The sequence below is a fragment of the Lepidothrix coronata genome, unplaced genomic scaffold, assembly GCF_001604755.1.
Source record: "Lepidothrix coronata isolate B3197 unplaced genomic scaffold, Lepidothrix_coronata-1.0 Scaffold58, whole genome shotgun sequence".
Classification (NCBI taxonomy): Eukaryota; Metazoa; Chordata; class Aves; order Passeriformes; family Pipridae; genus Lepidothrix; species Lepidothrix coronata.
The window spans coordinates 1530675-1599613 of record NW_016690238.1 but is presented as its reverse complement, the minus strand read 5'-3'; the positions used below and the strand labels follow the sequence as shown (position 1 = coordinate 1599613).

At 54.5% G+C, this 68939-nt stretch overlaps 3 protein-coding genes and 1 long non-coding RNA gene across 7 annotated transcripts in view; 1 reads left to right on the top strand and 3 right to left on the bottom strand.

The window, feature by feature from the left end:
• LOC108498246 overlaps nt 1-275 on the bottom strand; it is an 11236-nt gene extending 10961 nt beyond the window's left edge. The window contains exon 1 of the long non-coding RNA XR_001875123.1: nt 235-275. This is a non-coding gene — a long non-coding RNA (uncharacterized LOC108498246). The remainder of the gene's footprint in view (nt 1-234) is intronic.
• Nucleotides 276-13033: 12758 nt separating this feature from the next.
• On the top strand, nt 13034-25618 carry CUNH15orf59 (chromosome unknown C15orf59 homolog). 4 transcript variants are annotated; one of them, XM_017817032.1, is made up of 4 exons: nt 13034-13074; nt 14239-14394; nt 14705-15438; nt 24902-25582. In XM_017817032.1, exons 3-4 carry the CDS (start codon nt 15256-15258, stop codon nt 25580-25582), a joined length of 864 nt encoding a protein of 287 aa, XP_017672521.1. In that variant the 5' UTR covers nt 13034-13074; nt 14239-14394; nt 14705-15255. The 4 variants fall into 4 exon arrangements, with proteins under 4 accessions (XP_017672521.1, XP_017672519.1, XP_017672522.1 ...); XM_017817030.1 differs by lacking the exon at nt 13034-13074 and adding an exon at nt 13486-13528; XM_017817033.1 differs by lacking the exon at nt 13034-13074 and adding an exon at nt 13671-14038 and having other exon boundaries at nt 24902-25618.
• Nucleotides 25619-36143: 10525 nt separating this feature from the next.
• Nucleotides 36144-39408, bottom strand: LOC108498273 (zona pellucida sperm-binding protein 3-like). Its single transcript, XM_017816753.1, has 9 exons — nt 39007-39408; nt 38299-38417; nt 38113-38216; nt 37752-37929; nt 37559-37679; nt 37350-37441; nt 37135-37280; nt 36505-36624; nt 36144-36274 (listed from the first exon to the last, which is right to left on the bottom strand). Exons 1-9 carry the CDS (start codon nt 39406-39408, stop codon nt 36144-36146), a joined length of 1413 nt encoding a protein of 470 aa, XP_017672242.1.
• Nucleotides 39409-44313: 4905 nt separating this feature from the next.
• On the bottom strand, nt 44314-56559 carry CD276 (CD276 molecule). The gene is made up of 8 exons (XM_017816726.1): nt 56518-56559; nt 53518-53650; nt 51843-52193; nt 51163-51459; nt 49516-49656; nt 47941-47982; nt 47503-47538; nt 44314-46337 (listed from the first exon to the last, which is right to left on the bottom strand). The coding sequence occupies exons 2-8, from the start codon at nt 53552-53554 to the stop codon at nt 46315-46317; spliced, it is 927 nt and encodes a 308-aa protein (XP_017672215.1). The 5' UTR covers nt 53555-53650; nt 56518-56559; the 3' UTR covers nt 44314-46314.
• Between the last annotated feature and the right edge of the window lie 12380 nt (nt 56560-68939).

Genomic DNA, 68939 nt, shown 5'->3' with positions numbered 1-68939 from the left:
TAACAACTCTTGTTTCAGTGCATGTTCCCATTAAAGGAGAGCTCGGGCAGAGGGGAGGGATGAGACCTCGTTTGGAGCCTCAAAAATGCAGCAGTTTCTCATCCCTTTGCCCAGTCCCCAGGATCTCACCATCAGCAGTCAGAGCACACCATGCTCTGCTTTTTCCCAGCCCTCACATTATCAGGGGACTCAGGACCTACATGGTGGTTGTTTGGGGTCTGGCCAAATACCCACCTGAGCCATCAACAGCAGCCAGAGGACCAGGGAAACCATAGGGAGATTTTCCCCAGCACCCAGGTGCTGTCCCCTCACTCCCAAGCTGGCAGAGAATCGTGTCCTAAATAATCTTCCCTGATTTCTACATCCAGCCCCAGCCTGTCCCAGTTCTCATCACTCAGGATCAAACTCCAGCCCAAGCTTGGAGCAACCCCGAGCCCCTCCAAAAACCCTTATAACTCAATGAGAGGCTTTGGTGTTGGGCCACTTGGCAATCAGATAATCCAAGAACTACATGATCAAAACCCCCTGGTTTAACCTCCTTAACTGCCTCAATCCACAGAAGAGATCCCACAAGGTCTTAGCTGGCTCGTGAGGCCGTGGAATGCAGCCACAATTGCTGAGATGGGTGAGATAGGGGGAAAGGCCAGGACAGAAGGTGGTTCCTGAGATGATTTGGGCACCAAAACCCAGCTTGGTCTCCCCATGAACCATCAGATGCTGCTTCAAAGGGCCACAAAGCAGCACTTGAAGCCTCTGCTGCTGCCCACACACCCTCACTGACCAAACCCCCCATCCTGGCTGAGCCTGAGCTGAGCTGCAGCCCAAGTCTCCAGGAGGAAGGTGTTGATCCAACCCCCAGCCTTTAATGCACAGGAGGGTCTCCAGAGCCTCAGCTCCTCCCAGCACGGGATGAAACACCATTTCCCCAGGGGAAAGAAGGTGCTGATCTTACGTTTTCACCTGTCAGCAAGCAGGTTTCAGCTTTGCTGAGGGGAAAAGAGCACAGAACCACCCTCCAAAGCGTGTTCAGCCGTCCCCGATACACCCGAGACATCCTGATTTGATCAAAGGACACTGCCCACACACATCAGCATCCTTCCTCCTCCTCCTGCTCAAACCCAGAAGGAAACCAAAGGTATTTTTCCATCCAAACTTGCTTTTTTTAGCCTGCTGGTGTCCCAGTCTTTGCCTCAGCCAGGCCAGCAGCGTGTCCCACAGAGGGACCTGCCAGCACCAGAGCCAAGGTCACTCCACCCAGGTGACATTACCCAGCAGGCACATCCAAGGGCTTGGCTTTGCTCCCTGGCACCGCCAGCCTGGCCAGACCTTGCAAAGTCACATAAGGTGACATTTTCCAGAGAATTTAACTCACCCTGATAAAAAGCCAGCTAAAAAATCCTCCTGTCTGTACATATTCCTGCTGGGAAACACTGTTCCGGGGGGGGAACAGGCTGTTTTCACTGGCATTTACTTGGGAAAGAAAGGGAACAAGCTCCTTCCTGAGGTGGGAACCACACGAGGTGATTGTTTCCTTTGAAAAGGCATTTGGTTGGGCTCTATTTTTTATTTAATGCTGCAGCAGCACGATGAGACAGATCTGTTCAAAGGGAAAAGGAGAACACGACGCTCTGATCCGCTCGGACAACTCCAAACACACCCCCCCCCCAACCACGGCTCAGCTTTCCCCTTCCTGAAAATGTTGATTTATATTCCACCTGCAAACGAGGAGGAAACAGAGCAGCCAAATACCCCATGATGCTGAGCCCTCGGGCATTTAGGGAACAAGCCTCTGCCCCCCAAAAGATGGGGTTTTTTTCTCCTTTTATCCTTGTAATAAGCAGGTGGAGGATACACACTTCAAGGTAAAGAGCAGGGGAAAGCCTGGAGCTTTTTGGGTCAGGAAAGCTACTAAAAAAAAAATAAAAATAAATAATTTCAAGACCTGTTCACAACCTCTCCTTCGCCTAAAGCTGCTGCCACAGACACAAGTCACAGCCCAGCAACTGGAAAACACGGCTTAGGAGCAAAGGTTTTATTTGCTCTGCCTTAGCCTTGTGCTGATAACTTAAGAAGGTGGCAATGGGGTGATGTTGCACCTTGTGGTGTCTCCTGGGGACCCAGTTCCAGCTCTGGAAGCCTTCATGGCTCAGCAGGGCTGGCCCTTGGATGTAGCACAGGGAAGGAGCAAATGAAGTTAAATAAAGGAGGTGCAGAGCTCCTTCTGAGGACTGAAGAGCTCACAAACGCAACAAAAAGCCCAAATCATGTTAAAAATAGAGCAGCAGAGCAGAGGGGACACTCATTGCTTGCCACAGCCCAGGGCAGCCTGGTCCTGCTCCCACTGCTGCTCCTCCAACTCCATCCTGCAGCAACACAAAATCCATGCCCAGGGACCACGAACACAACAGAGCTGCCAGGACCTGCACTCGGCACCTGTGCAAGCTCAGAACTGGGACAAGAAGATGGATTGTTGGTCTGGTTGTCCTTGCATCCCTTAAGATGCCACATCATAGCTCATATCCCAGTTCATGCCATGCTCCAGCCGCTCCCCTCCTGCCTAAGCTCCAGCTGACAGCAGGAAGTGTCTTCTACCACTTAAAATCCATTTTAATACCACTTAAAAATCACTTAAAGTTACTCTAAACTTCTTTAGCAGTGAGGAAATGTGCCCTCTGAAATCCCAGGAGAGCAGGACAGCCGGTTCAGCATCTGTCCCAGGCTGGAAAAATCCATCCAGCTCTGAACACCCATCAGAAAGCACTAAATAAAGAAAAGAGACAGATTGAGTGTCTCTGGATAGGAAAAAAAACCTGTGAAAATTTATACTTTTATGCACCCAGCAGCAGAAACTGGGAAACATTAGGAAATATTGGGGATATTAGTAGGTATTTTATAGGCCCATTTTATGTCAATTCCTCCCCTTCTCACCCAGCACACTCATTTCTTGCTGTCCTGCTCCATGTTTCCAGAACAGGGAAAGCATTAGCTCAGGATAAATAAAAGGGATGGGCAGAGAGACAGGGATACAGGCTCAGGGAATCTCCACTGGAGGAGTCGGGGCTGGAGGCACGAAGTTACGGAGGTCATGGAGTTTGGGACTTTTCCCCCCCCCTCCTTCTCCGTTGTTTCCTAGTGGGATGACATAACCCTCTCAAAGCTATTTTAAGCCCTCGTGACTCGTTTCATCTCAGGACAGATGCTGATCCCAGAAGCCAGGGGTAATTCCCACACGGCAGCATTATTCCAGGAGCGACAGCACAGCCTGGGCTGGTCACCTTTTAGAGATGCTGAATAAGTTTCTAAAAATACCTGGTTTTTTTTTTTTTTTTTTTTTTTTTTTTTTTTTTTTTTGTAACAGAAACAAGGGAGCTGGAGAGGGGAAAAATATCCCAGTTTGCCTTTCCTGATGCATTTCCTCACCCCCGGGCTCACCAGAGGACACTGCTGGAGACAAACAGCCCAAATTCTCCTTCCAGAGCCCATCCCAGACACTCATTTTGGGATACATCACCAGGGCTGAAGGTTTTGACCACTTTTGGGTATCAGGGAAGATCCTTTCTTGGGGCATCTCTTCCCAGGACACTTTGAGCAGGGAGGAGCATCCAGAGCTACCACAGGGGCAAGAGATGGGCAAGGAGACATTTCAAGCTTTGACCTCTGGGTTGGCACATGTCCCCAGGGCTCCTACTCCACCTCTGAGCTCCCATCTCTTCTAATCTTTTTCCCACTTCCTTGCATAAAACGAGTTTGAGGAGTCTCAGCCTCAAATCCCACTCAGTGAGGGGTGGGGTGGCTTTTTGGGACATCTCTGAGCTGTTGGATTTGCAAAGTAACTGTACACTCATCTTTTGGATGCCCCAGGGAGCACACAAAAGTTGCTGGATCAACCCTAGTCCTGGAACTGGGGTCCAACAAGAGGCTGTGGTGTTCCTGCTCCTGCAGCCACAGCATCCCTGGGGTTTCCCACTGGGCAAACATGCCTCCAAAATAAATCCAACCCTCCCTCCTGGTCCCAGCACCCTCCTCTCCCTTTCCACAGCTGGGCAGGAAGGGCTCAAGGTGGGAGTCTCAGGGGGAAAAGCAAGGGAAGAATACCCTGGTGAGGTGGGAATCTGCAGTCAGTGCTCAGCCCTCACCTCCAAACAGCACCCAAATCCCATGGGAGGGCGGGATCCCACGTCCAGTTGTGCCCCTCCAGGAGATGCAATGGGAGTTTGTGGGGTGCTCTTGTAAACAATCCATCCTATTTTTCCCATGAATTTTAAGGGAATAAATACATATATTGCAGTTGCTTCTAGGCTTAAGCATTTGGCTCAGTAAGAAGAGAGGGAGCAAGGCAGGGAGGGATGGTTAATCCAAGCCTTGCAGCAAAGATCCTGGAGTCAGGAAGGTTGAACTGTGTGACTAAAGTGGTGCTGTCTGAAGTTCCGGGCATGGCACACACAGAAAAGGAGGTTTGAGGAAAATTTGTCTAATCCTTTCCAAGTTCTGAAGATTTAAATCCTTGGCATTTTCATCGAGGGCGTTCCGGCTCACGAGGAGGAACAGATCCCCTCCGAGCCCACCGAGAGCCAAGTCACAAGGTTCAGAGCCCTTTTCCACAGCAGCCTTCCCACCTCCCATCCCTTCCAGGACCTTTCAGCAAAAATAAATCAGTCACAGAATTATTTATGTCTACTTTCCCCCCAAAGCCCAGAAGCAGCCAACTGGATTTTGTTCAGCCTGTCATCTCAAAAGGCTCCTGAACAAGGAGAGGAGCCCAAAGCTGGAACATGCAGCAGATGACTTTGAAAACTCTGAATAACTACAGTGAGGAAGCAGCTGGGAAGTTCCCAGATGGACAGACACAGCCCTTTGGGATGTCCCAGGCCCTTCAAGGTCTCCATTTCTCCCTGGAGAGGTGCAAGAAGGGGGAATGAGAGGGAGAAGAGGCCACAGGTTCTGGATCTGCTCATCCAGCTCAGCCTGCCCTCCACTGGAGTAAGAAAGGCTTTGAGACAACTCCTGCACCCCCAAGCAGCTCACTTGGTCCCAGGAATGCCAACTTTTGCTTTCAAATCAATAAAGAGGAGGTAAAAATTCAGTATAAACACGTCCACATGAGGAATAAGGCTTGAGAGCAGATGGGAGAAAGGATCTGCTGCTGGAGGAGCTGAAAACCCAAGGCGAGAATCAGAGCAGGAGACAAGGGGATGGACATCTAAAGCTCACTTCTTCCCCAATAATCCTGGGGAATGGGGACAGGACCCCACTCACCTCCATTTTCTAAGCTCTTGAAATCTGAGCTCTAAGAAATCTGGAAATCCCAAACTTCTGTATGCTACAAATGTCTTTCCACCAGGCTGGTGGATGGTTCCACTCCAACCCAGCTCCTGCATCTCCCTATATTCCTTCTAAAGGAATGCTTTTTTCCCCCACAGACCTTGCCTAGGAACATCCCACAAGGGCAGGGGACACAAAAAACAACACTTTTTAACAGAAAAAAAAAAAAGGGAAAGAAACCATCAACCAGAGGAGGAATTGTGGAAAAATCAGCAAGACAAAAAAAAAAGCGGAAGCGCTTCAAAGTCAGCTCCTCAAGGTTTGAAGGAACACGGCCTTAATTTCATCAACTGTGAAAACCCATTAGCATCTCACTAAAGTCCATTTAAAATTATTCAGCTGGGGGATATTTTATGGAAAACTGCTGCAAAGCATTAATAAAAAAACATTGAAATCCCTGTCCTGTGGCAGTCACCTCCCGGTGGCATCAGGAAAGGTGGCAGCAGGGACAAGAGCATGGGGTGACCCAAGGGAAGGGACATCAGGGTAAGGAGCACCTGGCCAGCTTTGAAGGAATAAATTCCAAAGTTTGGCCTGGTTTTCCAAGCTGGATGCATCCATGGGCCACCACACGGTGAAGGCCAACATGCAAACCCTGCAGCATCAAAAAGGGGCTTCTCCAGAGTCACAGCCCGAATCCCACAGGGATGCACAAGCCCTTTCCTCCTCCCCATCAGCTCACAGGAGACTTTGGGGCAATGCTTAGCTTTTTTTTCTGCCTTGGGTTTATTTATCCAGTCCCACAGCCGGGGAATTAGGAGGCAAGAAACTCTGCTGTGGCCTCTGATTAACAAAATATATCATTAGCATCCCAAAGAGAGCTCTGCCAGAGCCTATAAATACGAGGAAGGAGTGACTCAGCAAAGCTGGAGCTACTCCCCCCCCCCCAGTTTCCCAGGTAGTTCCATCTTGGGGTGTGCACGTGTGTGGTCCTGGCTCCTGGGATGTTGTGCAGGTCGTCATGGAAACCCCACGCTGCTGAAATCCTCCCTCCTCCAGGAGATCCCGCTCTAAATTCCCCCCAGCCTGGCCTGAGGTGCCCCAAGCGGGCACAGACCAGGCCGTTGGCAGCACAAGGAGGAGAAAAAGAGGATTTTGAGTTGTTTTTAAGCCACTCCTGGCCTTTAAAAAGTCACCCATGCGGCAGGGAAGGTTCTCTGTTGTCTTGTCTGAGGCTGTGCTGGGCTTCCTGCCCTTGTCCAGCCCCCAGCCTGGGCAGAACATGCTTTATTTTAACTACAAGGTTACCTGGGCAAGAGTAATCAAGGGAAATTACACGAAAAACCACGTTATGACATGGATTTCCCACTGTTTTGGGCAGTTCTGTCTACCACTGATTAAATCCTGCTGTGAAACCAAGCAGATTTGATACATCTGCCCCCCAAAAACATCAGCACCAGCAACATTTGGGGGTTTTAACAGCCTTTCACACATCACATTAATGGGCTCATCCAGCCCCAAGGCACAAAACCCTGTGTTGTTATTGAGCTCAAAGGATTTTCATTTGCAAATTCACCGTGCTAAGCAGGGCCCTGGAGCAGAGACAGCCCAAGTTTTCCAGGAAAAGAAAAAAAAAACAGCCCAAAAAAACCCCCCAGAATGCTTGGCAACCCCCGAATTTCCATGCTTTTGTCCAAGTTTCAGGGAGTTGTTTGTGCCTGGAGGATGCCAGTGCTGTTTCACTGAAGCATTTAAACACGTTGCTGCCACAGAAAAGGAGATTTGCATTTGGAAATTCCCTGTGATTTTGCTTTAAAAAAAAAAAAAAGTTTACTTTGAAAGGAATTTTGATAGAAATTCATGTTTTGGCTGACTGGGGAATCACAACTGGAGCACCACAGGCTGGACCAGACACCACAGGGCTGGGAGGAGTAGCCAACTCCATTAATACTAATAATTTAAGTAGGTAGAAACAGCTTCTGAGCAGTGAGATGAGAAGGAGGTGGTGGCCCAAATGGGCAGAGTTTGTCCCCAACCCTAAATCCTGCCCCAGAAGTGGCCACCTTCCTGTGTCCACAGTCAGCTCTGCCCCCCACAAACTCTGGGGCCAGAGGTCTCCCTGATTAATTATCTATCCTTATACACCATAAATCAGGAAGAATTTGAAATGGAAACCTTCCCATGCAACACAAGCAAGGTCACCTGTCCCCTGCCAGGGCTCAGCTCTCCCATTCCTGGGTTTAACACCGATATCCCAGCCCAGATGGAAACGTTGTTGTAATTACATCCAGCCCTTGTGATGGTCACAGACAGCACCTGGAAATTCAGATTCCACATCCCAGCACTTCAAGGATCCAAACAAGCAAGGAGCCAAATGGGATCTAGGGTGAAGTTACCAGGGAACATCAAGAAATCCCTAAATCCAAGGATCTCAGTGAGGATCACTTGCATTTGCTCCAGAAGAATCTTCATCCTAAACCCTCATAATCTTAACTCCTAAAATCCTAAACTCCAAAATCAGTCCTAAACCCCTAATTTTGTCCTTCTGACAAAACTGATTTTATCCTTCCTATTTATATCCACCTCCCCAGCCTGTCCATGCTGGCGCATTCTGCGGGCCCTCGACAGCACAGCTTGGTGTCCACAGAACCACAGAAGACGGATGAGAGCCAGAAACTTGGATAAGGTCACGGACAAGGCTTTTAAAAATGTAAATGAAGCCCGAGGAATTGGCCTAATCCTGCAGGCAGGAGCTCTGCAACAAGCGGGAATGAGATTAGCACAAGGTCCCCTTGGCGCAGGTCGGGCCCATCTGCTTGGCATTCTCCTTGCAGAGGGTCTCCCGAGGACAGGCTGGAGCCAAGAGCTCCCAAGGACATCTCCTGCCCCAGCACCGTCCTACTCGGGCATAATCGTCCTGGCAGGTGTCAAATAGGGGGGGAAAAAAGATGCAGTTTTGGGCCAAATCAGCATTTCGCTCCCAGAACATCACTGCTGACACTGCATCCCTCGAAGGGAAGGGAAAGTGCAAGGGAAGCTGGAAAACCCTCTTCCAGAGCTTTGGGGGAAAAGCTTATTTTTCCCTTCAGCATTTATAAGGGTAGAGGTTTTTTGGAAAAGCAGCTGGAAAAATCCGCTGCCGAGCCCCAGCGCTGGCCCAGAGCTCTTGGAGGCTGCTGGGGCTCCTCCAAATCCAGCCTGGCTGCATCCCTGGTACCTCCCAGTGCTCCCAGCCAGCAGCCCCAGCCCGGCACAAACCACGCCGAGCCACACTTCCAACCAGCATCTCTAGGAAAGGCTTCCACTTAAAAATGTCACACCAGACTCCCAGTCTGACAGTCACAGACAAGCTGAGGGTGGCAGAGAAGGAGCTGTGATGCTCGATCCCAGCAGACGCTTTTCAGGGGCTCAACTCTGATCCCAGAGTAAGGACCGGGACAGTTTTTCCTCAGCTCAATCCCTGGTGCCACCCTCCTGCTGCCCACCAGGCTCCAAATCCCTTCCCTGCCCTCCTTTGAGCCCAAGCACAGAGAGCAAAGGGAAACTGAGGCACGGAGCACTGGTGCCACCTGCCAGCTCCATGGGAAGCATCATCCAAGAGTTTTTAGTCTCCACTGGAGCATCTTCCCCTCCAGCAGGCACCTCGACTTCTCCAGCCAAGCCAAAAGTGTGCATTTTTTAAGGCTGCCCTTTTAGGGCACCCCCAGACCTCACAGTCACTCCCTGCTCCAGCACCAGCACAGATGCTCTGAGGTCTCCCCTCCTGATTCCCAGTGCCATTTGCAGGGATAAACCATCCCCTCGCTGGGGTGATTAATAGTGGGTTTGCTGGTAAAACAAAAGGCCATTAAGAACGTTAATATTTGCTCTCCCTCCTCCCTGCCCACTTCATTTCATACTTCAATGCAAACCCAGCACTGGCCCCGATGAGGAATTAATGAGGGCACGAAGCCACATCGATTTTTCCTGCCACAGGGGATTGGATCTGTCTGCCTGAACCCGGAGACACCCAGACCCACTGACTGTGACAGGATGCTCCCAGCTCCAGCCATCCAACTGAGGGATTAATCCCACAATGGGTGTCTCCATCTGAGACTGAGTTTTTCTAATATTAAGGAGAAGAGCAGCATTTCCACCTGGTTTTTAGCTGGCCTGGCCATGGAGAGGACCCCAAATCCATCCCCATCCCAGCCTTGCAGCAGCAGAGACTCCACTAACATCAAAAATCTTCATTAAAGCAGCTCCAAACAGCCCAAACCTCAGAGCTCTGAAGAATTAGGAAATGAGGAGAGAATCCCAAAGGACAAAATCCTGGGGAGAAGAGCCCCATTTTGGGGTTCTTCCCTACTCACCCGTACCAGCCCCTCCACAGCTTCCACAGAGACAACCTCCCCTTGCCAAAATCCCCAGCTCCAGAAAGAACCCCCTGACTCTGAGCCCTTTAAATAGACACTGAGCCCCCTTGAAATCTTCGATGCTGATGCTCCCGCCCTTCCCAGGGCTTTTAGCCCAAACGCATCCCACCTGGGGAGGGAGGTTGGGTGTCTTCGGAGTTATTTGGGATGGGGTCGTGATTTCCTCCAGTGTTTTATACAAGCCAGCCTACCACAGGCCAAGAGCCCCACGTGATGGGACGCAACATTTTCCACCCAGACACACAAACTAATTAAAATATAACCATTTCCTCAAGGTAGGAGCAGTCTGTAATTTTCCAAGCCTCTTTGGAAAGCAGTTGTGAATTTCCCCGGGTCCCGTTCCCCCCCGGAGTCGATGGTTTTACAGGTCACGCCCGTGCTGTCACTCCACTTTAATAGGCTTTTTTTTCCTTCCTACCCGCTTAAAAGCAACAAGTCGACCTGAAATCACCCGGCTGCAACACGTGGCCTGAGCACGTCGGCTCAGCAAAGCTGTCACTGCTCAGCACCAGAGGCAGTTTTTATTCCCCACCCTCACCACGGCCAGGCTGGGATTTGAAATCCAGGGGTGCTGCGCTGGCTGGGATGAGCCAACACAGGGAATTTGGGATTTGGGCCCTCTGTGGTGTGGCTTTGAGCTGGAGTGTGGTGTTGAGGGTGATGCCCACATACTAAAAAATCCCTAATCCTCACTGGATGGGAGGATTTTGATTTCCCCCCAGCCCTGGGGGGAGCTGAGACCCCCAGCAGGGAGGGGAGGCCCCTTCCCCCCCAGACCGTGTGCTGAGCATGAAGGTTTGGGAACATCTCAGAGGTTAATTCTCACATCCCATGTTTCCTTTAACCTAAGGATAAAGTCCATCCAGGAGAAGGCTGTTTCACCGTGAGCATCCCATGGGATTTCTCCCAGAAGGCACCGTCTGCTGCCATGGGAAGGCAGCAGGATAGGACTTTAGGGTCTGCCAGGGAAGGGTGATAGAGGTGGGGGAAAAAAAAATAGATTTTGAAACATTGCTCTCAACAGGCTTTTTCTGGGATTATTTTCTGTCTCCCCCTTGATTTCTCCCCGTTATTCTCCTGAGGTTCTTCCTGGGGCCCAAGGCGCTCCCGGGCTCGGCGTTGCTAACACATATTTCTGTATTCTCACATCTCTCCTCGCTAATCTTCAGGGAAAGAGGAATTGACAAACTGGTGAAAAACTGACTGACACTCCAATCAAAATACAAAAGAAACAGAAATAAATGGCTCTGAAAAGAATCGCTATTTAATTAGAAATTAGATCTGTGCCAGTGAGTCACGGCAGGGAAGTGATACATCAGCGGCTCGGCAGCAAAGGGCACCTGCCAGCAGCATGACAATGGGGACCAGCTCCAGCCCAGGGCCACCACGGGGGCCTGGGGGGCCAGAGGGGACCCCCCCACCTTGGGGGTCCCACGTTAAGCCTTGCTGAGCCAAGAGCCACCCTGCAGGAACCAGCCTGGCACGACCCTGCAAAATAAAATGCCTGTGAGCCCGAAAGCCTTGCAGAGAAATCCCCTCCCAGCAGTTTTCCTGTTGGAACGGGAAAATCCCCAGTAAATCAGATCTGACAAAAAGCATAAATAAAGATTGGGGAATGAGGGAGGGAGGGAGATTAGGGCGGTGGGAATAAAGCCACTCCTCTCTCTCCGTCGCGCTCCAGCCGTGTCCTTCCCATGGGGAAACCTCCACCAGTGGGGTACCAAGGCTGGGCAGCATTTGGGGATCCCCCCCAAATCCTCTGGGAGACCCTGAGGAAGGTGGCATGGGACAGGATTGGATCTGGCAGGGAGATGGAGAACATGGATCAGTCACAAGGGTGATGAGAGCTGAGAGCAGGGTGGGCCATGACTCCCAAATCCAGGCTGTGATGCACAGGTGGGAAGAAGCATCCTGTGGCATTCTCCAGGTTCTTCAGAGGGGGAATCCAGGCTTTGCAAAGCAGCACATAGAAGCAGAAAATAAATTTTAAAAGGAAAACTCCATCTCCTTCCTATTCTTCCTCCACCAATGATGAATCCACCAGCAGCTGGAGGCACGGTGGCATTCACAGCAAGATCAAGCCAGGATGGGGGACATGGGAATGTCCATCCAGGGCTTTGGAGCAAAGGAAAGCAGGAGTGAAGGGTGAGGTGTGCTGTGGGCTTGGCTTCTCAGGTGTCTCGTAGAGGCTGAGCCTTTCCATTCCCTTGGCAGGGGGGACATCCCTCACTACATCCCTTTGTTTCACATCCTCAAGACACCATCCAGAGGATTTCAGGTTGTAGGAGATGCAGCTTGGGGCTCTGACCCCACACTGGAAGCTCTGGACATCCCTGCAGGGCCATTTTGGCTGCTTTATCTCCACCACCACGGACAGGAGGTTTTCGGGCAGTACTCACACTCTCCAGTGCTGACCATGGATATTTCTGAGCATCTTTTACCAACCTGGCTGGGACCAAAACTCCCTGGGCTGCTGGTGCCCACCACGGCTGGGAGAGGGGAAGAGCAGGTCATGGATGGAGCCGTGTTTCCTCCTCAGTCCACACCTCAGCCGCTCATTTTATCCCCCATGGGAGCGTATTCAGCTGCTTCTCTGCCCCACATCATTCAGTGTATTTTCCCACCTGATCCCGCATCACCACTGGATTTCCCAGAAGCAGCACCTCTCTCTGAGTTTTACAACCTCCACTCTTTCCCCAAATCGCTGTCCCAGTATCCCTGCTGATTTCTGGGATGAGGCAGAGCTCGAGCTGGCATTGACCTGCTATTGGAGGAAGCAGGGGGAGCGTGGTGGTCATGGGGGACCCAGGCGGCCGTGTTGTCCCTGGCTGAGCTTCAGGTGCAAAATATTGGAGGAGATTCCTGCTGAAAACTTCCCATATGATTACCCTGGAAAAAATTATTCCAGTAATGAGGGATTGCTCACCACCATCCACCACACACCTTGGCGCTCCTGCCATCCCCGGATTCCCACCGGGATGTTCTGCGGGAATCAGAAGAGCCCCCAAAGCATCAGCTCTTCACAGGCTGAAGGATGAGTCAGTTCGGGTCCACGCCAAAAAGTGTGTTCAGCACTTTTGAACATTCCCAGTAGGAGGCAATAAATAACATAAATGCGCACCCGCCGCCTCGCCGCTGGCAGACCTGGGATTGCCACCTATCGTCACCGCTCAGCTCCAGGACAGGAATCTCTCCTTGCTCCCACTGCTGCTGAACTGGATGGATTTCCCCAGGCTGGATTTCTGCTTTGGAGCAAATTCCTCCCCTCCTTGGGGTTCCTCCCTAGACCAGACCAGCCCCCCCCTCTCCCCCCACGCACACACTCACGTACAAACCCATAGTTGTTGTTTTCCTCCCATCCAGGGATCTTTGCTGGGATGATGCTCCCGCATCCCCGGTGGGTTTTTACAGATCCTGCAGAAATTGGCCCCAAATACGACCCACGGGGCAGGGGAGGGGCATTTTGCATTCAGAAGGAACCAGCCTTAACGAGCCTGTTATTTGAAGCGGGGGGGACAGAGCGGGGAAACTGAGGCACGACTCCCTTCCTCCCCAGCAAGGGACCCCCGGCGCTGCCTCAGTTTCCCCCGGCGCCGCCCCCCGTGCAACGGGGCTCCCGGTCCCTTTAAGCCCCCCCCGCCCGGCGGAGGCTCAGCCCCTTTCTCTGACACAGCAGCCGCCGGGGCGAGCGAACCGGGAGCCGCGGGGAGGCTGCGGCCGGGGCCGGGGGCCGGGCGCCCACCGCCGCTCCGCCCGCCCCATGGCTCTGCCCGGGGCGCCGGGCGCCGCCCGCCCCGCTCCGCCCGCCCGGCGCCCGGGGACCGGCCGGCCCTGAGCCCGCACCGCCGCCGGTCGGTCCCGGGGGCACTGCGCGGGGGTGCGGGGGTGCGGGGGCACCGGGAGGGAGGGCAGAGGGGGAGAGGGAGGGAGGGAGGGAGGGAGGGAGCGGAGGGGGATGCGGGCAGTTGGGATGCGGGGAGCGGGGATGGAGGACGCGGGCTCCGGGGATGGAGGATGCGGGGAGAGGGGAAGGAGGATGCGGGCTCCGGGGATGGAGGATGAGAGCGGCAGGGATGGAGGATGCAGGTAGCGGGGATGGAAGCTGCGGATACCGACATCCTCCATCCCCGGCGCCCCGGAGGATGCGGGTACCAGGGCTGAAGGATGCGGGTACCAGGGCTGAAGGATGGGAGCAGGGGGGATGGAGGATGCGGGTACCGGGGATGGAGATGGGAGCATGCCGGGACTCCCCCTCCCTGTGCGTACCCCCGAGCTGAGGGGACGCGCCCCCCCACCTCACTCCGCCTCCGCCCGTGCTGCTTTCCCCCTCCCCGGGGAAAGGGGGGACATTTGGGGCCAAGGTGGGTTTTCCCCCCTGCTCGGCCGAGGCGGGGTTGGGGTTTGAACCAAGCCGGGAGGAGGATGATGGTGGGATGGGCCCCAGGTGGGAGGAGGCTGCCCGACACCCCCCCGCAAGCAGATGAGTCTCCCGGGACGCGTGTCCCCGTCCCCCCGCCCCGGCGGGCTGTCACCTCCGGTAACGTCTCACCCCTTCCAACAGCAACCGAAGGAAAGTGGCCCCCGGACTCCTCTTGTGCCACGGAAAAGCCCTGAGGGAGGAGAAAGAGGAGGAGGAGGGGGAGGAAGTAAGGAAAGGAGAAGGGGGAAAGACAAGGACGAGCTTGGACTGGAGCCAAGGAGGTTCTGGATCGCGACGGTGAGTTCCTGAGCCGCACGGCTGCCTGTCTGTCTGTCCCTCTATCCATCCATCTGGCTCTGCGAGACCCCACTGTGCCCCCATTCTCCAGATCTCAAACTGTGGGGAAGTGGGGAGGGCAAAAGGAGGGGGACAGCGTCAGGCTCCGTCCTGTCCCCACTCAACTAGGGGGGGCTGCTGTGGGGGTACCTGGGGGCTTGTCCTCGTGCCGGGGCTGAGATCAAGGCAAGGTGGGAGTGGGCAGAGCCCCCCCACCACCTTCCTGGCTCCAGAAGGGATGGCTCCCTCACGTTATCTGTCTGTCTTGCAGGAGGGGACCCTGGTCTCCCCAGGACACCTGTGCCCAGCTGGGAGACCCCCCCACCACAACCCCCCAGCGCTGGAACCGCAGACCCCGGAGCGAGGGCCCGACGTGGGGAGAAGCATCGCTCCCCGGGGACACTCAGCCCTGCATTCCCCTCCCCGGCGTCGGGGAGCAGGCAAGGCGTGAGCCGCTGGATTTTAGCTTCCTGGGACATCCAAGGGACTCTTCCTCCTCTTCCTCCTCCTCCTCCTCCTCCTCCTCGCCCTCTGCTCACCCCATGGCCACCTCACACCTCCCCGCGGCCACCGGCTGAGCCCCCTCCGCAGCATTCCCGACTCTGCATGCTGCATCCCGACCCCGCTCCCCGCTCCGAACCAGAGCCCCCCGACCTCGCAGGGAGGCGAGCGTGCGGCTGGGACTTCCTTGGAGGCAGGGGAACGTTAAGATGTTGAAAGCTCCCCGGCCGAGAGGGGCTGCGCGGACGCCAGGCCACCCGGCTAGGGGGGAGCAGGATGGACAGAGCCGTTGGGGCCGGGAACCGAGGCTGGTAGGGAAGGATGGACTCCCGGACCTGCCAGGACAGGCAGCCCAGTGACCACCCCAGCAGCAGCAGCAGCAATTGTAGCAGCAGCAAGAGTAATTGTGAACGGGAAAGGATCCGGAGCCGGATGAAAATGGTGATCGGGCAACTGGAAGGCATCTTACAGGAGCTCAAGGAGGTGGCCAAGGAGCTCCGGGAGGTAGGAGAGCGGGTCGTGGTAGCTGCTGATCCCAAATGGGGGTGCCCTGTCCCTGTCCCCCTGCCCCAGGGTCAGGATGGGGGGAGCAGAGCCAGCTCAGCACCCGCAACCCACCGGCCCCAGGAGGCACCTGGATGATGTGCAATAGGATTTTCCAGAAAGGGAGAAAACTGGGCATGGTTTGTAAAATCGCTCCTGACCTTGACCCCGGGGTTTGCTCGGGGTGAGGGGCCCTGGCCGAGGCACCAGCCCTGTGGGTGCTGCTGGTGGGAGAAGCACCGCCAGCACTGGGAGAACTGAGGTCACAGTCCACCCTGCTCTGCCTTGGAGGCTGTTTTCCAGGCCCCTTCCAAACCAAGGAGGTGGACAGAGAGGGGATGGTGGGTCCCTCTGGCATTGCGGAGGGCACTGAAAATATGGCATCAGTCCTGGATGCAATGAGGAGCACCCACAGCACAGAGAGGGGGTCAGAGTGACTGGGTGTCCTGTAGCCTGGCTGGAGAGGGCCCAGTGCTCCTGCAGAAATATCTGTGTGCTCACACAAAGTGCGGTTGGAGTTTTCTCCCGGTGCAGAGGCACCACAGAGACACTTTGGTGGGGGATTTAATATTTCCCTGGCTCGAGGGTTTGGGCCACACATCTCCAAGCTGGAGGGGAAGGGGATCGGGATGGGGTTGGTAATTTAGGACGCCTCTGCAGGGGATGGGGAGTGGTGGATGGGAAGTGTGCAGTAGCCTTGAGCATGGAGCAGCTGATTGCTTTGGCAACAGGGCAGGCGGGCGCTGGCATCCTCTCCATGGCCTGGGACTGCATCCAGAACCTCGCCACCCCTCAGGAAGGGCAGGAACTTGCCATGGGCACCACGAAGCAGCCCCGTGTGGGTCAGTGGCATCTGGGTGCCACCAAGAGAATGCTGATGCAGGTGCACCAACATCATCCTGGTGGCTGTGGTCAGGGAGGGGACATCCTCCAGCCTGCGGTGCAGTGTCCTCCTTTGGGATGGCTCCACTCCATCCAGGAGATTTTAGGGGAAGTTGTCCCTATGAGGTCTCGACCGGGCCGTGGCACCCCAAGAGATTTTCCTTTCTCTCCTGGCTTTGTCAGTCCTTCCAGCAGCAGAAAGCAAACCCAGCCACCCAAAGCAAAAAGGCCCCTGCTCCCCCACCAAATCCCGCAGTGCCATCGGCAGAGCCCAAAACCCCTCCAACACATCTCTGATGGATTAGGAAAAGCCATAATAGTAATAATCGGGACGCAGAGCTGCTTTCTATTTAGCCTGAGCTCACTTCATGCTCCTCCAGGAGATTAACAGGCTTTCAAAGGGAGGATGATGATGGCAATTGGCCCGTTCTATCGCCCCCATGAATTTAAGGCCGGGTAGGACCACCATGATCAGGTGAGCATCCCTCTTGCTGAGGATATGGAGGGATAAGGACCAGGATGGGGCCAACCTCCAACCATTTCACAGCTGAGACCAGGTTGTGCTTGCCACCAAACTTTGGGTGGCTCCACAAGGTCCCTGTCCAGCTCTTGGGGCCAGAAGGGTCTTGGTGGGCTGCCCAAGTCAGGTTGTACCAGCATGTGTCAGAGGAGAGAAGAGGAGGAGGTGGCCAGAGGACACCCATCCTCTGTCCCCAGTCCAGGGACACCCTGCTCTGTGCCAGGGAGGGGATCCACACCCCATGAGGTGGCTTCTCCAGAGGGTGCCAGGAAGTGTTAAAGCATGGAAATGTTTTTTCCATGGAGCTGGCACATGCCTAGACACTGGTAACCTCCCAGGCAGTGTCCCGTGGGTGCTCTGGGAGAGCCCCCCACATCAAGGGACAGCGAGGCCAGGTCAGCGTGGAGCCAGGCATGAGATGGGTCCCAAACTTCAGCCCTTCTCCCAGCTCCTAGAACAGACCCACAAAACTCTGCAGAAATTAGCTGAATTCATACAAAGCAGCCTAACTCTCAGTACACTCAGTGCAGGCTTCGGAGCTAAAACACACCAGTCCAACCAGGTTGAACCAGGAGTCAGTGACTTCAGAGAAACAGAGTTCTGGTTTTCCCCAAACCAAGCAGAATTTGGGTGTTAGAGGCTTTGGAAATTCATAGAATGGTTTGAGTTGGATGGGTTTAAAGCCCATCTTGTTCCACTTCCCTGTCATGGGCAGGGACACCTTCCACTAGACCAGGTTGCTCCAAGCCCAGTCCAGCCTGGCCTTGGACACTTCCAGGGGTGGAAATTCATTTTCCTGCCCTCTGGATCACTCAGAGCAAGCTCAATGGGAGCAGGTTACATGGAATTCTCTTTCAAGCCCACACAGAAAAGTACGTGGCAGACACCAGGCTGGCAAATCGTAATCTCTAAGATTTTGGTGAAAAATAAGTGAAAAAATAAGCCCTTTTTGTTGTCTTCCTTGCACATAGTGATGCTCTTCCTTGGCTGGAAGTGAGGACCAGGACACAGGGACAAGCCTGGGGACAAGCAGGGCTGATGGCCCCGAGCTCAGGTGGTCTCAGGGGTGGGGTCCCAGGTGGGGCTGCTCAGGGCCATCAAAGGCCACCAGTGTCCTGGCACTTGTGATATTGGTGTGTTCTCCAACGGAGCCACCATGGGGGCTTTGGAAATATCCATCCCTATGGCCACTTCCTCTGGTAGGGGCATCACTGGTGGGTCGGGATGCAGGGCTGGATGTGCCCAGTGAGGGCACCAGACACACCCACGGCACTGGAAAACCTGCACTGGGTGATACTGGAGGGCACTGGGTGATGCTGGACCTGCTCCTTCCGGGTTCTCCTTGCACAGGGAGCTGGGTGCCAGGACTTTACCCACCCGGAGGCAGCAGCCAGGTCATAACCACCTCGCCAAAAATAACCCCCGAAGCCATAAACACCCTGTGTGGGCACAAGGGCTTCCACCCAGGGATGGTTCCTGCTCCAAAACCGTTCACCAGCTCCAGTCACAGCTGGCTCTGGCTCACATGAGCCTTTTCTCTCAGGTTGTCCCTGCTTCAGCAGAGATGCTGAGTCCCAGAGCCAGCCAGGATTGTGGGATGCTCCGGGGGGAGGCTCCAGCGGGAGACCCCAGGGCAGCCCCACTCTGCTGGCCCATCCCTGAGGATGTGATGTGTGACCAGGCACTGGTTCAGGCTCCATCCCCGCCTCCCGGGAGCGGTTCCCACCTGAAGGCTGTCATTCCAGATGTCCGTTTTATTCGGGATGCTGTTTCACCAGCCTCCCCGCTCCCGCTCTCCCTCCCTCCCTCCTTCCCTTTTGTGTATATAATTATTCCCCAGCACTCCAAGACAGGGCTGTATTATGTGCGGGGAAAATGATTATTAAAATCTTTGATTGAAAACGCACACTGGAAGTAGAAATCAGGCAGGAGGCAGCAGGGAAGGCGCTTCCGCCGCGCGCTTGCCATGCTGCCTCCCTCCCACGCACCTCCTGCCAGCCCCGGCCTCTTCCCGCGGGGATCACCGCGATGTCACAGGGAATAAGATACTCCAGGAGGTCCCAGGAAGCTCCACGGCAAGGCTGAGCTCCTTCCCACCCTTGGGGGATTAGTGCTGGGGGTGGGAGACCATCCACGGCGGGAAATAAACCCAGATATCTGTTTAAACCCCCAAAAATTCCCATGGGGAGAGTCCTGTCCCCTCTGCAGCTGCTGATGGAAGCAACGGGGTCCCACCACCCAGAACAGCACGGAGGGGTTCCCTCCAACACTTTGGCACGAGGAAAACCCTCCCTGCAATCCCTTATGATAATAAATACCTTAATAATGTTGTAATCAATAGGTGATTAGCTGGGAATGCTTGGGGAAGTTCATGGTGAGAAGGAGGCTTATTATTCTAATAACAACATGTTTGGGAGATGTGCAGGATGATTTTGAACTATTTAGCAGCTGACGATGGAGCAAATGAACCCTGGATCCTCGGCACGCTCATTTGTAAGGATCAGCTCGGGGAAGAGAGGCCCCTGCAACTCTGCTTCAGTTTGCCAGCTCCAATTAATCATTCATTCCTTATTAAATATTTACTCACCTTGCCTGCACCGGGAAGTGGGAAGGTCCCTGCTCCAGGAGCATTTGGCTGTGGGGGTGGTGGGGCTTTGGGGTGGCTCTTTTCCCCTGTGGGGGGAGGAATTGCTGGTGTCAAACGCCTCCAGGATGATTTGATGCTTTGGGAATAGGGTTGGGGAATTTTAGCATGGGCTGCACGGTCCTGTTGCTCATCCCCTCTGTGCACCAGCCGGCAGCAAAGCACAGTGCAGGGACACACGGGCCGGATCCAGCCTGGAAAAGCAACTGCGTGCCATCGGAAAATCCATCCCTGGAAGTGTTCCAGGCCAGGTTGGATGGAGCTTGGAGCAACCTGGTCTAGTGGAAGGTGTCCCTGCCCGTGACAGGGGTTGGAATGAGATGGGCTTTAAGGTTCCTTTCAGCCCAAACATTCCGTGGTTCTGTGGAAATGCTTTGGACCCCAAAATGTGCTTCTGGAGGTGCTGGGAATGGGGAGCACAGGGGGACACACAAAAATCCCTGCTCCCACCGTGGCTGGGGATGGGATGTTTGGCTCTGGATTGGGAAAACTGTTGCATCTTGCTGGAGGGCGGCTGAGGGGACACACACAGGGCCCCCCATCACTGGAGCAAAGACAACCCAAGCAGTGCCGTGTTTGATCTCCCCACCCTGGCCCCGCCTTCGCCCACCAGAACCTGCCCTGAGCACGGATCCACCTCCCCTCCTCTTCAAAGGCCGTGTGGGGATGAAGGGGCTCTTAGACCACTTTGATCCCAGCGTCTTCCAGCTCCTTCCCCGGCCCCGGGAATTCGCGTTACCAACTACTGACCAGGAAGCCTTTGAAGTCCCCTCTCATCCTCCCGCCTCTCCAGCCTCTTCCCGGGCCTCCGGGAGGTTTAGTTCCTCGATAGGAAACGGCGGGGCCAAAACGTGGGAGCTGGAGCCACCAGACCCAACTCCCAGCCAGGGAGCTCAGTGCTTGATGTGCAGCCAACAACCCAAAATCCCATTAAAAACAACGACAATGCTCCAGATGTTCAACATCTGCCTTAGCTGGGGAGGTGAACACCCAATTTAGGGCTTTTATCCGGAAAGCTTCTGGCTGCCGGCAACGTCCATGGGTGTGGGGACCAGTGGGAGGGGAGGGGAGCACCCAGCACTCCCAGCTGGGTGGGATGGTGGGAGCTGGTTTTTGGGATGGGGATGAACATGGTTTGGCTCATCCTTGCTCCGTGTCCATCTCTCTGGGGTTCCACAGGGATGTGGCTCATCCCTCTGCCTCACTCCGTCCTCCAACTGCTCAAAGCTCATCCCTTTGGGCGAGAGCTGAGCACCCTTGGCCCCCCAGCAGCTGCTTTCAGGACACTGGGGTGCAGCAGGATGAGGCCTATCGGTGACACCACGCACGAGGTCAAGGGGGAATTATTTTGGTCCCTGTTTTCCTGCTGCCAGATACCCCAGCTGGACCAGGGATGCTCTGCTGTCACCAAAAAGGTGGCTCTTTGCAGCAACCTAAAGGTGATGGAGGATGGGGACATGTCCTGTCTGTCACCCGCATGGCACTTCCACCACATGCTGAGGACACCCCACACCTCCCAGCCTGCTTGTAGGGGAACAAACCCACCCCAGGTCTCTGAGGGATGAGAACATCACCAGGGCCTTGTCCCAAACCACCCCAGATCTGGTCATCCCTCCCCCCCCATCTCTCTCATCCTGGCTCCCTCTGCCAGCAGCGATGGCCTCAGCTGGAAAAGCTTTGACAACCTGCTTCAGGAAGGAGAAAAGGGGGGAGAAAAGCCCAAATCCTACTTTACATTTAAATGCTCAGCGAGTACCAAGTGTCACATAGGTATTTAACACCCCCCCACCCCACCCCACCGTCCCCCCGTTTAAAATAGCAAGTGCTCCTAAAAATAGCCCCGAATGAGCCACTGCTGATGTGACACTAATCCCTGTGTGCCACCACAAGAAGCGGGATGGGCACAAGGATTGGGATGGGCATGTGCCTCCTCCTGTCACCGCCCGATCCGGAATGGCAGCGGGTCCCTTTAATGAGGATGAGGAGGGCCCTGGGTGTCAGGGACCCGAGTCAAAGCCCAGGGAGATGCTCCCCCTGAACCCAGTGCTGTAATCACCGAGCCTTTGTGGAAACAGAGGTGATCTCATTCCAGCTGAGGGTTTCAGCAGAAATCATTTTGCTGCCTTATTAAAAAATAATAATAGCCGGGTGTTTCCCAAAGACTGCTCTGTTCCTGCCCTTTTTCCTAATTCTTTCTTGTCACCAAGAAAGAAGAGGTCACGTCATCTTTTTTTTAACGCCCTTCCTTGAGTTCCACCCTTTCTCCCCTGAAGATAAGAGTAAAAAAAAAAAGGAAAAAAGAAAAAAGATATCTGATGGTGCATCGGGAACAGGAAAAATCACCTTTTCTAATGTCAAGACTTCGTTGTGGATGCTCCCAGCATCTCAGCACCCTTCAAAGCCAAAGCTTGAAGGATGGGTGGGTCCCTGCCTGCCCTCTCTAGAGGTCTTCCATGGCTGGAAAAATAAGTTGGAGATCACAGGTGAGGAGCTTAGGTAATGCCTGTTGCCTTCTGCTCCTTGGGATGAGCACTCAGCTCAGTGTCCCCAGCTCTGCCATCCTTTGGGGACACAAAGTCCCTCTAGGATACAGGAACATGATGCAGATTCAAGGTCTATTCCACAAGCAGGACCTGGGATGGGCTTCAGGAGGTCCATCCAGGAGAGAACCCAGCTATGGGGCCGCCACGAGGAGCTGGGGACAGGTTCTACTCCAGCACAGCTCAGAAAAGAGGTTTTATCCCCAAACTGGTCTTATATGGGTCCCAGGAGGGGCTGATCAGGGTTGTTAAGGTGTATCAGTGCCCATCTGGAGCATATTAGACCACGTGCTCAGGTCTGATGGTGAGTGCACTACTCTCTCCCACCCCCTCCTCCCATTTCCTAACCACCCCCTTTTCCATGGAAAGATGTTTTTTGGCATCTTTTATCGCCAGCGTGGCCAACCCACTCCCAGGCAGCAACCCCAGCCATTCAGTCTCCCTTCTCCTGCTCACACCAGCTCGTCCCACTCCAGAAAGGGTCTCCCCATTCCCAGGTCTCCTCATTTTCCCAGCCCCATGTTCACAGCAGGCAGCAAACACACACACAACACACACATCCAGCCCCACCACCCTCACCCAAACCCACCCTGTGCCCCTTGGGGTTGTGCCCCCGTGGAGGTGGCACCACTTTGTCCTCCAGAGATGCTCCTCTCCGGGTTGTCACACAGCCTCAGGTGTCCCCAGAAATGGTCCTACCTGCAGCCAGAGCCTGAAGCTGTCCCGTGGGGGCCGGTGGCTGATTCACAAGAGGGGATGCTGCGTGTCCACGCCCGGACGCACCTGGGGAAGCTCGACTTCTCCATCCTTGGTGCCAAATCCTCGGGAACTGGGCAGAGCAGAAGAGCTGCATGGGCAGGGCTGTGGAACGAGTGAAATTTGGAGCTCAAATATGGGAATTTGATTAAAATTAGGTCAGCAGAATGTAACGGAGCCACTCCGGCTGCTGGCAGAGTAATCGTCCCCCCGGGCTCCCCGTTTCAGTTGCCCAGACATATTAAATTACCCTTAACTCTGCCCACGCATCCTCACCCACCACGGGGGCTCTGTGAGGAGCCTGCCCTGCTGAGCCATGCTTTATGGTGCATTTCCAGGGATTTATGGAGCTGTCCCAAACCTCTGCACGTCGGCATCTGGCAGAGGGATGCAGAGACCGAGGGCAACCCGGCCCCGTGACAGCAGGTTTGGGGTGCCCGCCCTCAGATGGGATGGGGTGTCTGAGCCCAAGGACTCAGTTCCTCACAGCAAAAATGCTCAAAGAACATGGAGTTACAGGATACAGCAGCATAAAAATGATGGAGAGATGTGCCATGATTAATCAATCTTGGTGGATGGGAGGCTCCAACCCCCAGTGATGAACCGTGGGACTGGTGGAGATAAGTCAGGGCTTTTTGGTGGCGTGAGGAGAAGGAAAGGAAAGGTGTCTGGCAAGACACTGCCCATCGATTTACCTTCCTTCCCTTATTTTGGGAGATTTGTGGCTGGTTTCCACCAGGAAAGGACAGGTGGAAGGGCAGTGGAAGGAAAAAGATGGGGAGGGAACAGCAGTAATGAAAAACAACATTACTGCGTGAGGAAACCACCTGGAAGAAGCCGAGCAAATTTGTGCTTCCAGATGCTCTGTGAGTGGGATGGGCATCCAGAAGGGACACAGCCCTGGGGTGCAGGGGGCACCGATGCCCACGGATGCCCGAGATGGGGATGGGAGTAGCACAGATTGCATCACATGGGTCACAAACAGGTACCAGGAGTATGGAGGGGTTCCCCCTGGCCCCCCTTGTCTGCCGCTGCCCACCTCCTGCTTGGCAGCACAGGGACCAGCCAGGCCCTCTGCCAGCTCCCCCAGAGAGGGGGGAGGCGAGCCAGCAAAACTGCCAAAAATACATGCTTCCCAGTGCCACGGAGTTGGATTTCCACGTCGTGCTCTGCCTCCCCCACGAAACAGAGCCCCACACGCCCACACACACATGCAGAGACACCAGCCAAGAAATACCGTGGATAGACAGGGTTCCATCTGGATGCCGGGTGGGATTGGGGTCTCCTGGGCAGGATAAGTGCTGTGGTCAGTGCTGGGCAGCCCCTGAGTTGGGCAGGATTAAAGACTTGAAGGTGGGTGATGAGTCTGCTGCATCCAAAACCTCAGCAAGGTCGTTGGGTGGAGATCATGATCCATGGGAGCTGTAGGAGGAAGGAGGTCATTCCTCCCTTTCTTCCCCTTCCAGCCCTGCCCATGGTTTGAACCTCCCTTAGGACATTGCATCTATTATTTTAATATTTTAAGTCTTGATTTAGTCACACCTCACACGGAATCTGTCCCCAGTGGCATGGTGGGGCCGTGACCCCATCCCCAAGCCACCACAGGGCTTGATATACTCAACACTGTGAAAGAAATGAAGGATTGGGATGGATCCAGGACATTGGACCATCATCCACCTCCTGCCTTGGCTTCCCCACTCACAGAGCTGCCTTCTCCAGAGGGAGGAAGTGATGGTCACTGGTGGCTCCTTGTGGTCTAATGAGAGGGACCAAAGGCCACCACGTGCCCGAGGATTTGGGGTGGGAGTCATCCCAGGGGACAGGGCAGACCCTGGGGAAGGCCCATCCTGTCACAGAGCGCTCAGGGGCACCCAAGGCTTGGGGGTTTGGGTGCTTTGCCACCGAGTGGGCTTCAGTCCCTGCCAGGAGGCTCCAGTCGAGCTGAGACCTCCCAGCTCATCACACCGGTGGTGCCAGGGCAAACAGCAGAGATTTAGGGGTGTGGTGTAATTACGGAGCAGAAACGGGAGGGTCCCTCCCAGCGGCTCCTCTCTGTCCGTGCGTCCGTCCGTCTGTCCGCAGGTGGTGAGCCAGATCGACCGCCTGACGTCCGACTTCGAGTTCGACCTGGAGCCGGACGACTGGACGACGGCGACGGCCAGCAGCACCTCCAGCAGCGACAAGGGCGGAGGCACCTTCGAGCTGGGACCCCTCGATTTCGCCGCCTCCGACATCCTCTCCGACAGCTGGGAATTCTGCTCCTTCCTGGATGCTTCCACCCCCTCCGACCCGGGCGACGGTCCCGAGCCCCCCCGGCCGCAGCCGCAGCCCCCGCCCGCTCGCCAGCCCGACTACCGGCTGATGAACGGGGGGCTGCCCATCCCCAACGGCCCCCGGGGCGGGGGCACCCCGGATTCGTCCAGCGAGGAAGCCTTCGGCACGACGTCCAGCCTGAAGCTGTCGCAGCCCCGCCCGGCCGGCACGAGGGAGCGGGTCCGCTTCAGCGACAAGGTGCTGTACCACGCGCTGTGCTGCGACGACGACCGGGACGGCGACAGCACGGCGTCCCCGGGGGACGAGGGGCCCGAGGAGCCCGGCAGGAAGGTGCCGGCGGGGCCCTCGAAGCACCCGAACGCCGGCGGCGGCGCGGCCCCGGGCCGGCGGCTGATGAGGAACAGCAGCACCCAGACCGTGGCCGACAAAAGCACCCAGACGGTGCTGCCTTATATCCCGGCCAAGCAGAGGATTAAAAACAAAAACTGACGCGCCGGGTCCGCCGCACGGATTTGGGGAGGGTGGGTGGATGGGGGGGGGGGGGGGGGGGGGGGGGGGGGGGGGGGGGACTCCTGGGAAGGGACAGAAAAATATATATATATATATATATATAAATATATATTTAAATAAATCAATACTAATAATAAAATCGACATGAAAAGGTGGCAAAGAAGATGAATGTCCCAATGTCCCAACTACCTACCCGTCATTTTTCCAGGCTCAGGGAATTTTAAATTGGGAGGTTTTTTCCGGTTTTTTTTTTTTATGAACAGAAGTTTCAGATCAATAAACCGTCCATCATGGAGAAATAACAACCATAACATATATATAATATATGTATATATGTGCCAAGAGAGGGAAGGTTCTACGAAGGGGAGAGCCAGTGTATCCGAGGTTGTGGATGGGGGTGGATGGGGACATGGGGGTGCTGGAGGGGGGTGGCTTGACCAGGGATGGAACATTTGCCCTCCCTGGGACATTCTATCCCTGTTTGGCTTAAGAAGAGCTGGTGTGACCTGATTTGTCACATCCAATGTCTGAGTGGAGTGGGGGCTGTCACCAGGAAGTCACTCCCACCTCCAAGGGGGACGAGGGGATTGCAGAGGGCAAGAACACACCAGTGATAAGGAGCTGGGGTAGGGAACTGCTCCCCTGCTGATTTCCAAACCTTTACACCAGGTCCAGGAGAAATATTAGCAACCTCCAAGCCTTGCAACCATCTTAATATGATGTGGAAAGTGTCTCCAGCTTTTCTTTACGTACCTAATTACGGTTTTCCATTTCAAAAGCCCTGGTTTGTGGGGGGAGAAATAGCTGGGATTTTCCCTGACAGATGAAGGAATCTGGTGCTCCAGATCTACCCCTGGCATCTTTCCTTCAGCTTCCAGATTCTGCCAAAGCCTTCAGCACCCAAAGCACCTGATCCTGGGGACAAAGCCCCGTGCCCTCCCTGTTGGCTCTTGCTCCTGCAGGGATGCATTTGCACTGCCAGCCCTGGAGCATCCCTGGCACAACATGGTTTTTCCAAGCCTGGCAGCAAAAAACCACCACCTCAATTCCTTATTTTTAATCCAGGTCAGAGATGCTCCGGTTCAAGCCTTTCCCAAGTGTCATCCCAGAGCCAGGACCCTCGCTGGCACCCAGCACCGCTGCCAGGGCGAGGGATGTGTGGAACACCCATCACAGGGGAAGCAGTGGTGACCACAACACTCTGAATTCGACCCAGATTGTAGCAGAAGAGGCTTTCACCCAAATTATGTTGAATTGCATTTATGTTTTAGTTTTTGGGGACATGGCATTGCCTGGGGGATCAGTGTGTGTTCCCACCACATGGGAGCATCCATCCAGCTCCCCCATGGGGGCATCCCAACCCTGGCAAAACTGGGAAAGGGAAGAAGAGCCCTGTAGATGGGACTATAGACATCTCTCCCTAATCCATGGGCTGGGATACCATGGGGAGCATCAGCCTCTGTTTTTTCATAACAAAGGACAGGATGTCTCCATCCCCCATCCAAAGAGTGGCAACACCATCCCAGGGACACATGGGATGGGACAACTCCCTCCATCCCTCTGCATGTCAACAGCTGGTTACTCATTTATTTTTAAGAGCTTTTTATGGCCTGACCCTCTGTAAAACTGCAATTAGCACACATAGCTTTGTTGTTCAATAACTCCTCCCAAAGGATGTCAGGAAGAGCAAAAGGAAAAAGTTTGGAGCAGCTGGAGCTGCACAAGGAGATGCTTTTCAGCTGCTCCGGATTTGGGAGCACCTGCATCACCTGCAGCTCTGGAAGGAGCTGCCAAAGGGGGAACAGAGGCACGGCCTGGGGACCACTCACCTTGGAGCCAAGGATGTAAAACCAATGGATGCAGCTGGGGCCATGTGGACAAGGGGAACAGCTCCATCCTCCATGCTTTTATTAGGAACGAATTTATAGCTGTGCCAGCTTTATTTCTTGCTCTCTGATAAATCCAAGTGACACCAGCTGTAAGTGCTGTATTAACCTTCAGGTGCATGCATGGAAAACTTCCATAAAACTGGGGTAAACGGAGAGGGGAGAAGTCCATCTGCTCCCATTCGCTTGGAGTGCGGGTAATAAAACCCTCACTGGCATAGAGGTGACCACAGGCGATGTCTTTGCTGCTTCTCTGCACACCCAGAGGGGTTTGGCTGTCATTATTTAGCAGGAAAAACTGCTGGTTTGGGGTTCTTTAGGGAAAACACGGTGGGAATGGTTATTAACACAGATAAGGAGAAAACAGGCAAAGTAGTAAAAATGGCTTTGTTAGACCAGTAACGAAGTTATTAATGATGTTATTCACTGCACCACCAACTTCATTATTAATGATGTTGAATTAACAGACTTGGTTCTTGCAGGGACAAGATCCAGCTGGTCGGGCTTGGTCTGTGGCTGCAGGTGACGGGGATGGAGTGGAATTGGACTGGGAAAACACCTACTCTTTCCCTTAACACTATATATTAATGCATCAATAAGCCTGTTCCCCACAGCATCCCAGCAATGTCCCTGCCCTCCACCCCCAACCCCAAAACCTGTTTGGGAACACCCAGAACAGCAACCAGAGAGCCACCAGAGCTCAAAGGAAGGGGCAAAGGGCTCCTCCAGGATGCAATAAGGAACCATCAGCAAATGAGGACACGGTCTGGCCAGTGATCCAGGCTGGCAGATCCCTCTGCCATGCATCCTGCTGGGTTTTGGCCGGGAAGGATGCTCGGTGTCTGCTCTGGCCAGAGCCAGGCTTTGATGGGCTTTAAGCAGAATTCCAGCTTGGCAGCCAGCTCTGACCCTCCCCACAGCTCCTGTTCAAGTTGACCTGAATTACGAGGGGCTCCACTGGGGGTTGTGTTTTGAAGGAACTCCTCTGAGCTCACCCAATCCCTCCAGCTCCCAAGATACAGCTGGAAAGTTGCTCCCACAGAAGAAGCCGTCTCACAAATCTCGCTCGGGCAAGGGCTCAAAATAGACCTTGAGTGCCTGGAGACTTCACTTCTGAGCTCGCTGACATAAAAGGCAGATATCAGAGTGGATAACGGGATGTTTTCCAGCCTAAGGAAGAGCTCTGGCTCAGGGTCAGGCTTTGGGAGGGGATGGAATGCACCCAGGAGCCCAACTGCACCCATGGGTTGCCACCCTCAGCCCTGGGAAGCCAAAACCCAAGCTGTCCCCATACACAGACGTGTCTTTTTTCCTCAATTCCCTGATGATCTGCTCTTAGGGGACTGAGATAACCTCTTCCCCTGCAGGGATGGGCTTTATTTCACACTGACCAGGCTACAGCCAGCCCTTGGAGCTCAGCAGCAGCTAAAAGCATCCCTGGATTTTAGCTGCCCCTTCCCTGCACGGCTTGGAGCTGAGCTCTGGTTGCAGCTGGAAGAGGAATGTTTTATTTCCAAGGGGAGAGGTGATACTCCTACCTCTGCTGCTGTACAGCATCTTGTCTTGTTTGTTCCTGGCTGTTCCACAGCTGAATTACCACATCTTAGGATGCTGCTTTAACAGGAGCGCTCCTTCATCCTCGCTTTTCCATCTAAATCCATCTTGTGCCTTGGGAGTGGACGGTGAAGGCTCTTCCCTCCTCATCTCCACCCTTCAGGCCAGGTTCATCAGCTCCCTGGGGAGAAAAGGAGCATCCTCCCACAAAGCTGCCCTCCCCATAGACCAGGGCAGTTCAGTTGCATCTTCCCAGTTGGATTTTACTCAGAACTGGGAGGCACACCCTCTCTCCTTCTGCTTGTCTCCAGCCCCAGAGCCAGATAACACACTGGCAGCTGTTATCTCCTCTCAAGGAAAGGCTGGCTGTGGAGGAGGCAGGAGCAGAGTGTACCCACACTGCTCACAGCACCCCAAAACATGCCAAGCACTGCTCCCTGGGGTGTCACCCCAGCATCCTGCATCCCTTCATCCTGCCTCACCCCCAGCCCAGGGCAGCCTTGGAGGAGTAAGGGGGGCTCAGGAGCACCCTCCAAGCCATGGTCAAGGATGCTTATGGATTTTGAGTTCACCCCAGTGCCATTTGGCACCAAAATCCCAGGCGGAGCAGCTCCCCTGCTCTCGCTCCTCTCCAGGCTCTGCCAGCCAGGCAGGATGGAGATGGATAAGCTGAGCCTGGCCAGACAAGGGCCTGAAGCGGGTGCTCGTGGCCATGGCACACTAATTAATCCTCGTTTGTGCTGGCACTTGCCAGCCTGTAATTTCACAGCTTGCTGGAGGCCTCTGCGCCGCAGGAGGCTGCCGGTCTCTCCGTGGATTCCCATGGATGGAGCGGTGGATTCCAACCTTCTCCAGGGCTGATAAGCCAAGGGTGGAATGGTGTTGGCCAGACACCTGAAGGAAAATTCCTGCTCTAGCAGGGGGTGGGCAGCTGGGCTGGATATCCATAATGGGGCAGGAGACCTCATCCCACCCCAGCAAGGGAGAAAGAGGAGACTGATGTCAACAGGGAGCCCAGAGCATCAGGAAATAAGGTGGGAATAAGGCTGTGGTCAGTGGGGATGGCTGGAGAGCAGCATCCTGCTCAATAGCCCCAGGCTGAGCTTATATGGGCTCCTCAGGTCACAGGTAAGGTGTGGATCCTTGGGGATGTTGCCAGGGCCATTTAAGGTCCCCAGGGTGGTGGGAGGCCAAAGTCGGGGGTGAGGGGCTCCAAGTGACCTCCTGAGCAGAGCTGGCAGCTCCACCACCACCTCCAGCCCTGCAGAACCTGCTTCTCCAGTGGCCACTGCTCCTGAAGCTCAACCCTCCAGTACCCGCATACAGCCCTTGCTACACTCATAAATGGATATTTATCCATCCTGTTATCTCACCCTATAAAATGCACTGCTCCGGGCGGTGGCTGGGTGCTCTCCCACCACTGGGTGGCAGTGGGAACACATGGACACACATGTTCATGAGTGGCCCACGCAGGGACTGCCTCCTCCTCACCATCCCTTCAGAGCCCTGCCTTGGTGGCCCCGTGTCACATCACCCCACTGTTCATCCCTGATAGGGACAGGGCAGCTCCAGCCTGGTGCTCTCAGGAGGAGCATTCCCTCAAAATACAGCCAGAAAGGGCAAATTTGAGACCAAAAATGCTTTTTTACCTCCATACCCTGGAGGCAGCAGCAATCTGGGTCTTGCCGTGATGCCAGGAGAATGCTTGGCTGGAGCACCCCCAGTTTTTGGGGTAAAGCCCCCCCTGGAAGAGCTGCAGGCCCCCTGGAGCCATCGGGTCCAGCTGAGCCTGCCAGAACACGGAGGAGCCCTGGAGGTACTTGTAAGACAAGGGATGACATGCTTGATGGGACTTCTTAATTAGATCTCGCTAAACCAAAATGTACCGGGGCTCCCCTGGCAGAACAGCGTCAGACAAAACATTAATCACGCTCCAAATAAATAATTAAAACGTTGGGGCTCTTAGAAAGGAAAAAAAAACCGAAACCAACACCAAACTGAGAAAAATCAAAGGCATCAGTGCCAGCCCATAATAAGGAGCAACACGGCTGGGTTTGGGGGGGCCCTGGCCTTGGAGGGAGCAGAGCTGTGTCCTCAGGGCCACCTGAGCCACGTGGGACCCAGCATGGTCATGGAAAGCTGAGCCCAGAGTCCCAGGAGGTGTCAGGATTGGGTTTAGGACCTCATAACCTCATACCTGGAGTTGTGGGAACAACCCCCCAGCTCAGCTTTGTGCTAAAACAGGTCTTTTCACAGCCAGCACCTACAGACTCAAATGATGGATTACAAAATTATCCCCCCACTGGCTGGTCCATGCAGTGCTTGGAATGTGGTTCAGCTCCGGGATATCATCTGTGGTCACCTCTGGGACAACATCCACAGTCACTACTGGGATATCAGCTACAGGTCACCTCTGGGGCACCGTCCAACATTCATGGTTACCTCTGGGACATCATCCAATATCCAACATCCATAGTCACTTCTGGGACATCCTCCAATATCCGACACCCATGGTCACCTCTGGGACATCCTCCAATATCCGACACCCATGGTCACCTCTGGGACATCCTCCAATATCCGACACCCATGGTCACCTCTGGGACATCCTCCAATATCCAACATCCATAGTCACTTCTGGGACATCCTTCAGTATCTGACACCCGTGGTCACCTCTGGGACATCCATGTTCACTACTGGGATAACATCCATGGTGCCCTCTGGGATGCTGGACAATGCCCAGCTCTCGGTGCTCCAGCGGGTGCCTGATGCAGCGTAGGAAAATCTGTTTACCCAGCACTTAGGAAACACTTTGGGGAGAAAACAACAACAATAAAGGCTCGAAAATAGAAGTCTCTCCCTCCCCATCCCTCTTAGCCAGAGCAGAGATTACTCAGGATGAGCAACACGGAGCTTGAATTATGCATGGAACCATTTGCATCCAAGAACACGACTGAGCAGAGTGGCCCTGTCCCTCCTGGGCCTCAGCCTGCAGAAACTCATGTCACCCGTGCTCTGCTTTCCTCTTCTTTACTTTTCCTACAACAGGGTTATTAAAAAGCCAGTCCAGGGCTGTGGTGGGATGGAGTTGCTCCCCTCAGTCCGTCCATGAGGCAGATTAGGGATTTAGTGGGTTTCTTCCCTGCAAGGCTGCAGGAAAATGGACTTTATTCTGCCAAGGATTGGGCAACCCCCTGGCCCCTGGATGTGGCACCCATAAAGCAGCATCCCTGCCCTTCCTCTTCCTCCTCCCAGCCCTTCTCCAGCACAGCCCCCGAGTACCAAGCTGGCTGGGAATGATGGACTCCACCAAAACCTGCTTTATTACATTAATATTTGCTGGTAATGAAGCTCACACTTCGAGCTCCAATTAAATTAGGAAAACCATAATGAACAAGAAGTGGTGCATTAATTCGTTAGCGGGGAATTGCTCTAAATTACCTCGGCAAATACGGCAAACCTTCAATTTACCGGCGGTGTTTTCAAATGGATTTTGCTCCTTCGTCTCCATTTACACTGCAGCACATTTTTTTTTTTTTTTCTGGCAGCAAAAGCAGAAGAGAATTAAGTTCAGCTCCTTGGGGAAACACATTTGTCTCTCAGATGGGAATAAATACTCATGAGAGATACCAGAAATTTTCCTTTTTGGCTTCTTCGCCGGGTATTCACGGGGAAAACAGAAATTATTTACAATAAACAGCTTACAAAATGACATCAACAATGGAAAAAGCCTCTCTCACAGGTTCCTTCTCCCAAACTCCAGAGCTTTAAAGAGAAAACACTGAAGTTTTAATAACACCAGAAGTTATTTTTCCTGCCTTTTTTTTTTTTCCAGTAAAGGGAATATTTCTTTATTTTTAATGAGCTTCCCACGTGTTCACAGGACTCTGGGAGCTGCTGGTCGGGGACACCTGTGGCAGGAAAGCCTGGCTGAAGGCCCTGAGCTGGGATCAAAGTGCAGCTGAAGAAGCAGGGTGAGCTCCAGAAGATATTTGGGGCAGGAATTGGATCCCCAAGACATCAGGGAGCTTCTTCTCAGGGGTAAAATGAGGGTGGAAAGGAGCCCCTTGAACCAGGGGTGCAGAAGGATGGGTATGGCATTGATGTTCACATCATTCCCATGGCACTGTAGCCCTAAATTCCTGTGAGGACCACTGGGTTGTTCTCCTGCAGAGTAAATTCCTTCTCTTTGAACTAATTGCCTTGAAGGCCACTTAGAGCCTACAACCAACACCTCCATACAACAGAGACACACCTGAATAACAACAGTGCCACCTTAGTAATTCCACCAAAGGATTGTTCTGCCAGCATCCCACAGCTTTCCCACGAAGTCTTCACTCTGACTTCACGTGTGCCAGGGAAGTTAAATGCTCATAAAGCCCAGGAGCAGCAGCTCTGGGATTGGGGTGGATGGGGCTCACTGGTGGGAAAGAGGAGGTGAGGGGGACACCACGACATGCCATGCACATTCCCTCTTCATCCATCAAGGAATTGCACGAGGCTGTGTAAAACCAGGCAGGAAAAATGGACCAGCAATGTCACCCACCCAAAGTCTCAGTGCCTTTGGGGACAGTGGAGCAGCACCTGGCACTACCCGACTCTCAGGGGCCTCCAGTGGCACATTCCAGCCTGGTCCTTTAACTGGATAAACATTCCATCAACCTCCAAGAGAGGACTTTGCCTCCCTGGCTCCTCGATCCACCTACTGCAGTCCCAGCTTTGGGAGTCTTAGCTCAGGCTTAGATTTCTAGGAGCTGTTTTTCCGCTAAGCCCCCCTCCTCCTCCTCCTCCTCAGCCCTCCTATTGTTTTTTTTTTCCTGGTAAACTAGGTGAAAAGATTGGTTTGGGACAGATAATTTATTACAGAATTAATAGCTATGTTAATTATACTAAAATCCAGTGTGGTGGGTACCACAGGGGAAACCAAGCTCGCATGTGGCCCTTCCTGAGCTGGGAAGGGGGTTGGCAGAAGGAAAGGACAAGTTAAGTTCTTCCTGCTTGAGATGGGCCTCAAAAGAGGATTTCCATGCCATAACTCCCCCTACCCTGCCAGATTTCTCCCCCATTTCCCACTCCAAGGACACAGCTGTGCCTCCATGCCCTTGGGAAGAACACCACCACCCTTTTGGCAGGGCAACATCACAGCCTGGCCACACACTCAGCACATGTCATCCTGTCAAGGTAAAAATTAAGAAAAAAAAAAAAAAAAAGGAGGTTTTAATCTTTTGTAGCTCCTCCAGGAAGGAGCTTGTTCATAAAACATGAAGGCTGAGAGCCTGATCAGGGAAGATTCCAGCCAAAGAAAAAAACCTTACATAGCTGCCTCACTTTTCCAGTTGATTATTTCAGCTCAGCTGCTTAATTCAATGAAAACAGAACCAGGAAACATTTGCCTGAGGCACATCATCCCTGGGCTTTCAATCCCAGCTTGTCTGGGGAGGCAGTCCCTGCTCCCCACCCTCCCAAGCCTATGGAGCACAGGCACCAAGCTGCTTCCCCAGCACTGGAGAGACTCTTTTGCAGAGCTGTGGCTGCCCTCAGGGTTCCTTGGAATACGCTGTAGGGAGACTGAGCATCACCAGAGTTCAGCCTAATGGCTGGGGAATTCCAGCCCAAGGGCAGGAGAGCTGCTTCCAGCCTTCAGCCACCAAATTTAGGGAATGCCTTTGACAGCAGCAGCCTTCAGAAGGCAAAAGCAAAGGAGCAAACATCTGAATCAATCTTGCTCTTTTTATTCCTTATCCAGGGCCAGGAGCTGTTTCCTCAGCTCAGAACTGGCTGTTACAAGCATCAGGTGCTTGGATTCTCCCAGGATATGGAAAGTGAGAACAAGGCAGGTGGTCAATCAGACCAGAAGGATGGAGGGGACTCAACAGGTCTAGGGATCCTCCCTGGAAGGGCCACCAGCTCCCATCAAGGCAAATTTGTACCTCAAGGAGCCCAATACCCTCACTGTGCTCCCTGCAGAGCACAGGGTCCCACACCACATAAACCAGGGCATTAATTGCCCCAGTGCAGATTCCTGATCTTTAAACCAGGCAGCACCCCAAAGCACACAGCCGTGGGATAACAAACTCCTGCAGCCTTCAGCTGGAACTGGATACAGGGACACAAACAGTTAAGAAATGTCCGTGTTCCCCAAGCTTTTGAGGAGTGCAGGTGCTGTTTTTGACCCACCACATCAGGAGCTGAGACACCAAGAGCTCACACCCAGCTTGAACTCCACCACAGAGAAGATGCTTTCAGTGGCCTAAGCCAAGATTTTGGGACAAGCCTGTGCTGTTTGGGAGGGGAAGCCAAAGAGCACAGATTGATTTAACACAGCTTTAAGGCCTGTCTGGTGCATGTTGCCTCAATTTCAGTGCAATGAGGACTCCCATGCCCTATAGCTCAGCTCCACAACAGGAAAGAGTCCCCAAGGGTGCTACAAGGAGAGGTGATGATAATTCAGGCAAATCTACCAGCTGAGGGCTTCCCCTCCTTTATATTTAAAAAAAAAAAAATAAAACAATTTAGAGCTGGTGGACCAGTAGCTTTCCCTATCTGTCCCTTTTTTCTTATAGTCTCCCCATTTCCACCTTCCCATCCAGCCACTACTCTCTGCTCTCCCTACAGCTGAGGCCACACTAAACAGGAGCATCTTGAGCCTTTTCCCATCCCCAGCACCAGTTTTTTTTCCCCGTTCTCCCAGCAGCTGAAGCCATACTCAGCCCAGAGTTAGAACTGCCACTGTGTCCTTCGGGAGAGGTTGCAGCCTGGATGAGGAGGCACTAACTCACACCAACAAGCCTGTTCTCACACCCTCCAGCAACACCCCTGCTAAGGAGGAGCAAACAGGACTTCTGGAGTCAGGAAACCATTCAGCACCTCTAAGCACCATCAATTCTTCCCTCATCCACCTGAAAACAGGAGCCATACCTTGTTTGCAGCCAGTGTTCAGGTTTCTTTGCCAAGGACACAACATCCAGGGAGCCTCCACGTTTGGAGAGTCACATCCAAGCACACCAAAGGCTGCCTGGCATTCCCCTCTTTCCACTGAGGAGGGACAGAAATGTTTCACACAAGGAGAGGGCAGAAATGTTTCCTTTTATTAGGGATGGAGGTTACAATGACATCCCAGGAGGGCAGGGACATTTCCTGCACACAAGAAACAGTCCCAGAGCTGTGAGGCTCAGCAGAGTGGCTGCCATGAGCACAGCAACTTGGACCACCATGGGAAGTCCTCCAGCAGCACCTGGGGGAGACAAGAGACACTTACTACACATCAAATGGCTTCCCATCATCTGCCAGTGGATGAACTTGTTGGCAGCTCTGGGAAGGAGTTCCCCAAACTGTCTCTTGGTGGTTATACTAGAAAGTCTCTCCAGGTGTGAAATCATGGGGGATTCATGACTAGAACAACCTGGAGTCACCTTCAGTTGAGACCTGATTGACAATCAAACAAAAAAAACCCCCCACACATACCCTGTGGGGTCTTCCCTGCTGGTCCAAAACCTCCAGAGGAACTCCATAATCCCTGAGCTGAGTCAAGGATTAACAGTGGCCCAACTGAGACTTCAGCTTCTGTCACCCTTGAGGGACCACCTGAAAAAAACAAACAAGCAAGTTCACAGGGGAGGTAATTCCTGCTCACTCTGGATTTTAGGAGCAACAGAATGATGGACCCTGCAAGAGCAGCTTTCCTTTTAAACATAAGGACACAGACACAGTTACTTAGAATAAAGTCATACAATCCCAGAGTGGCCTGGGTTGGAAGGGACCTTTAAGCCCACCTCATTTCCCCCCCACCACAGGCAGGGACACCTTCCACTATCCCAGGTTGCTCCAAGCTCCATCCAACCTGGTCTCCAACACTTCCAGGGATGGAGCAGCTAGAGCTTCTCTGGCCAGCCTGTGCCAGGGTCTCACTGCCCTCCCAGCCAAGAACTTCCCTGTATCCAACCCAAATTCTCCCTCTTTCAGTTTGAAAGTATTTACTGAAGGACTCTGGACAAGAGCTGGGTTTGTCCCTGAACTAAAGACGTTACAGCATGTTGGCTGTCCCAGCCTAGAGGGTCACCCAGCCCTGGGGGCACATTTTAGACACAGCCCTACCTTGCTCAGAAGGGACATCTCTCCTCAAGCGCCTCCCCGGCCATCTGGCAGGAGGGTTGGTTCTCCGGGAGTATCCTCCATGCAACTGGCAGTTGCCGGTCTCACAGCAGCTGCAGATGTCTCCAGTACCCTCCACAGGTGCCCAACTGAAACAGAATTATCTGTAAAGCCTCTCCTCCAGGCTGGTTCCCTCCCTGCATGCACCAGCTACTCACAGGCTGCTGGCTTTGTTGAAGGAACAGGCTTTGTTCCATGGATCTGGGGCTTGGTCAGCTGGGGAGACCCTCAGGTGGCAAGTGATGTAGATCTGGAAGGGAAATTAAAACTAGTTAGCCTTGGATGCTGATATTTTATTTTTTTTTTATACAAACAGAGCAGCACATCTGAAACACCCCGGGGAGGAGGGGTTGGCACAACATCTCACCAGGTTCCTGTCGTCTCCTGCAAACTTGAACGCGTCGACCACAAACTGCAGCGTTTCCTGCCTCGGCCTCGGGGAAATGAAGGCTGAAGTGGTGTCATCTGCTCTCCCATCCACCAAGCACCTGGGCAAGGGTCAGGAGTCAGGGACACACCAGCCAGCTCAGCAGTACCACCCTGAACACGGCCCCCCTTACCCGCTGAGGTCAATGAAGGCGTATCGGGGGGAGGAATTCCTGTCGGGGCTCAGAGTGGCAACACAGTTGTCCACGAAGAGCCTCAGAGGGACATGGCCCTCAGAAGCCACGTCAGCCTGGAGGTGCAGGCTCTCCCCCAGCTGGAAGCCGTTGGAGAGCCTCTCTGCGCTCCAGTCATCTGGAAGGGAGATCCAAGGGATCACTCAGGAGAGCAGCACATTGCCCTCCCCAGCACAGGGACTTCTCAACTGTGCAGCAGTGTGGGCTTCACTTCAGCCCAGATTATAGCTCTGTTTGGGCTCTCAGCATGTGAGCAAGAGCAGAGAGGACGAGGAAATGGGGCTGCCAGGTCTGCACCCACCATCCATGAGGCGCAGGGAGAACATCAGCCTCTCCTCAGCCGACAGCGTGGAGCGGAAGGGAACCCACGTGGGCCGGACAGCACTGCTGCTCACATTGCTCCTCCTGAATGGGGGAGATCTGCATTAACAGCCATGCCACCATCACCTGAGGTCCATGGGAGCAGAAGCACAGCCCCCACACTCACCTGGGATAGTGACACTCAATAGGAACCACCACCGGGTTGGTCCTTACAATGACCAGGTTGCCAGAAGGAGTAGGTTTGTAGGACAAGCTTGTTTTGTAGATCAGGGAGTCTGGGGTCATCTGGAAGGAAGATTTGAGAGAGATGAGAAGACAGGAAAACAAATTATTTTCCATAAGCTCAGCACCACCACAGACCCAGCACTGACTGCCAGAACACACAGGCCACAGCTGTAAAGGCACAGACTGGGCTCCACATCCCCAAATTCAGTGCCTATAGGACACCACGAGGCTTTGTATTGGCATTCCAACAAGGGACCAGCCTTGAAGGAGGTCAAGGAGCCTCGAGGACTTCAGAACTCCAAGCACCCGTATCAGGACCCATTCTCCTGTGTGTTCATGCACTCAGTTGAATCCAAGTCACAAACACTACAAGTCTCTCTTGCTGTTGGGTGTGGGCTTGAGGATGGCACCCATACTCAAAAAACTACCTTTGCCATGGCCACACCACCCCTCACTGCTGCAACCAAATCAGCCTCTCTTCACCCCAAACCCTTTACCAGGCCACTTCCAGGAATAAGAGCTTCTCGGGGGTGAATCAGGCAGCACATTGCTCTCCACAGCACTTCCCATTCACCCACCCAGTGCTGGTCAGAGCCCAGAGAAGGTCCATCCCTACTCAGCAGCCCCTCACCCCAGCACCCCCCCTCACCTGCAGGGTGCTGCCACACTCGTGTAGCCCAGCCACAAAAGTCACAGTGCTCTCAGCAGGATTCTGGGGCAGGGGCAGGCAGGAGGCTGACCCCAGGCTCAGATCCACAGCCCTGACCAGGCGCCCGGTGCCAAAGAGGTCCCTGTGCACTGTGACCACCAGCTGTGCCTCCTGGCACTGCACGGTCACGGGGTGCAGTGGGGCCATGGCCTGGAGCTGGGACACGTCCACCCATGCCCAGGGCTGGGAGAAGGAAGGCACACGGGGCCGGCTCCTGGAGGAGTCACCCCGAACCCTCAGGACCCCTGAGTCCCTCTGAGGGAACCCCCAGGGGCTGTAGGATGCTGCTTCAGCCAGCACCCAGCAGAACAGAACAACACCCAGGCTGCCTGCAGGCCCCATCCTGACTCCAGAAAGACCAGCTCATGGAGGAGGTGCTGCCCAGGACCCTTTTATACCAGCACTCCCAGCAGCCCAGCCCAGCCCAGACAGGGCACACCTGGGGGCTGCCAGCAGGACCCCTCCCAGCAAGGAGCAGGACAATGGGATCCAGCTGGGACCATCCCTCCCTCTCAGGGCACAGGGGATGATTTTCCTTGACCTGCACTTGGGAATTGCCCCTGAGCAGTTTGTCCCACGTCTTGCCTGTTTGGGGTGGCATCAGCCACCACCACCTCAGTGGCCAAATGGCCACAGGTCCCTTGCACCTCTGTATCCTTCTCACTCTGTGAGATGATGCCAATTTTGACCAACGTGGCCAAGGCCCAGCAAGGCTCCCACAAACATTTCTCCCCCAGTCTCCCCCACATGATCAGCATCAGCAATTCCCCAGAATCCACGTGGTGAAGCACCCCTGGAGGTGGCACGTTTAGAAACTGAGAGGAGAACAGCAAAACCCACCTGGGCTGTGGCCCGTGGCATCTGCAATCTGTCCGTGCCCGATTTCACAGGAATCTGCGCCGGGTAATTGTGTTTGGAGTAATGAAGGCATCATAACCGGCTCATTTGCATAGAAAGCAGAGGTACAAAAGGCGATCTTCCCATAATAGCAGCTGATAAGTGAATGGCAGGCATAATCAAGAGATTAATTGGCCCTCGTGTGTTAATTATGCTAATTGGCACAGCTGCTCGTGTGTACAGTAGGATGACTAATGGCTCTACACCTCCGAGCTGGGTGGAGGGTTGGGGGTCACTCAGAGCAGTTTGCTGTGGGGGCAGGGCCCAGCAAGGGGGGTCCCCTTGCCATGGGGGGATGCCCTGAGCACACCCACTCCTCAACAGCGTGGATGAACGAGCTGGGAGGGATATTTTAGCCTTAACGTTTGTGTTCCTGGTGTGTTTCTAATGGTGCTTTACATGAGTGCCCGGGGAAACACGGGGTTTATTGGCTGCAGCATCTTCCTCCCGGGCTGATAGGACCTTTGGGGTGGGTTTGGAACTGGGGAACCTGCCCTGTTCACTTGCAGGGGACATCACAGCTATGAGATGTATGAGCAAAGCTCCCACCCAGATATAGGGGTGCAGCCAAATTCCTAGTGGGATCCCCTTGTGGGCCCATGCATCAGGCACTGGTTGTCGTGCCCCTGCAGCATGAATAATGCCACACACACACAAACACACATGCCAACCTCTTCTGGCATGATCTCCATGTCCCAGCCTTGCCCCTGATATTTTTATGAATGATGAATAAATGATACGACAAGAAAAACCTCTCTGGCAGCTCAAGGCCTCTTTATTAATTCAGCAAGAGTGGGTTGTCTCCAAACCCAGCTCATCCCTCTGCTGGGTTGGAGTGTTTTGCCAGGCAAACTGAGCTTGCTCGGGGGAGTTCCTGGAGCTGAGGGTATCCAGGAGGATGGGAGGTGATGTTCATGTGCCCACAGCAGCCGAGGTTATCCAGGAGGATGGGAGGTGATGTTCATGTGCCCACGGCAGCTGAGGTTATCCAGGAGGATGGGAGGTGATGTTCATGTGCCCACAGCAGCCGAGGTTATCCAGGAGGATGGGAGGTGATGTTCACGTGCCCACGGTAGCTGAGGTTATCCAGGAGGATGGGAGGTGACGTCCCTGCTGCCCCATTACCCATCCCGACAGCAGGACACAGCACTGAAGGTCCAGGATTTGAACCTCCTGCAAACCAATCTCTATGGAGAACCAGGGCTACACGGAGGGGTCCCTGCATCCCACATACCTTTGCTCCTGTCCCAAAGGGAGCAATGCAGCTCACCCCATACAGCCCCAGCCCTGTGTCTCACGCTGATGCAGCCCAAGGTTTCTCTGCTCAAAGGTGGGTTTCTCACCCCCTGCAATAGCTCCTGCCAAGGGTTTGCACCGGGAGTGGTACGGTGGGAAATACATTCAGGCACCTGGGATGAAAAAGGGACGGGAGATTCACTGGCTTTAATATCCTGAAGCTATTGGGTGAGAAGCAGCTTTTATTCTCCTTCGGGTGCAAAAGAGATCGATAGGCAGCAAAAAACCCCCCATCCATCCACCACCTCCCAGCTCGCGCCGCAGCGATGCCGCATCCATCACTGTAATCGGGATTTAATAGCTCTGGAGGAACAGTCCTTCCCAGCTGCAAAGTCCTCCCGCTGCAGGCTTCCCCTGGGAATGAAGGACATTCCCTCGTCGGTCCCTGGAGAGGGACTTTGGACAAGGGGGAATGGCTTCCCCCTGCCAGAGGGCAGGATTACATCCACACTGGGAAAAAATCCTTGGCTGTGAGGGTGGAGGGGCCCTGGCACAGGCTGGCCAGAGAAGCTGTGGCTGCCCCATCACTGTAAGCATCCAAGGGCAGGTTGGATGGGGTTTGGAGCAATGTGGGATAGTGGAAGGTGTCCCTGCTCATGGCAAGGGAGTGGAACTGAATGAGCTTGAAGGTCCCTTCCAACCACACACAACTTCACCAGCTGGGATGAGAGAAACCATTTCTCCATCGGGCACAGAAAACAACTGCCCTGTCAGCACTTTTTCCCTCTGTCTCCTCTGTTTATTTACCAGGGTGCTTTTCCACTGGAGTGTTAAATACTGTATTAATAGGGGGATTTAATACTTCTCAGGCACTGTTTAAGCAACATCTCACCTGAGACATCACACGCTTCTCTAAGGATCATTAAACAGCATCAGCCTCTCTTTGCCTCTCTTCCTGCGGTGCCGGCTCGGATCCTGCTCGGAAAAGCATTGCCAGGGGGTTTGCCATGGTAAAAGGAAATTGCAATGCCACCTGATCACAAAATGACACTGGAACATCACCCCAATTCCCTCATTCCCACCAGCACATCCCAAAGAGAAACGAACCCCGCTTGGCAAAAGAGGGGAACTGGAGTTCGGAAAAGGTATCGCTCATTAATTTTCCTGGCTGGAGACAAGTCCTTCATGCCAGGCAGGGGTTTTTTAAGCAACATCCCCGTTTCATTTCCAATCTCTCTTAAACGACTCCTGAGCCACTGCCACAAACACCCCCCACGCCTCCTTTCTGCCTCAGATCCCTGGTAAGTGCTGATGGATAAATTGGCTGCGTTGCCCGGGATAAATCACGCGGGAAAGCCAAAGCTGTAATTAAAATGTCTCTCAACCCCTCCGTTAACTCTGACTTAGCGAGATCAGATGCGTTGTGGCTGCAGGGAATAACCTGCTGGGGATCCAGCTCCGAAAAAGGTGTTCCAGGAGGGAGAAACTGGCTCTGAATGTGCCAACTCCACATGGGAGTCCCAACTCCCTAGGGAATACCATGGCTCTCCTCATCCCCCATCAAAAGGGTGTGGGACCAGCATCCATGGCACAAGTGAGAGTTTTTCAAGGCCTTTTATTTTTGACAAAGAACAAGCTTTCGAGCGCGCCAGGGCTTTGTGTTGGCTCCAACTTGCCCATGGAAAGCAAATTCCCCAAGCAGAGCTGGCACGGAGCTGGGTGGTTTCCCCATCCCAGTTGTTGCACTGGGAGGAAACAAAAGGGAAATACAATAAAAACTGTCTGTTCATAACAAATCCTGCATTTTTAAATGGATTTAACTCTTTTGGGGTTGTTGCCTCCCAAGAAAAGCCACGAGCAGATGAAGAAAGTGTTTTTTAAGATTCCCACTGCCTTTGGCTTCGCTCCTTGCCTTCAGCAGCAGAGCAGCAGGAAGATCCAGCCCTGGGGCTGTTTCTGTGCTCTGCTTTCTCTGGGAAACTCAGATATTCTGTTTGCAATGGCCTTAAAACCAGAAAGCAGCTCAGCCAGGTTGCTCTGAGCTTTCCAGCTGAATTCAGGTCTGGCCCGGCAATTCTGAGGCCAAAAATTGGGTATTTGGGGGCAGCGTAGGAGATGGATCCTGCTCATCATCCCGTGGGAACAAGCCTACGTAGAAAATGGTGCTTCTTGCAGATCCTTCATCTCTGGAAAACAAAACTGACTCACAGTGCAGGGCAGTGTGAGTCACCCAGGGGTGCCAGGCAGCTCTGGGGTCCAACCCACCCCACAGGGATCCAGAGCATCCCTGCGGCCTGCAGGGACATGACCCCCTCCACATCCCCATCCAAGGGGATAACAGGGACAGGCAGGGGAATTATCCATCCCATCCATCCCACCACACAGGACATCCAGAGCATCCCTGCCTGCAGGGATGTGGCCCTATCCATGTTCCCATCCAAGGGGACAAGAGGGACAGGCAGGGGGATCACTCATCCTACCCCAGGGTGGGGTATCCAGAGAGTCCCTGCCTGCAGAGTCGTGGCTCTGCGACCCCATCCAAGGGGACAGCAGGGGCATTATCCATCCCCTCCCATCCCATCCCATCCTCCAGCCCATGCAATCCTCAGAGGGAGGCAGCAACAAGGCTCAGCATCTCTATTCCCACCTCTTTTCAGAATTAGGTTAATAGAAAAACCAGGAAACTTCATTTAATATTGATGAGGCAAATGGAGTTGCCATCAACCAGCACCAGGAGAGACTCACCCCGGTGCTTCCCGAAATAAGCTGCCAAATGGGATTTTGGGGTTGTTCCTCACCCATCCAGGGGGTTTGGATGCACTCACAGCCTCGCCTGCTCCCGGGAGGGATGAAGCAAACACGAGTGAGCTGTCAGCTCTCACTGCCAGGTCCTTCACATGCTGCATCCCTTAAATCCCACCTTCCCAGCTGCCAGGTTCACCATTAGCCAGGAGCAGGCAGAGAAGGATTTGGGGGCTTTCAGGAATGGAAAAAAACCCATGGCTACCCAGCCTCATCCCTGCCTGGGCCTCATCACATAGGATTAAGAAGAGGATGGATGGTTTCCTCCCCAAAAAAAATCCATCACCTGGACAGCCCCAAAAGCAGGATGGCACCTGGGGACAAGAGGGACAACTGAGCTCCTCCTGGAGTGCTTCATCCCAAGCCAAAGCACAGCACATCCTCCCAGGAACAGCAGCTTACACTTCAGAAGGGCTCATCACCCTGGAGCCACCTAAGGAATGTTTTCCCTGGGCTTCCACAGCTAATTATGATTTTCTCCCTCACCAGCCTCAAGAGCTCCTTTCCCTGCATAGCCCAGGCTGCATTTTGCAAAAAAAAACCCTCAAATCTGCCCAAATAAAAGCCCCAGGAAGCTCCCAGCTGGAGCAGACATCCCCAGGGATGCTGTGGCACCATCTCAGGACCTTCAACGATGTCCTAGATGGGGGGACAACTCATCCCACTGCCTGCCAAGGACGAGTTACCCGAGGGGTGGTTAATGGCTTCATTCCCCCAGCCCAGTGCTGGGCACTAAATAATATTAATGGCACCTCCTGGCTCCTCGTTAAAACTTGTGCTGGCACTTAATTCAGGCCGTAGATCAAACCCCTCAATGAAATCACCATCCATCCTCTCCCTAATCAGAGGCTGAGATCAGCACACGTTCCCTCGTCTCGCCTTTAGGAATATTTTCCTATTGGAATGCAGAGCTTGGCTTCATGACGGGGAAGGACAACTAAAAATAGTCCCTCACAGGTGATTTAGGGAGGTCCCTTCCTCACCAGGCCCTGTCAGAACCCTCTTGCATCCCAGCACTGGGATTAACCAGCCTGAATTCTGGAGCCATCTCGGAAAGATGACAGCATCCCTTCGGGATTTTCCTCTTTATTCCACTGCTTGAGGGATGAGAATAAAGCAGAGGGATGAGGGCAGGCATCGGCCGTTTGCTCCCCGTGCTGGGGGATGGATGAGGGCAGCTCAGGTGGGGTTAAAAGGGGAACATGAAGGTTTTGCTCTGGGAATTCCAATCTTCAGACTATTTATGTCCAAAGCTGCATCCCAGAGACCACAATGAGCCCGGAAAGCATTGGCCAAAACAACCCCAAATTTATTTGTCAAGGCACAATAATCCCTTCAGATTCTGGACTTTAAATAATGACTAAAACCAGCAGAAGAGCCATCGAGGACTTCTCCACCCCTGGAGCAGGACCAGGGACGCGCCACCTCGTTCACCCCGGCAGTTTGGGTGCCCCCACGCCCCCAGCAGCAACAGGAGGACCCCCAGGACATGCATGAGGGCAAAACCCCATGATCCCATGGGAAAAACGGGTGCTCAACCCCACACACTGGCCAGGTTTGGCCCAACCAGTGCTTCAGCCCCCAAAGCATCAGCTCTGTCACCACGGGGTGGACAGCAGGGCCTCACCTGGCCAGCAGGTGCCCCCCAAGGCCTGCCCTTCCCAAAAAAACCCAAGTCCTAGGCAGGAGATTACCACCCCAATGGGATTTTGCATTTAAGGCAAAAATATAAGTCCAGTGGGAACCACAGTGTCGCAAAGTGAAAAAATAATTATCCCCACACGCCCCTGGAGTGGTGCCTCCAGGGGAGCCAAGAGCACCGTGCCTGGGGACCCCTGGGTCCCACCCATCTTCCCGGAGCCTCCAGGGCTCCAGCAGTCATTCCCAGGGACCTTGCTGAGCCCATCACCGCTCTCAAGGCCTCTGGGCTTGGGAAGGGCAGTTAAATGTGCCCTGGAAGGCACCTGGAAGGTGGCTGGCTCAGCTGTGGCCACGAGGGAGGAGGCGCAGGGGGTGCCTGGGGGAAGGGGTGACGCCGGTTGTTCTCAGCCCCACGTGGGGATGGACAGGGAAGATCCTCCATCCCACACACGCCATCCCTGGGAGGGACACACCAGCCTTCAGAGCTTGCCAGGGATGAAGAGATGCAGCCTCTTTGCAGCCCCAGGGCACCCCAAAGACATGGCCAGGGAGGGAGGAAGGTGATGGGACCCGGGATGAGGGGTGGCAGCAGGTCCGTGTCCTCCCAGGGGACCCGGACCTCGTCCCCACTGGGGACATCTCAGCTGGTCCAGGGCACAGGGCACTGCCCTGTCAATCAATTTCTTGCTCGTTATCTGGGAAGAAAAAAAAAAAAGACTAAATAAATAACTGACAAATATATTAAAAAAAGAATAACTCACAGGTCTAACTTAATAAGTTCACTTGGTTGCAGCAGCTCTGGGCTCTCCTCACCCAGGAAAACTGGGATCCCCACTCCCAAGGGTGATGTCAGCCTCAGGCAAATACTACCAGGCACATTTAGGTGTGTTTTTATCCCTTCATTCATCCTCCTGGCTAGAAATGCCCCTGCAGCCAAAAAATCCTGGGAGGTGTTATTATCCAAGCTTCGTTTCTGCTGCAAAAGTGGTCGAGGAGCCAGTGGGAGACGTCTGGGACATGGGGTTAAGCAAACAGGACGCACTGGGAATGACAAGCCAAGAGGCCAGGAAGCGGAGCACAGATGAATGAAAGAGGAAGGAAGGGTTAAATTAGCAGTGATTCACCAGAAGCAGAGGCCAAGCCTCTGATTTAATAAGAAAGGAAATAAATTAAAAGATTGAGATCTGGGGATGGGAATGAGTCGGGGAGGAGCAGGACTGACCAGGCACAGAGAGCGCTGGAGCCCAACACTGGGCTTGGGAGGGGTGATGGGCTGCTGGCAGCACCAAGCCAGGAGGCTGGGAGAAGATAGAGAAAGGCAGAAATGAGACACCAATTTCCATGGATTTCCACCTGAAATTCAGCACCAGTCTGCTGCTGGGGAATTCTGCATGGGAAGGGATGGAGCTCTCTGCAAGGGCAGGACCAACCCCAGCAATTCCTCTCCTCTCAGCAAACCGACGGCAACACTCAAAAAAACCCCAAATTCCTCACAGTGTCCAGAGCTGGTGGCAGGCGGGTCTTCCTGATCCCAAGGTGCCCAAAAAAAGGAAGGGTAAGAGAAAAAACATCCTGTGGAAGCCACTGGCTGCCTCACTCCATTGCTGCTGGGAGACATGAGCGGCACCCAGAGCAAGCACAGGCCAAACTGGGGTGGGAATGGGTGCTGGGAAATCACTGATCTGGGAAAATCTGATTGAGAACTGGGGTGGAAAAAGACGAAAATTGAAAATACAGAGGAAAAAAAACCACCAAAATCCAATAGATGCTTTCCACATAGATCTGAGCATCACCTGAAGATGATGCTTAGGGTGAAACCTTCACCAGGGGCCAGCTCATAGTCCTGCCAAATTCACTCACCCTCTTTGCTCTCCGCGCTTTTCAGTAGCTGCAGAGCTGTGAAAAGCAAAACAGCACGTGGGTCAGTCCTTCCCCCCTGCAAGGAAACACCTCCCCAGAGGAAATAAGTAAAAACCCCACTTTAGGGAACCCACCCCAATAATTACACCAATTTCCAGCACAAACCAACCCCCGGTCCCTAAATCTCCCCAGCAGCAGAGACAGCATCCCAAGCGGGGTTGCTCCTGTGCCAGCAGATAAAGGCAATCACTGGGCATATAATTAAACTGTTTGATGCCTTTTTTATCATGGGATAGACTGGCTTATCAGGAAGCTGCCAGGTGAGGGATGTGCCGGAGAAAGGGGGAGCGTGGGGGGCTGAGCACCGATGGAGGGGTAGTAAAATGCACTCCCTATATAACAAACCCTCAGGTTTATTACACGGGACCATGCACCCACCTGTCTTGGGTTCTTCCCCCTCCTCATCCTGCTCCTCCGTCCCTGCAAAAGAGCAAGACAGAGTGTGGGAAACGTGCCAGTGCCCACCCTGAACCCCACCTCCCTGGATTTTGGGGATGCCCCTTGGATCGCCGGCTGCTTGGAGCAACCCGCAATCACCGCGTATCCCGGGGTTTGCTCGGGATCAGGTGCTGCTGAGCTGCTGGGGGTGCTCAGGGAGGTGACTGGCACCCACCTGCACCAGCACCCCATGGGGGTATTCCCCCAGCACACGCTGTGCCAGCGTGGCACATTCCCTACAAGCGAAGCAGGAAAAGGCACAGCTCCAGGCGACGCAGCGCAGCCGTCGCATCCCTATTTATAGCACGGCTGCCATCTGGAGCAACGCTTGGTGAGGGGCTTAGCGGGACACCACGGATCCCCCGGCACCTCCAGGATACCCCACTACCGAGGGATGAGCATCCCCCTCCTACAGCACCCACCAGGCTGCCACCCTTGGAGCCTGGGAGCTTTTACACCCCACGGGCAAGTCCTGCCACGCTGCCGTTCCCAGCAGGAAAGCCCAGCAAAAATCACTGTTCCCACGAGCCTGGCAGCCACAGGAGGCAGGAAGGGTCCCTGCCTGGCTTCTGGCTGAGCAAGAGCCACGGCAAAAGGTTATTCCTGAGGGTGGGTGTGCAGCCATCAGTGGAAAACATCACGGGGTGGGAGCTGTGTCTTGATGCTAAAGGACTGAGGTCAGCTGGCCCCAGGCCACAGCTGAGCGTCACGGCCCTGAAAATCCCCTGGCTGAGGAGAAAATACTCTGTACAGAGGGAAAAATATTACATATATATATATAAAAAAAATACATCTGTAACTTCTGCAGATGTTTTCCTAGAGAAAAAACCCCCTCTGTCCCCACTGCTGGGGACACGGACAGCCAGGGATCATGGTGGCATTGCTTCCAAGGTCCTTCCTGGCAGGGAGAGGAGTGAAGCAGGAGCCCCCGGGGAGGGAGACTGCGGGTCCCGGCCCCGCAGAGCGATGTCGGCAGGGAAAGGCTTTGGCAGAGCGAATGCCTTGGGAGGCAGTGAGAGAAAACAACCAAGAACGCCAGCAAAGCTGCTTCCTCGGCCATTTTCGGAGCACGGCAGCTTTTTAAAGCAACAACCCCCCCCTTTTTGTGCAAACACGTCTCCATAAATAAAAAAACCAACCCAAACAGGAGGAGGATGCAGGAAACAAGAGCACAGAGCATCTCTCTTATGCTATTTCTACGGTGCTAAGTGCTAGAGGCACCTCCCTGGAGGATATGCTCCTGGCTGTGGGTATCAGACACACAGAGGATGCTCAGAGCAGGAAAAGGGGGAGACAGGCTGGGTGGGAGGAAAACCAGGTGTATGTTTGAAAGAGCTGTCTGCAGCCAGCATGGGCTCTGTGGCCCAGATCTGTTGGTGCCAGCATCCCTTCATCCCTTAAAAGACACCACCACCAAGGCAAACCTGTGCTGGTCAACACTTGTCTCAGCTCCTCCCATTCCATCACCCTCGGCAAACCATTCCCCCTTTCTGGGGGAAGGAGCTGCCCCAGTACCTGCGTTTTCCTCCTCTTCCTCGCAGCTCTCCCGGATTTTCTTGTGGCACACGTAGGCCAGGACGACGAGCAGCCCCAGGACGCAGATGGCGAGTCCCACCGTGACCCAGAGCGCGGCGGCGGGGAAGGCGAGGTGCTGGCCTTGCAGGGGAGGGGACACACAACACCTGGGTGAGCACCACTGCCCGACCAGGGAACGTGTGCCCCACACCAGGACCCCGCGGTGCCGGGGGCACGTCCCCGTGGAGGGAGTTGGTGGCACAAGGGTGGCTTTGGAAGGCAAATCATCGGTGCACAGAATTATGGCCTCCCCCTGCAGGCCTGGATCCGGCAGGGAAGCAGCAGGTTGAGTCACTCCCTAAAATACTTCATTAAATCTTTATATAATTCCACTCATAAATTCGACTGCAGGCTGACCCTTCCCTTGCTAAGAAGCTCAGGAGAAGCATCAGGTGATCCTGCACCTGCTCCCTTTCCCCTGTCATCTCATGCCAGGGGGGCACAAAGCATGGGAATACATTCCCCAGGGTCTAGAATCATAGAATGGCCTGGGTTGGAAGGGACATTAAAGCTCACCTCATTCCACCCCTTGCCACGGGCATGGACACCTTCCACTAGACCAGGTTGCTCCAAGCTCTGTTCAACCTGGCCTTGAACATTTCCAGGGATGGGGCAGCCAACAGCTTCTCTGGCCAACCTGGGACAGGGCCTTATCATCCTCACAGGGAAGAATTCCTTCCCAATATCCCATCTAACCTTGCCCTCTGGCAGTCTCAATACATTGCCCCTTGTCCTGTCACTCCTGGCCCTTGTCCAAAGTCCCTCTCCATATTTTTGGGGGTTCCTTCAGGAACTGGAACAACATAGCAGGGACCACCAGGGCTCAGGGGATATCTCCTGGAGTGCTGGGAATCTAATTTTCCCCATATTACTGCTCCTTCTTCAAATACAGTCTTGTCCCAAGCCCTGCCCCTTCACAGATGTCACCCCAAGGTTGACCTTTTTTTTGCATGCTCAGGAGCCCATCCAAAAGCCACCCCCCTGTCCCCAACCAGCAGCATCCATGCAGGTTTTCCTGCAAGAGTTTGGTGCATCCAGCTAGAAAGTTTATGCTCCACCAAGGATCCACCTTCCTAACCAGCAAATACCATACCAAGAGTAATTAAACACTAATTAATGCTACTGGGGAGGGCAAGAGGTTATAAGGAGCTTTGGGAGGGCAGCAGGCAGAGCTCAGAGTAAAGCAGTGATGCTGAACGTGCTTGATGGATTCCTCCAGCCTGTATTCCAGAAGTAGGATTGGTGCAGCTGGGATAGAGATCCCCAAATTTAGAGCACCCCATGGCAACGGGCTAAGGAGAAGACACCTGCTGATGGATTGGCACAGGGCAAGGAGCAAAGCTGGAGACTAAGAACTAAGGACACTGGTTCTTACTGGGATGCTGGTGTGGGGTGACAGGGGAGAGAGCACAGCCTCGAGTCACCCTTGTAGGTCCATGGGGGAGGTTGGTAGAGCAGGGACATAGCGTAGCAACACCCAGGGTGGCTTTGGGCCACAGTAGGGATCCCAGATCCCAGTGCCACCACGGTCACCTTCTGCAGACAGAGCCCAGCCCTTCCTTCCCCCAGATTTGGTGGCTCACCCACCCGTGATGGTGACGGACGCGTGGCCGTGCTGCTGCAGCACCAGGTTCTGCACCAGGCAGGAGTAGGTGATGCTGGGCTCCACCAGCACCTGGAGGACACTGTGCACATCAAAGAGACCTTCCTCGTTGGCCACCTGGGAGGTGGTGATGTTCTCCGTGATGTTGCTGCCCCGGCTGTCCTGCCAGAGCACGCTGGCCTCGGGGTAGCCGCGGGAAGCGTGGCACGTCACGAAGGCCAGGTCACCTGGCTTCAAGTCCTTGCTGGGCTCCAGGTGCACACTGGGCTTGGAGTAGGGAGCTGCAAGGGAAAGGACAAACCAGCATGATGTGATGGAGACAACCAAAGGATCAGGATTGGGAGCAACCCAATGAGGTTGAGCAAGCCCCAGGACAGATTCTTCCAGCTGATAAGACCAATCAGCTGAAGGCTCCCCGACTTTGGATCATTTATGGCCGTGCTTCCAAGTGTTCACTTAACTGGCAGCTTCTCCATGACGGCAGGGAAGGGACTGTAACCCCCACAGCAATATTTTGGAGAGGTGCAGCTGGCTGGTCTCTAACAGAGACCTGAATTCACGGGGAAACCACAGCAAGGGTGGAGAGAGGGGCTCCACAAAGCATGATGGAGACCCCTTCCCGCTGGGGAGACACACGGGGACAGCCCAGCTCCCCCTGCCTCACCTGCCACCTGCAGCGTCACCGCGGCGCTGTTGTAGTCGCGGACGCGCACGAAGCAGGTGAAGCTGCCCTCGTCCGCGATCTCCACGCGCCGCAGCAGCAGGGACACGTTGCCCTGGGGCAGCTGGTCATAGAAGAGGGACGTACGGTTGGTGTAGACCCTGCCCTGGTCTTCCAGCTGGTCCCGGCCACCGGAGAACCTGTGGACCAAGCGCTTGGTGTCTGTCAGCTGCCAGATGAGGCTCAGGTCGTCCAGGCTGAAGTTGGCCTCGGGGGAGAAGGAGCAGCGCAGGGTGGCGTCCTGGCCAAAAAGAGCCACCACAGGCTCATCCGGGACCTGGATCTCCATGGCACCTACAGGAGGGTGACAAGGGCAAAAGCACGGGGTGGTGGGACCTGCAGAAGCACCTCCTTAAGCTTCCACCTGGGTAACATCTAAGCAAATGGAGGGATGCCCATGGGAGGGACCCGTGGGCAGGTGGCATCTCAGGACTGTTGCAAGCCAAGCCCACCCTGCCAGGAGGGAGACAACCCCACATCCAGCACCACACCAGGGGCGCCAGTGCCTTCAGATGCCAGACACAGCCACAGGCACTGAAACCTGCACCCCCCAGGACACATAGCCTGGATTGTCCCCATGGGGAGGGGAGGTCAGAGGGTGACAGCAGTGGGGACACAGTCCCGTGTCCCCACGATGAGCCAGCTCTAGCCAGGCTGGCAGGCACTAGATGGCACCAGTGCTCCAGCACGATGCCAACCGGTGTGCCATGGCATGGTGCCAACCTCATCCCAGTGCCACGGCAAGATGCCAACCAGTGTGCCATGGCATGGTGCCAACCTCATCCCAGTGCTCCAGCACGATGCCAGCCATGTCCCAGTCCCATGGCACAATGCCAACCCTACCACAGAGCAATACCAGCTGTGCCAGGGCTGCTGGACCTGAAGGTGGTCCTGGGGTGCCTGTTGGCACCAATGTCCCCCAAAGCAGACCCCAATCCCAAAACAGGGAGGAAAAGGGGGGAAATCTCACCTCAGACCGTGGATTTACTTTATATTTCAAGCTCAGCACCGGTGCAGAACACAGCAAAGCCCTTCCCACAAATACCTCCCATGGGACGAGGGCAGCAATGAGACATTAAATTTGAGGCAAGAGACTGCATGGGGAGGATGAGGAGCTGTGGGGAAGGAGGAGGAGATGCAGGAAGGAGCCAGGCAGGAGGAGCCCTGCCAAGGGCTGCAGATGGACAGACAGGCAGGACAAGAGCACTGGGCAGCCTGCCTGGCTCCAGGGAGACTCCAGAGTGTCACGTCTCCCTACAGCTAATAATAAATGCCGGGGGTTTTAGGAACCAGCCTGGCCAGGATTGCTGCTGGCTGTGGAATCCAAAAGGATTCAGTCCTGACATCTCTCCCAGGTAAGTCGAAACCTTCAGGATTTATTCCTCCCCCTGGCTTTGCCATTCAGCTGTAGCACGTGGAAGGAGGTGTCCCCTGCTACGAAGTACCACCACAAGCCATAGCCAGGGTGATGCCCTGGGCAGCCAGAGGACCACAAAACGCCTTGAGGGAGCTGATACCAGGAACCACAGGGCAAAGGCAGCTTTGTTGGGACAAACATGGCACTCAGGACATGTCCTTTGGGGTGGTGACACGCTGACCCCCCCTCAGCCCTACTCACCTGCCAGCACTCCCAGGACAAGCAGCAGGAAGAACATCCTTGGCAGAAGCAAAGTCTGGATAAGAAAGCAGGAGCAAGCACAGCCCGGGGAGTCCTCACAGGGAGCCTTCTCTCCTGGAACAAGAGCTGTGAGCTGAAGAAAAACAGAAGGAAACACTGAGATGGTGCTGGGAACCAGGGACAAAGAGCAAGAGAAGGGAGGAACCGGCATCAGGCCGGGGATCCCACACCAGCCATTCCCACAGAGCACCCACCCCGTCACAAAACCTGGGAGGGGGTTCACCTCCAGCCTGGCACCAGCCAAAGAATTGCTGCATCCCCAGCATCGGGGAGCCGATGGAGCCGGAGGCAGCTCTTGTGCTGGAGGCGTTGGCCGGTGCCCTGGGGAAGCCACGTGAGCCTCTTCCCTTCCTCCCTGCTTCTCCTCCCCTTTGTTTCTCTCTTTCCCAGCTTTTCCCCGCAGCAGCATTGGGCTGTTACATCCCTGTCCTCCAAGAGGAGGCAACTCGCTCCCAGTGTCCAAAATTGCTAAAAACTAAACAGAAGAAGCTAAACGGGAGAGGTTTGCAGATTCCTGGCTCCGCCAGCAGCTGGAGGGCTGGGAGGTTCATCCCTGTTCAAGGCAGAAAAATCTCCGGCATGAGGTTGTCCCGAAAAGTGGGGAATAGAGCCAGAGCGTCTCAGAGCTGGATGTGGGGAGAGGTGAGGGCAAGCTGCCCGGCACCGCTGGCTACTCTGGCCGGATTCCTGAGCATCCCTCCCAGCCCTGCCAAGAGCTCGTGACCCACGTTCCTCCCTCACAGCAGAAATGAGCCCCAGACATCGCAGCCAGCAGCGCTGCTGTCATGTCCCATCCCTGTCCCAGCACATCCCAGAGCTCCCTTGCTCTGCCCGGAGCCTTTAGCACCGACACAGCCAAGTTTGAAATAAATCAGTGTCGTGGCACCAGTTTCCTGGGGGTAGTGGGAACAACGTGGGCCATTGGCACCTTATTCCTTTAATTCCTCTCAATCAGGGAAAGGCAGCCCCGAAGCTTTGGTCAGCTCAGCCCCCACGGGGGAAACTGAGGCACGGGGAAAAACTGAGGCACAGGGAACAGGGGGTAGCTGAGGTACAGTTTTGCCCCAAGATCTCTGAGGGGCAAAATCCCCTCTCCTTCCGTCCCACGCACGAGGCTCTTTGGAGAAAACAAATTATCCAGCTTTTTTCTTAAACCTGACTCTTGCCTTTTCCCAAGTGCACAAGCCCAGAGCCAGCCTTGTGCTCAATGCCAGGCAGCCGGGAAGGGAGGGAGCTGTGGCAGGAGAGGGTGATGGGGCATCACTCAGCTGCCCAGACGAGGGAAACCATGACTCATCTCCCTTGGAGTTCTTCCCTTTTCCTGGTGATGCTAAAATAAATTATATTTTACGGGTTTCGTGACCTACAAGTCCTGCCAGACCCGCTCAGAGGTGTCATGGGAAGGGGACACCCATGTCCCCAGTCCTCCTTCTGCAGCTGGGAGTCTTTCCTTTCCATGACTCAGTTTCCCCATTCCTGTGCTGTCATCCCGGGACAAAGAATGGGCTCTGTCCCAGACCTGAGTTTCTGTCATAAATTGGGATGTAAGGAACTCCACAAACACATTCCTTGGAAGAGGAATGCCCTTGTGAAGGCAAGCCAGGATGGCTGGATCCTCCAGAAACCCAAGGAATAACTAAATCCCCCCAGGAATCATACCTCATCCCTTCCCTATTTTTTATTTACTATCACAGAGCTTTTTTATAATACCCACATTATCAGCTGAGGTGTGAAGAAAACATCTACAGATCCAGGGATATGTCCTCACCTCCCAGTCCAGCTCAATCCCAACTTTTGGGGGTGCCTGGGCTGAGCCCCTCACTCTGCTCCTCTCGTGCCTGGGGTTTGTGCCAGCCAAGAGCTCAGCTCTGCTCTAGACTATTTTTAGTTGCTGCTCAATTTCTGGGTGCAGAGCAGCAGCTCCTCACTCGGGACTCTGCGGGATGGGGGACACGGCAAAGCAGGGGTGGAAGGATGGGGTGCAACCCTCAAATTCCAGGTGCGGATTCAGGGCGTGATGTTTGGAGTTAGGGAGGGACAAGGATTTGGGGTGCGAATGCAGGAAAAAGGGATGAGGGTTGAGGGTGACACTTGGTGGCAAGAAGGGATGAGGATTTGGGGTGATGCTTGGTGGGAGGATGGAATAAGGATTCGGGGTGATATTTGGTGTCTGGAAGTGACAAGGATTCAGGGTGATACTTGGCAGGAAGAAGTTTGGGATGCAATACTTGGTGGTAGGAAGGGACAAGGATTTGGGGTACAATACTTGGCAGGAGGAAGGGATAAGGATTCAGGGTGATACTTGGTGGCAGGAAGCGACAAGGATTTGGGATACAATACTTGGCAGGAGGAAGGGACAAGGACTTGGGGTGACATTTGGCAGGAGGAAAGAATATAAATTCGGGGTGATACTTGGTGACAGGAAGGAGGGGGGTATCTCTTGTCTCAGCCCAGGGAAAAGGGGAACAACCGCTTCCCCTCGGGATTTTGTCCCACGCGTGGGGTGTGTTCAGCCCAATACACAAAATAGGGCGGTTTAAATCGGGTTTCTAAGCATGCCGGGATGCCGCCTTCCCTGAATCCATACCCGCCATGGGAAGCGACGGGGCCACCGCCTGCCCCCCGGGACTGCCCGCACCGAGACGGGGGGACCCCGACACCCCCCCCCCAACATCCGCCGGGGCTCCCCGAGCCCCCCAGCCCCGGCTGCGCCGTGTCCCCCCGGCGGGGCTCGGCTCGGGGGGAGCCCCATTCATTCCGCCCTCCCGGAACACCGCCCGGGTCCCGCGCCCCGGCCCGCGGGAGGGGCAGCGGGGGCGGCGGCGGCTCCTCCCGCGGGGCTGCCCCGCTCCCGGCCGGACCCCCGGCACCCCCCGAGCCCCCCGGCCCCGGTGCGGTCCCAGCGCCGCCCCCGAGCCGGGCGGGCCCCCCCGCACTTACCGGGCAGCGGCGGCGGCAGCGCGGGGTCCGGGCGGCGGCCCCGGCCCGATTGGCTGCGGCTGCTTCCTGCCGGGAACGGCGCGGGAGGAGCCTGGAGCGGGACACTGGGGAGAGCGGGGCTGGGGAGCGGGGAGCCTGGAACTGAGGGATCGGGGAGAGCGGGGCTGGGGAGCGGGGAGCCTGGAACTGAGGGATCGGGGAGAGCGGGGCTGGGGAGCGGGGAGCCTGGAACTGAGGGATCGGGGAGAGCGGGGCTGGGGAGCGGGGAGCCTGGAACTGAGGGATCGGGGAGAGCGGGGCTGGGGAGCGGGGAGCCTGGAACTGAGGGATCGGGGAGAGCGGGGCTGGGGAGCGGGGAGCCTGGAACTGAGGGATCGGGGAGAGCGGGGCTGGAGGACTGGGGTGCACAGAACTGGGGGACTGGGGAGCCTGGAATTGAGGGATTGGGGAGAGCAGGACTGGAGGATCGGGGAGAGCGGGGCTGGGGGATTGGGGAGCACGGAGCCAGGGCGATTGAGGAGCCTGGAGCTGGAGGATTGAGGAGCTGGGAGGTTGGCGAGCACGGGGCTGGGGGACTGGGGAACCTGGAGCTTGGGGATTGGGGTGCACAGGGCCGAGAGAGCGGGGTGCGTTCAGCCAGGGGATTGGGATGCACGGGGCTGCGGGATTGGGGTGCGCAGGCATGGGGGTTTGGGGAGCACTGAACCAGAGGGATTGGGGTGCATGGGGCCAGGGGTTGAGGTGCACGGAGCTGGGAGAGTTGGGGAACACCATACTAGCGGAATGGGGTGCACAGAGCCAGAGATTATGGATTAGGGTGTCTGGCGCTGGGGGATTGGGGTGCACTAGCTGGGAGGGTTGGGGGCAGCAAGCCAGGGGGATTGGGGTGCACAGGGCTGGGGAACTGGAATGCACAGAGCCGGGAGGGTTGGGATATGTTCAACCAGGGGATTGGGGTGTCTGGTGCTGGGGGATTGGGGTGCAGAGCTGGAGGGGTTGGGGTATACTGAGCCAGGTGATTTGGGGTACGCTGAGACAGGGCATTGGGGTGCATTCAGCCAAGGGACTGGGGTACATGCTGGGCCTGGGTATTGGGGTGCACAGAGTTGGGGAAGCAGAGCTTATAGAGCCAGGGGATTGGGATACACATGGCCTGGGCATTGGGGTGCATGGAACTGGGGTACACATAACCCAGGGCACAGGGGTGCATGGAGCCAGGAGACCAGAGCACAGGAAGATGGGAATGTTGGGATACACAGAGTTGGGGGTCCAGGACACACCAGTGCAGAGGATTGGGGTACACAGACGTAGGGAATGTGGGGGTGCACAGGGCTGGGAGAACAGGATGCATGGAGCCAACCCTCAGAGCTGGGAGATGCAGACCCAGGGGACTGGGGTGCGTGAACCAGGGATTTTGGAGACCTCAAATTCGGGATGGGGTGCACAGAGCCAGGAACAAAAGGCAGCTTGAGTTTGCCCTGCAGAGACCAGGCTGCTTCCCAGGAAAAACCTGGCTAATGATTTACCCACACCAGCTGCCCAGAGGCACCAGCAACCCCACGCTGTGCTGGGCAGAAAGTGCTGCCTGGGTCAAGAGGGGGAACCCGCAAATATTTGGGAGCCGTGGCACTGGAAAGAGACACCCATGAGAGTCCCCCATCTAGAACAGCAAGACCTCAGTCACACAAGCATCGGGGCAGCCTCCCTCCTGCATCAACCACCCAAAGGGAGCACGGTTTCCTTGGAAAACCCCTCTCACCACCTTTTGGGGTTTGCTTTTCGGGGGGTGCAGCCCAGCTGGGCTCTGGGGGTCCCCACCATCGCTCCCACAGCCCAGAGGGTTGCTTTTGGCCAGGGCAGAGCTGCAGTGCTGAGCCTCCTCCCACGCTCCCCCACACACAATGTCTCCTTTTATAGGGCCTCGGGACACCCAGCACTGCTCCCAACACGCATGGAGGGATGCATCCGCACGGAGACTGGGAAGAGAGCACGGCAGGGAAGGAAGAAGAGGAGGAGGAGGAAGAGCAGGGCACTGGGAGGGAGCCGGGTGATTTTTCAGCAGCATACACACGACAGATGTTTCCCCAAAGGATGCAGTTTCTGGGTTTTAACATGATTTTCTCAACACCAGCAGCTCTTACTGTTTCTCCAAGGATCCAGTGGATTCCCGGGGCTCCATCAGCTGCAGTCTGTGCTCCAGAGCCAGGTGCCTGTGTGGGAGGTTTGGGTCTTTCATTGCTGCAGAGCAAAGGAAGCTCCTCACCCTTTTGATTACAGAGGAAAGCTGGAACAACCAAACCTGGAGAGCTTAAAATTAAAAGGCGAGTAAAAATAACCCAAGACATGCTATATTTAAAACCATTTCATTTCTTTTACCCCCTTGCAGGCAAGGAAGGATTTTGCAGTGCTGGAGCTGGTAAAAAGCTGCACGGCTTGACCCCGGCACCAACGGGGGAGAGCAGCAGGAACGGGAAAGGATGAGGCCAATGTGCTTCAGAAGGCTGTGACTAAATGGGGAGCCCTGCTCTCGATTCACAGATGTGCCCTGCAAATCAAGCAGATTTCTCTTTCCATGCCCAGCCTGCAATGGGCAGTGCTGGGTGTGCAGAGCGGCTCCATGATCCCATCCTGTGCCAGCTCCGGCTGAGGAGCCATGTCACAGAATCATGGAATGGATTGGGTGGGAAGGGACCTTAAAGATCATCCCATTTTATCCCCTGCTATAAGTAGGGGCGTCTTCCACTATCCCAGGTTGCTCCAAGCCCTGTCCAACCTGGCCTTGGACACCTCCAGGGATGGGGCAGCCACAGCTGCTCTGGCCAACCTGTGCCAGGGCCTCCCCACCCTCACAGGGAAGGATTCCTTCCCAATATCCCACCTAACCCTGTCCTCTGGCAGTGGGAAGCCATTCCCCCTTGGCCTGTCCCTCCAGGCCCTTGTCCCAAGTCCCTCTCCAGCTCTTTTGGAGCCCCTTTAGGCACTGGAAGGGGCTCTAAGGTCTCCCTGGAGCTTCTCTTCTCCAGGTGAACACCCCCAGCTCTCCCAGCCTGGCTCCAGAGCAGAGGGGCTCCAGCCCTCGGAGCAGCTCCGTGGCCTCCTCCGGGCTCGCTCCAGCAGCTCCACCTCCTTCTGCTGCTGGAAGCAGCTCTGCAGGTCTCACCTGAGCAGGGCAGAATTTCCCCCCTGCTGCCCACACTGGGGGGATGCAGCCTGGGACACAGTTGGAATCCCTGCTGGCACATTGTCCCTGTTCTTTTTTAGAGGCTGGTGGAGAAGATGCAGCCATCATCCCCCAGTGCTGCAGCAGGGAGACAGGGGCGGGTTGCAGGGACTTTCTGCACCAGACAATTCCCTCTCCCAGGTGCAATCGCTCCACGGGCATCTCCAGCATCAAAGCTCAGCCCCCCAAAAATACAGTGGAATCCAAGAATCTCACAAAGACTCCCCCCAAAAAGACACCAAGTCCCAGCACTGCTCAGGGCAGGGCTTCACACCATCACAGCGTCATCACTTTGTCCCTTCTCCCAACAGTTCACACGATAAAAGCAGCATCACAGCTTTGATATCTTAGCCACAAGTGCCTCTCTGCTTCTGTTGGTCTTTGAAGGTACAAAGTGAGCATCTGAGCACCTGGAGCTTTCTCGGTGTTAAATAGAAACCCAGGAAAAACCAAGGATCTTGGAAACAAAGGCAGATTTTTAACATCAAAACATGCTAAAAATTAAAATATGTGCTGCTTGCAAGTCTGCTCATAATTAACAATGAAAGGGCTTCCGGGGAGGAACTGAAATAGTAGATGTTCTCCATTCCAAATGATTATTTTTGGCTGATTTTCCTTCCTCAAACCCTGCAGTACCCAAGGTATGTGCATAAGAAATGTGCATAATAATGACCCGAAAAAATACAGAAAGGGCTGCAATTTGCAAGTTTAATTTCATGCTCAGCCAGCATTCGATCAAGGAGAGGAGGGAGAGCTGGAGAGGATGCATGGATGTGCTGGGGCAAATCCAGAACCTCCCAACAAGGTGTCCACAGCATGTGGGTGAGCTCTGGGCATCCCAGAGAGGCTTGTGTGGATGTTTCCCCTTCCCATGCTGCACAGCACCAATTTCCAGCTGCTAAGGATGTAGGAATCAAACATGTGATGCCCAGGAGGCTCTCCTGTATTTCCACCCAGCATCTTCAGGATGGGTTCAGCACAAGACAAGAGGATGGAGGGTAAATCCCACCTTGGCTATGTGCCAATTTCCATCCCCCAAACCTGCCAAGATCATTGAATCCCAGAATGGTTTGGGTTGGAAGGAGCTTAAAGCTCATCTCGTTCCACCCCCTGCCATAGACAGGGACACCTTCCACTATCCCAGGCTGCTCCAGGCCCCATCCAACCTGGCCTTGGACACTTCCAGGGATGGGGCAGCTACAGTTATTTTGGGCAACCTGTTCTATCCTGATCATCCCTCTTGGAGCCCTTTGGAAACATCAGCTGGATTCACATGGTGGTAACTGCATCACCTCAATGGGTGCAGCTACTGCCCTGCAGGATCCTCAGACAGATGGAAAACAGCTCTGGCTCCTCAAACGAGTGCCAGGAATGTCACAGTGGCAAAAACAAAGGGTCTGGAGGAGCAGGAAGGGGTTTTGGAGGCCGAGCAGTGAGTCAGTCCCAAGAGAAAACCAGCACCACAACACCAAGCTGGGACACCCAAGACTTTTTTGCTGAGGCTGCGTCTGGATAACCTCAGTCCCGCTCACTCAGAGGAGCGGGGCTGGAACACGTGGGATGAGGCTGTCCCGAGACACAGGGTCGGGGCTGGGGCCAGTGAGTCACTCACCAGATGTTTTAGGTCTGTGTGTGGCAGAGGCTGCTCTGCAGACAGCTCGGCATTTCGCAGCACAGGAGGGTCATTCATAGGCTGAGAGCCCAGGACGGGCTCCAGATGCAGCACCATCCCAGCAGGAAGCTGGTGAAAATGGGATGAGTTCCAGGGGCAGTGCACACCCAGCCGACCCTGACACTACACCTGGTGGCACCCAGGTGTGCACCATCCCTCTCCTTCCCAAACACAGACCCAGCAAGCCCCCACCACCGGGAGATGCCCAAAATGGAGGTTCAGAGGCTTCATCTGTCTCTCAGTTCAGACCAGCTGCAGCAGATGGTTTTCCCGAAATTCAGGGAGCTTTTATCCATCCTAAAATCTGGATAAAACCCAGGATGCCAATAGCTAGAAGTGCTAGAGGTCTGGGCTGCCAGTGCTGTGTTCCCACTACTGCAGATAACTATTCCCACTGCAAAATTAACAATTTATCAGGATCAGCACCCCAAATCCCCACTGGGGAGCCCCAGTGCAAGGGAAGGGTGGGAACATGCACTGGGGAGTGGGGACAGAGCCAACACTGCAACCATCTTGACTTAGTTTTGCCCAAACTGGTGCGAAATCATCCTGAGGGGTCTGCAAGGGGTAATGAGGGAGGGTGAGCACGGGGCCATCCCAGAGCGGGGGTCTGCATTCCCAAGAAAGCTTAGGAGAGCCTTCCCAACACATGTGCGTGCCGAGGGCAGGCTCCTGCCTGCTGTGCCTGGCAGTCAGCCAAGCCCACGCAGCCTCCCCAGCCCCAAAGGTGTTTATTTTTTAAAATGGTATTAAATTTGCAGCAGTGGTGGGAGCAATCCTTGCCCTGGAGCCCTTCCCCAGACCTCTGTTCTGCTGGGCACAGCTCAGGCAAGATCCTTGGTGGATCCCATTCCCAGGAGCAGAGTCAGAGCACATTAAGGGGGGGTTAAGTCCACATCATTCCCTGTCATTCCCTGCCTCCTCACTTGCCCCAGGGCCCCTCAGGAGCAGGGATATGACTCTGCCCTGATCACAGAGGTTTTTCCAGAGCCTGCCTTGGAGCAGAGACTGCAGGATGAAAAGGCTCCTCTTTGTTCCAGCTGCATTGCCTTTGGGGCAGGAAGGGATGAAGAGCCAGCTGGTAGGCTGAGCTGTGCTCCAGGCCCTTGGAGAGGACTTCCCTGCCCCCACACATGGAAAATGAGGCCTTTTCCTTCTCCTTTCCTCCTGCTTTGTTTCCACATCCTTCCCAGGCATTGCCCAGTCCTTCCACCCAGCCTTGTTGCCATCAGCATCCAACACCTCTGCTCTCCAGCAGCTAAGGAAGGCTGGGACTCATCATCAGCAAGGACAGCATGAAGAAGGCAAAAAGGGGGGGTGTTTCCCCCCCAAATCTAAGAAACATGAGAACTAACCGCCCACCCTCACAAAGGCATCAGCCCTCTGTGCTCCAACCATTACCAGAGCCCTTCATCTGTCCCAGAACAAGCCTCATAGTGGGATAGCCAGGGCCTGTCCCCCCCATCCTCCTCCAGCCAATCCTGGGAGGGAGCAGGAACATTGCACCTGGAAAACCTGAGGTCAGAGAAATGCCCCAAATCCAGCACTGATACCTTGCAAAAGGCACCTCCCTGTCCTGCAAGGGACTGGGACCACTGGACACCCCAGCTCTGGTCCGTGTGTCCTCTGCAGCGCAGGCTGAGCCGTGGCTGGGGCAGCAGTGGGAAGCTGCAGAGCCCATCCTAACACGTGGTGAAGGCCCCACAGTGCTGGCAGCTTCTTCCCAAATTTCACATGGCAGAGGCAGGAGGTGCCAAAGATCACATCCATGCATTTCCCCCCCTTACCTGACGGATACTCCTGTCAACCCCCACAGCTTTCATTGATTTCTGATGACAACAACTTTCCAAACACTGCCATGGGGCCACCTCCTACCTGGGTGCCATCGTGCCTAGCCAGGACATTTACCTGGTGTCCCCAAGCTGTGTTGAGGGCTCTGTCTCCTGACCACACCAGACAAATCATCTGTTGACAGAAAAGCAGACAGGAGCCAGGGGTTCCTGGTTCACTTACAAAGCATGTGCTGCATTTTGATCTCCCAGGAAATTAATTCAGTTCAGAGCAGCACAGCTATCTGTAAATATTAGTAAGGTATTTTCTTATCAGAGAAAAGTCACCAGGCTTTTCTTTTCCCCAGCAACACCTCTGCAAGATTACTTTCACTATGCCTTTCATCAATTCATGGTTTGGGAAAAAGGAGGGTTATCTCTAAAACCTTTCCTTAAGGTCTTTTCTTCAATAAACTCAAAGCCCCATATTACAACAACAAGTAAACTCCATGTAGGCAGCACGGCAGCAACAGCACAGCCAACCTCGAGGGAAATCAAGTGGAATAAATACCTGAGCAGTGCCAAAGTGGAGCTGCAGGACGGGATCACCACGTCCCAGGGAAGGCAGTGACACCACAGCCCGGCTATGCAGAACTTCAAAAGAGCCCTCATGGAGGAACAAACCATTCCCAGGCAATCAGGGACTCAGCCCACTCACACACGGGATGAGGTGCAGAGGACAGCTCTGCTCCCCACTTACCTGCACACACGTTTGAGCCTCAAAGCTGCACAGGCTCTCCCCAGGCACTGCTTGACTCAACACTTTTATTTACAACATGACTGCCAGGAGAAGCTGTGGCTGCCCCATCCCTGCAAGTGTCCAAGGCCAGGACAGGGGCTTGTAGCAACCTGGGATAGTGGAAGGTGTCCCTGCCCATGGCAGGGGGGTGGAATGAGATGAGCTTTAAGTTCCCTCCCAACCCAAACCATTCCATGACTCTGATTCCAGCACAAAGCTTTATGCTATTCTCCCCCAAAATATAACCTTAATCATCCATGATGTAAACAGCCAGGAGTGTGAGGCTGCATTATATCCCGAGACTTTGGATCTCAGCTCCTGCCTGGGAGGTGCCCACCAGTGACCCCAGCAGCATCCCTACAGCAAGGGCACCACGATGCCACTGGTGTCCCTGCTGTTAGACACTCCCAATATCCCTTTCAAGCCCAGTTTCCTAGGAAAACTACGTGTGTGGCTGTCCCTCCTCTCCCCAGCAATGCACTAGCAAACTTTAAGTCTGAAGCAAGGTCAAAGCTGAAGGGGTGGTTTGGTCCCTACCAGCCTGGGTAGGAATTCATCAGGAGTCAGAGCAGCACACACAGCCTGGGGTGCCAGCACATGTCCTGGCTGCCCATCCACTGCTCCATCCCAGCCATAACCTGTGCCACAGATCTCCCAGGAGCTCACAGGGGAGAAGGAGTTATTACAGCGGTGGGAAAGGGATGATCTGATGGAAATGAAGCCTTGAGATGGAATAACCCCCACGCTGCTGCTCCCAGAGCAGCTGATTTCAAGTGCACCACATTTCCAGGCTCACATATTTTTGGAGCCCACCCTGTGCTTCACAGAACAGAGCTTTTTCCAAGAAAAGCCCTTCCCAAAGCAGCTCCTCCATCTCAGCACCAGCATCCTCCTCCTCCTCCTCATTCCTCTCTTCCTCCAAGGCAGCTGCCAGCAAGGAAGGGAAGATGGCAACTGCAGAAGTCACTACGAAGCTTGTCTGCAGCTGATGCTTTCGGCTCATAAATTGCAGCTGTCCCATGGCAACGTGTCAAATGCATCGTGCACAAGATGCCACGTTCACACCATTATCCCCATCACAGTCCTCCCCACACCATCTGCTTGGAGCAGGGCCCCCTCAACAGGTGGCTGGTGGGACGGTAAGAGGAACCGTCAGCTTTTTAGGGGATCTTGCAGCACAGGATACACCGACTTTCTCCCAGATATCCTGCTGCCTGCTTAGGAACAGTCCCACAAGGAGATTCCCACTCACAAAGGCAGGCAAAGACGTTGTCACGACAAGCTGAAGATCAGCTGTTTGCTCCCACACGCTTCTGCAGCAGCTTGATGGGCCTCGGGGGAGGTCTGTGGCGTGGACCCACCTGGGGTTGAGGCCACAGGTCCCACCTGCCCTGCAGAGTGCCCAGGTGAAGCCCCCCCCCGGAATACAGGGACCTCCAGGACAGTTTGCTCGTGCAAACACACTCCTCTGGTAGCTTTTTTTAACCTTTACCCTGTGGTTTGTTTGCACTCTGCTCAAATCAAGCCCAAAGAAGGGCAGATGTCAGCCTGAAATAACCACATACCTCTGCACCCTCCTCGGCGGCTTGTTCTGAGCACCACATGGCCTTGGGACCGAGGTTTATCTGAAGTTTGGAAACCATTCCCAAAGCCCACCAGCATCTCAGGGTACAGCACCACGTGCTGGAGCCTGGAGACCCCAGGGAGGGGATGGGGGGTGAAGAGATGCTCCTGGTCGCAGCTGCCCAAGCTCCACCTCTGCTCCTGGCACCCCAGGATTGCTGGAGCACAGCCATCCTCCACCACCCACCCAGCCACAGGCTTGGAGAGGCAAACCAGCCAGGACTGCTGGCAGGGACCTCCGGAGATGAGATCTCCAGCCTTCCTGCCACTCTTCAATCTTTCCCAGACCTGCCTCTTGCTCCTGCCAAGCTCAGAGCCAGTTCTCTTCCCATGCATACACCCCCCCAGGCTCAGCATCTCTCTCTAAGGTCCCTTAGAGAGACACATCCTTTGCTGTTCCCTAGGTTGCCCTGCCCAATTTATCATCTTTTTTTTTTCTTTTCCCAAAACTAGTTCTCCTTTCTAAAAGCACATGGGAAGGAGGTTTCAGACTTTCCATTGAAACTGGCTTTTTCCTCCACCCGTTCTTCCCCAAAACTGTAATTCAAACAACTTTAATTGTACATTATTTTCTTTCTGAATTGCCCCTATGGATAATTTATCTTCTTTTAGTGTAGCTGTAGGGAGTACAATCTTATCTTTCAGCTCCAGCAAGGCTGACAATTTCCTATCTTCTGATGCCTTCTGCTCTTTACTATGTTGGGGCTTTGTTATAGAGTTGATTAAAGCAAAATTGCTTTTTGCTGCAATTTTACTGCAATCTAACCCAGAAATGCCCAAAGAATCACAGTCATCTTTCACAATGCTCATCTGTTCGCTGCTATAAAAGCCCTCCCTGCTCAGGCTGGAGCAGCTCAGATTCTGCACCAGCAGTAATGTTTGCCATCAATTAAACATCCCCTATTGACAGTCCTCCGAGCTTTTGGAGGGGAGATACAGGAGATACTCAGCCGAGCCCCTGGTCACTCACTGTTATCCCCATTGTTCATTTTCTCCTACTGATAAAAAAATATTCTCCTCATAAATTGCTTTTCTTTTAGCTTGCGCCTCCAGAAGCTGTTCCCAAGCCCCTCCACCGCAGCTTCCTCAGTAGCTCGTTTTTCAAAAGAGTCTGAAGGCCAAATGTTATCCCCAACATGCACACAGAGCCTAAAATCTCCACGAAAAATGCACAGCTCTCCCAATTTACCTCATTTCCAGGCCTTGGCAGGGCACAGAATCATGGAATATCCCAAGCTGGATCATTGGAGTCCAACTCCTGGCCCTGCACAGGACACCTCAACACATGGCACCAACCAGCACAGCCCCAGCCCTGAATCCACTTCTCAGGGGTTATAACAATATTTTTTGGCTAGTCTAGATGACTCTAGGATTTTGCTATCCCCATCCAGCTGGGAGAAAGTTTCTGGGTCTGGTGCGTCATACCTCAGTTTTGGGAAGGTTTTCATGCTCCATCCCTCTTCTTCCAGCTCCCAAAGAGCCAAATGCATCAGGAAAATGGCCCTTTTCATTGCACTGCCAATGCCTCGGGGTCTCACAGGAGGCCAGGAACACCCTACCTGTCAGCAGGGGACATGAAAAACCCCATTTCAGCCACCAGCACATCCCTCCTCATTGCTCAGACAGGAGACAGGGCCACCTACACGAGAGAACTTAATCCCACTCCAATAAAACCAGTCTGGAAGCCCAAGGTAGAACAGACTTATCCACATTCCAGCTCAAACCAGGAGATCTACTGGCTCTGAGCTTATATGGAGCAATGGGCAGAGGGTGTGGGTGGCTGGGGGTCCCACATGAAGCTGCTCAAGGCCATTGAAGTCTATTTGTGCCCCCCTGGCTGAACCCATTCTTTCTCAAGACTGTATTTATTTTGGGTGTCATACTCTCGAGGGAGAAGGGAGCCTCAGGTTTCACCAAATCACTTTTATTAAACCATTGCATCACTGGCTAAAATAAATGTGCCCCAGGGCAGTACAGAATTCTGATCAGACAGAGCCGTTAAGGTTAGAGAAACCCATGTCTAATCTAACCTGCATCAGGCAAGACTAGGAAAATTGTATCCAATTCTACCATTTGCCACACTGTAAAGGCTGGATAATACCTTTAATTTTGATTTAGCTGGTAAAGGATGACCCGCAGGGGATGTGGAAAACAAGCACCACATAGAATAGATGCGATAACCAGCGGCACCACCCCGAGCAGCCTGTGCTGCCGGGGCTGCTGTTTGCCAGCTCAGTAACGACCTCCCGGCTGGGCCGTTCCCTCTGTTCACCCCCACGCTGATCGCAGGCTCATTGTCTCCATTTCATTGGAATCCCCGCCGTTTAGGCAGATGGGTATCGGCGTTTCTGCCTGGCTGGGCTGTGCCCGGCGGGGCCGGGGCGGGAGCCGGCGGTCGATGCAGAGCCATGATAGCACAGCTGCCATCGACGGCCGGGCACGGAGCTGCTCCAGCCCCACCCGGGAACGAGTGCCCCCGAGGGCACCTGAACGGGGGTGTTCCCCCACGGGCCCAGGAGGGATTCACAGAATTGTGGAATCACGGAATATTCTGAGTTGGAAGGGACCCATCAGCATCATCCAGTCCAACTCCTGCCCTGCCAGACACCCCAACAATCCCACCCTGTCCCTAAGAGTGTTGTCCAAACCCTCCTTGAGCTCTGGCAGCCTTGGTGCTGTGCCCACGGCCCTGGGGAGCCTGTTCAGTGCCCAACCAGCCTCTGGGGGAAGAACCTTTTCCAGATATCCAACCTCAACCTGCCCTGACACAACTTCAGGCCATTCCCTTTACCTCCCTCGGGTCCTGTCACTGGTCCCCACAGAGATCAGTGCTGCCCCTCCACTGCCCCTTCTGAGGATGTCGAAGGCCCCACTGAGGTCTCCCCTCAGTCTCCTCCAGGCTGAACAAACCAAGTGACCTCTGCTGCAGAGGGCCAGGGTGGCACAGCCAAATATATCCCTGGGGAAAAAAAGAGGGACCACATGGCTCGCTGAGATGTCCCTTGATGTACAAAACAGCACTTTGGGGATGGCACAAGCTCTTCTACCTCTCGAGCAACCAGTGCCTGCAGGCTGAGGGACAAGTCCTGGGGGCACTGAGGGCCCTGAGCAGCCCTGCCTGGGATGGGACTCCCAGCCACACTTGCCCATGAGCTTGGGAGCCCATTTAAGCTCAGCCCAGGGCTAGTCCCAGTTTGAGTTGTGCCTCTGGGGTGCTGGTCTCTAGTTTAGTCCCAGCTATACCTGCAGCTATAGGCCCTATTGATGTGAATCCTGATCTAGACTGATTTCCCAGCTTGAGCTCAGGTCTGTTTTGTCCCCTTGGACCTTCCTAGGGAT

Excerpts from the sequence above, each read along its gene's own strand:
- CD276 (XM_017816726.1), bottom strand. The coding sequence starts at position 53,554 with ATGTTCTTCCTGCTGCTTGTCCTGGGAGTGCTGGCAG. Across the intron at positions 47,539-47,940 it reads GGGGGAAGAACCCAAGACAG|CTCTGCAGCTACTGAAAAGC; the intron begins GTGGGTGCATGG and ends TGCTTTTCACAG. Across the intron at positions 46,338-47,502 it reads AAGCGCGGAGAGCAAAGAGG|ATAACGAGCAAGAAATTGAT; the intron begins GTGAGTGAATTT and ends TTTTCTTCCCAG.
- CUNH15orf59 (XM_017817033.1), top strand. The coding sequence starts at position 15,256 with ATGGACTCCCGGACCTGCCAGGACAGGCAGCCCAGTGACCACCCCAGC. Across the intron at positions 15,439-24,901 it reads TGGCCAAGGAGCTCCGGGAG|GTGGTGAGCCAGATCGACCG; the intron begins GTAGGAGAGCGG and ends GTCTGTCCGCAG.
- LOC108498273 (XM_017816753.1), bottom strand. The coding sequence starts at position 39,408 with ATGGGGCCTGCAGGCAGCCTGGGTGTTGTTCTGTTCTGCTGGGTGCTG. Across the intron at positions 38,217-38,298 it reads ATTGAGTGTCACTATCCCAG|GAGGAGCAATGTGAGCAGCA; the intron begins GTGAGTGTGGGG and ends TCCCCCATTCAG. Across the intron at positions 37,281-37,349 it reads TTCAACAAAGCCAGCAGCCT|TTGGGCACCTGTGGAGGGTA; the intron begins GTGAGTAGCTGG and ends ATTCTGTTTCAG.